The sequence below is a fragment of the Triticum urartu genome, chromosome 3A (genome assembly GCF_056163025.1).
Source record: "Triticum urartu cultivar PI428250 chromosome 3A, HENAU_Tu73, whole genome shotgun sequence".
In the NCBI taxonomy this organism is placed as follows: Eukaryota; Viridiplantae; Streptophyta; class Magnoliopsida; order Poales; family Poaceae; genus Triticum; species Triticum urartu.
This window is the reverse complement of record NC_141875.1, coordinates 666,753,949-666,826,037: the sequence shown is the minus strand read 5'-3', so window position 1 is coordinate 666,826,037 and position 72,089 is coordinate 666,753,949. Positions and strand designations below refer to the sequence as shown.

The following is a 72,089-nucleotide window of genomic DNA, read 5'->3' as shown; positions in this document are numbered from 1 at the left end:
AATGTCCACTATAGTGGTAAACATACATGACCTTTTCTTCTAGAGTCCCTCAAATTTTCACTGGATTTACATAAATCATGATTTCCTGAATACAACTTCGAAACTACCCCCCAAAACTTTCAAGGATGAAATCATAAATGAAGTTGTGGAATAAGTTGTAATTGCAGTCAGCAAATGAATTAGCTAGACGTTGCATGCATGGCATGTGTAAAGATCGGTGGCTGTAGTGAATCTTGCCGGTAGCAATTCTGAATCTTGAGAAACAATTATGATAAATTTGCCCATCAGGCGGAGCCCGGATTTGGACATAAGGGGGGCGAAGGGAACATGATAGATTATTGTAATAGAAGGCACAGCCCGTCGAGTACATGTTTTCTTTTAAAGAAAGTAGAATAAAAACGAATATAACATGATAAGGCTCATGATCTGTTTGTTATGGCAGTGAAAATCATCGACAAAAAGGAATAAGTAGTTAATAGTCTTACATCTTCGATAAATATATGATCTTTCTCTTCTATGTAAGTAAATTGTATAGGTCATCAGTAAAAATATAAATACAATAATCAATCTTAATTCATAAGAGTGGAGCTTGTATATTGCTGTACCTTGATTAGGTCAAGATGCGTAGACATAATTAACAAACAACGATCTGATGCCTAGATGCCGCGGCGGCGCCGCAGTGCATTGCTTCAATAGCGCCAGCAATCCAGTCAGTACCTATGAAATCCAGCACTGAAGCCATCATCTTTTAAGGGCCACAGAGATTGATGCTTTTAGGATTCAGATCGTGTATATGTCGTACCTTCAGGTTTCAGACTGCAAAGAACCAGAGATCGATCAATTCAGGCGGTAGTTTCCTTCCTGGCAGGCGAGACGGCGGCGGCGGCGGCGACGGCATGAGTAGAAGATAGGAATCATCCCTGCTCTGTACCCTCGTCCAATGCAGATGGCCTAGGGCCTCATAGGTACGTACATGGCCATATGTCCAAATAGGTATTTCCTTTTTATTGGGTTGTGTATATCTGTTGGGCTTAATCCCTAATTAGTGCTAATTAAATGCATGCTGCCAACTTATATGTATAGTAGTTTCCGTAACTCCATAGGGGGGGCGAAGCGATGGGAGGTGTCTGACCCCTGCTCGCACCCCTATCTCCGCCCCTGCTCGTGCATGAGTCACTACGAGGGGAACGAGCCGGTGCATGATCTTGGTGCTCCTCCTCCTCTCACAGCGGCCCCCGATGGTGACCTCCTTCCTCCTCCCAAGCTCATTGATCCCACACTCGGCGAGGTACGGCACGACCTGAATCCGGCAAGAGTGTCGATAGACTTCATCTCAGTGGAAGGATGGAGGCCGGAAAGGGTCGGAGTGTTCGGGCTGCAGGAAAAGAGGCGCTGCAGCATCGTGAGTAGTTGGGGCGCACCTGTGCGACGACGCCGCCATGCACCCCGGTGCTTCTGGGCTCTCGCCATTAGTAGAAAAAGGGCCATTTGTCCCGATTCGTAAGGGCCATTTGTCCCGGATCCTGAACCGAGACTAAAGGGTCGTTACTAAAGCCCTAGGCATTTAGTCCCGGTTTTTACACGAACCGGGACATATGGGGCTCCATGTGGCCGGTGCGGCGATCCCTAGCAGGAGGCCCTTTGGTCCCGGTTGGTGGCACCAACCGGGACCAATAGGCATCCACGCATCAGCTGTTTAGAGGCTAGGGTTTTTGTTTTTTTCTGAAAGGGGGGGATTTGGGGGTTTCGTATGGTTAATTAAAGTGTTTCATATATTGTGTTAGGTAGCTAATTAATTAATAGAGAGAAGTGTCCTCTCTTATCTTCGTGCTTGGTCGATGCTACGTACTATACGTATAGAGAGCACTCGACACGCTAGCTAGTAAGAAAAAATGAAGGAAACAGAAGATCGTCATGAACATATGCATACAGAGAGAAGTGATTTCGACCTCTCCTTCTCCGAGAGATTGGTCGAACAACAAGTTTTCATATATCTATCCGACGCTACTAGCGACATATATACAATATAAGATCTCTTACAATATAATACCCTAATTATACATGAACACAGGGTCCACATGGTATTCTCCGTCTTTATCGATCACGTGGTCAAGAAAGAATGCCACCAATTCTTCTTGAATTCCTCGCATGCGATCTGGTGCTAGGAGTTCATCCCACATCCGAAACATCTAATTTGAAAAAGGGGGTCAATACATATATATGAATGAATGAAACTCAACACAAAAGATGGTAATGAAGTAAAATTTTGAATATTATTGCTTACGCACTTCATATTGTTTTTAGTGTAGCCCCGCTCACAGGTCGTGTGACGGATGGACTTGCAAACGTAGTATCCACAGTAATTATTCCCGGCTTCCTGCCACAACCACTTTACAAGAAATAGGGGTCAATCAAACTGATAAGCAAGCATGCTAAATGGTATTGATGAAACTAGCGCTTGAATCATCAGGAGATGCGCGAAACATGCTAGTAGTACTTACTTTCGGGTGTTTAAATTCCAGCTTCTTCGGCAGTCCCGGAGCTTTTGAGGTGAATTTTTTCCAAACCCTGCCAGACAAAGAAAACAATTACTTGATATCAGGAAGTGAACAAAGTTGCCGATATGGTGCGATAATGATCAATTTAACTTACTGTTGGGGAACGTGGTAATTTCAAAAAATTTCCTACGCACACACAAGATCATGGTGATGCATAGCAACGAGAGGGGAGAGTGTGATCTACGTACCCTTGTAGATCGACAACGAAAGCGTTTGGTTGATGTAGTCGTACGTCTCCACGGCCCGACCGATCAAGCACCGAAACTACAGCACCTCCGAGTTCTAGCACACGTTCAGCTCGATGATGATCCCCGGACTCCGATCCAGCAAAGTGTCGGGGAAGAGTTCCGTCAGCACGACGGCATGGTGACGATCTTGATGTACTGATGTCGCAGGGCTTCGCCTAAGCACCGCTACAATATTATCGAGGACTATGGTGGAAGGGGGCACCGCACACGGCTAAGAATATGATCACGTGGATCAACTTGTGTCTCTAGGGGTGCCCCTGCCTCCGTATATAAAGGTTCAAAAGGGGGAGGCCGGCCGGCCATCATAGGGCGCGCCAAGAGGAGTCCTACTCCCTCCGGGAGTAGGACTTCCCCCCCAATCCTAGTTGGAATAGGATTCGCGAGGTGGGAAAAGAGGGAGAGAGAAGGAGGGGGGCGCCGGCCCCCTCTCTCCTTGTCTTATTCGGACTAGGGGGGAGGGGCGCGTGGCCCAGCCCTGGCCGCCTCTCCTCTTCTTCCACTATGGCCCACTAAGGCCCATATAGCTCCCGGGGGGTTCCGGTAACCTCCCGGTACTCCGGTAAAATCCCGATTTCACCCGGAACACTTCCGATATCCAAACATAGGCTTCCAATATATCAATCTTTATGTCTCGACCATTTCGAGACTCCTCGTCATGTCCGTGATCACATCCGGGACTCCGAACAACCTTCGGTGCATCAAAACGTATAAACTCATAATATAACTGTCATCGAAACCTTAAGCGTGCGGACCCTACGGTCAATAACCAATAGCGGAACTGGATGCCCATATTGGCTCCTACATATTCTACGAAGATCTTTATCGGTCAGACCGCATAACAACATACGTTGTTCCCTTTGTCATCGGTATGTTACTTGCCCGAGATTCGATCGTCGGTATCCAATACCTAGTTCAATCTTGTTACCGGCAAGTCTCTTTACTCGTTCCGTAATACATCATCCCGCAACTAACCCATTAGTTGCAATGCTTGCAAGGCTTAAGTGATGTGCATGACCGAGAGGGCCCAGAGATACCTCTCCGACGATCGGAGTGACAAATCCTAATCTCGAAATACGTCAACCCAACATGTACCTTTGGAGACACCTATAGAGCACCTTTATAATCACCCAAGTACGTTGTGACGTTTGGTAGCACACAAAGTGTTCCTCCGGCACACGGGAGTTACATAATCTCATAGTTATAGGAACATGTATAAGTCATGAAGAAAGCAATAGCAACATACTAAACGATCGGATGCTAAGCTAATGGAATGGGTCATGTCAATCAGATCATTCAACTAATGATGTGATCCCGTTAATCAAATGACAACTCTTTGTCCATGGTTAGGAAACATAACCATCTTTGATTAACGAGCTAGTCAAGTAGAGGCATACTAGTGACACTCTGTTTGTCTATGTATTCACACATGTATTATGTTTCCGGTTAATACAATTCTAGCATGAATAATAAACTTTTATCATGATATAAGGAAATAAATAATAACTTTATTATTGCCTCTAGGGCATATTTCCTTCAGTCTCCCACTTGCACTAGAGTCAATAATCTAGATTACACAGTAATGATTCTAACACCCATGGAGCTTTGGTGCTGATCATGTTTTGCTCGTGGAAGAGGCTTAGTCAACGGGACTGCTACATTCAGCTCCGTATGTATCTTGCAAATCTCTATGTCTCCCACCTGGACTAGATCCCGGATGGAATTGAAGCGTCTTTTGATGTGCTTGGTTCTTTTGTGAAATCTGGATTCCTTCGCCAAGGCAATTGCACCAGTATTGTCACAAAAGATTTTCATTGGACCCGATGCACTAGGTATGACACCTAGATCGGATATGAACTCCTTCATCCAGACTCCTTCGTTTGCTGCTTCCAAAGCAGCTATGTACTCCACTTCACATGTAGATCCCGCCATGACGCTTTGTTTAGAACTGCACCAACTGACAGCTCCACCGTTTAATGTAAACACGTATCCGGTTTGCGATTTAGAATCGTCCGGATCAGTGTCAAAGCTTGCATCGACGTAACCGTTTACGATGAGCTCTTTGTCACCTCCATATACGAGAAACATATCCTTAGTCCTTTTCAGGTATTTCAGGATGTTCTTGACCGCTGTCCAGTGATCCACTCCTGGATTACTTTGGTACCTCCCTGCTAAACTTATAGCAAGGCACACATCAGGTCTGGTACACAGCATTGCATACATGATAGAGCCTATGGCTGAAGCATAGGGAACATCTTTCATTTTCTCTCTATCTTCTGCAGTGGTCGGGCATTGAGTCTGACTCAACTTCACACCTTGTAACACAGGCAAGAACCCTTTCTTTGCTTGATCCATTTTGAACTTCTTCAAAATCTTGTCAAGGTATGTGCTTTGTGAAAGTCCAATTAAGCGTCTTGATCTATCTCTATACATATTTATGCCTAATATGTAAGCAGCTTCACCGAGGTCTTTCATTGAAAAACTCTTATTCAAGTATCCCTTTATGCTATCAAGAAATTCTATATCATTTCCAATCAGTAATATGTCATCCACATATAATATCAGAAATGCTACAGAGCTCCCACTCACTTTCTTGTAAATACAGGCTTCTCCTAAAGTATGTATAAAACCAAATTCTTTGATCACACTATCAAAGCGTTTATTCCAACTCCGAGAGGCTTGCACCAGTCCATAAATGGATCGCTGGACCTTGCACACTTTGTTAGCTCCCTTTGGATCGACAAAACCTTCCGGTTGCATCATATACAACTCTTCTTCCAGAAATCCATTCAGGAATGCAGTTTTGACATCCATCTGCCAAATTTCATAATCATAAAATGCGGCAATTGCTAACATGATTCGGACAGACTTAAGCATCGCTACGGGTGAGAAGGTCTCATCGTAGTCAACCCCTTGAACTTGTCGAAAACCTTTTGCGACAAGTCGAGCTTTACAGTAATATTGCCGTCAGCGTCAGTCTTCTTCTTAAAGATCCATTTATTCTCAATTGCTTGCCGATCAACGGGCAAGTCAACCAAAGTCCATACTTTGTGCTCATACATGGATCCCATCTCAGATTTCATGGCTTCAAGCCATTTTGCGGAATTTGGGCTCACCATCGCTTCTTCATAGTTCGTAGGTTCATCATGATCTAGTAGCATGATTTCTAGAACAGGATTACTGTACCACTCTGGCGCGAACCTTACTCTGGTTGATCTACGAGGTTCAGTAGTATCTTGTTCTGAAGTTTCATGATCATTATCATTAGCTTCCTCACTAATTGGTGTAGGTGTCGCAGAAACAGGTTTCTGTGATGTACTACTTTCCAATAAGGGAGCAGGTACAGTTACCTCGTCAAGTTCTACTTTCCTCCCACTCACTTCTTTCGAGAGAAACTCCTTCTCTAGAAAGGATCCATTCTTAGCAACGAATGTCTTGCCTTCGGATCTGTGATAGAAGGTGTACCCAACAGTCTCCTTTGGGTATCCTATGAAGACACATTTCTCTGATTTGGGTTCGAGCTTATCAGGTTGAAGCTTTTTCACATAAGCATCGTAGCCCCAAACTTTAAGAAACGACAACTTTGGTTTCTTGCCAAACCATAGTTCATAAGGCGTCGTCTCAACGGATTTTGATGGTGCCCTATTTAACGTGAATGCGGCCATCTCTAAAGCGTAACCCCAAAACGATAGCGGTAAATCAGTAAGAGACATCATAGATCACACCATATCTAGTAAAGTACGATTATGACGTTCGGACACACCATTACGCTGTGGTGTTCCGGGTGGCGTGAGTTGCGAAACTATTCCGCATTGTTTCAAATGCATACCAAACTCGTAACTCAAATATTCTCCTCCACGATCAGATCGTAGAAACTTTATTTTCTTGTTACGATGATTTTCAACTTCACTCTGAAATTCTTTGAACTTTTCAAATGTTTCAGACTTATGTTTCATTAAGTAGATATACCCATATCTGCTTAAGTCATCTGTGAAGGTGAGAAAATAACGATATCCGCCACGAGCCTCAATATTCATCGGACCACATACATCTGTATGTATGATTTCCAACAAATCTGTTGCTCTCTCCATAGTACCGGAGAATGGTGTTTTAGTCATCTTGCCCATGAGGCACGGTTCGCAAGTACCAAGTGATTCATAGTCAAGTGGTTCCAAAAGTCCATCAACTCTGCATCTTTTGGCTTCAACATTATGAATATGTGTGTTACTACTATCGAGATTCATCAAAAATAGACCACTCTTCAAAGGTGCATGACCATAAAAGATATTACTCATATAAATAGAACAACCATTATTCTCTGATTTAAATGAATAACCGTCTCGCATTAAACAAGATCCAGATATAATGTTCATGCTCAACGCTGGCACCAAATAACAATTATTTAGGTCTAATACTAATCCCGAAGGTAGATGTAGAGGTAGCGTGCCGACCGCGATCACATCGACTTTGGAACCATTTCCCACGCGCATCGTCACCTCATCCTTTGCCAGTGTTCGCTTAATCCGTAGTCCCTGTTTCGAGTTGCAAATATTAGCAACAAAACCAGTATCAAATACCCAGGTGCTACTGCGAGCTCTAGTAAGGTACACATCAATAACATGTATATCACATATACCTTTGTTCACCTTGCCATCCTTCATATCCGCCAAATACTTGGGGCAGTTCCGCTTCCAGTGACCAGTCTGCTTGCAGTAGAAGCACTCAGTTTCAGGCTTAGGTCCAGACTTGGGTTTCTTCTCTTGAGCAGCAACTTGCTTGCTGTTCTTCTTGAAGTTCCCCTTCTTCTTCCCTTTGCCCTTTTTCTTGAAACTATTGGTCTTGTTGACCATCAACACTTGATGCTCCTTTTTGATTTCTACCTCCGCAGCTTTCAGCATTGCGAAGAGCTCGGGAATAGTATTATTCATCCCTTGCATATTATAGTTCATCACGAAGCTCTTGTAGCTTGGTGGCAGTGATTGGAGAATTCTGTCAATGACGCAATCATCTGGAAGATTAACTCCCATCTGAATCAAGTGATTATTATACCCAGACATTTTGAGTATATGCTCACTGACAGAACTGTTCTCCTCCATCTTGCAGCTATAGAACTTATTGGAGACTTCATATCTCTCAATCCGGGCATTTTCTTGAAATATTAACTTCAACTCCTGGAACATCTCATATGCTCCATGACGTTCAAAACGTCGTTGAAGTCCCAATTCTAAGCCGTAAAGCATGGCACACTAAACTATCGAGTAGTCATCAGCTTTGCTCTGCCAGACATTCATAACATCTGGTGTTGCTCCAGCGGCAGGCCTGGCACCTAGCGGTGCTTCTAGGACGTAATTCTTCTGTGCAGCAATGAGGATAATCCTCAAGTTACGTACCCAGTCCGTGTAATTACTAACATCATCTTTCAACTTTGCTTTCTCAAGGAACGCATTAAAATTCAACGGAACAACATCACGGGCCATCTATCTACAATCAAACATACATAAGCAAGATACTATCAGGTACTAAGTTCATGATAAATTTAAGTTCAATTAATCAAATTACTTAAAGAACTCCCACTTAGATAGACATCCCTCTAATCCTCTAAGTGATCACGTGATCCAAATCAACTAAACCATAACCGATCATCACGTGAAATGGAGTAGTTTTCAATGGTGAACATCGTTATGTTGATCATATCTACTATATGATTCACGCTCGATCTTTCGATCTCAGTGTTCCGAGGCCATATCTGCATATGCTAGGCTCGTCAATTTTAACTTGAGTATTCTGCGTGTGCAAAACTGGCTTGCACCCGTTGTAGATGGACGTAGAGCTTATCACACCCGATCATCACGTGGTGTCTGGGCACGACGAACTTTGGCAACGGTGCATACTCAGGGAGAACACTTTTATCTTGATAATTTAGTGAGAGATCATCTTATAATGCTACCGTCAATCAAAGCAAGATAAGATGCATAAAAGATAAACATCACATGCAATCAATATAAGTGATATGATATGGCCATCATCATCTTGTGCCTGTGATCTCCATCTCCGAAGCACCGTCATGATCACCATCGTCACCGGTGCGACACCTTGATCTCCATCGTATCATCGTTGTCGTCTCGCCAATCTTATGCTTCCACGACTATCTCTACCGCTTAGTGATAAAGTAAAGCATTACAGCGCGATTGCATTGCATACAATAAAGCGACAACCATATGGCTCCTGCCAGTTGCCGATAACTCGGTTACAAAACATGATCATCTCATACAATAAAATTTAGCATCATGTCTTGACCATATCACATCACAACATGCCCTGCAAAAACAAGTTAGACGTCCTCTACTTTGTTGTTGCAAGTTTTACGTGGCTGCTACGGGCTTAAGCAAGAACCAATCTTACCTACGCATCAAAACCACAACGATAGTTTGTCAAGTTGGTGCTGTTTTAACCTTCGCAAGGACCGGGCGTAGCCACACTCGGTTCAACTAAAGTTGGTGAAACTGTCACCCGCAAGCCACCTATGTGCAAAGCACGTCGGGAGAACCGGTCTCGCGTAAGCGTACGCGTAATGTCGGTCCGGGCCGCTTCGTCCAACAATACCGCCGAACCAAAGTATGACATGTTGGTAAGCAGTATGACTTATATCGCCCACAACTCACTTGTGTTCTACTCGTGCATATAACATCAACACATAAAACCTAGGCTCGGATGCCACTGTTGGGGAACGTAGTAATTTCAAAAAAATTCCTACGCACACACAAGATCATGGTGATGCATAGCAACGAGAGGGGAGAGTGTGATCTACATACCCTTGTAGATCGACAACAGAAGCGTTTGGTTGATGTAGCCATACGTCTCCACGGCCCGACCGATCAAGTACCGAACGTACGGCACCTCCGAGTTCTAGCACACGTTCAGCTCGATGACGATCCCCGGACTCCGATCCAGCAAAGTGTCGGGGAAGAGTTCCGTCAGCACGACGGCGTGGTGATGATCTTGATGTACTACTGTCGCAGGGCTTCGCCTAAGCACCACTACAATATTATTGAGGACTATGGTGGAAGGGGGCACCGCACATGGCTAAGAATATGATCACGTGGATCAACTTCTGTCTCTAGGGGTGCCCCTGCCTCCGTATATAAAGGTTCAAGAGGGGGAGGCCGGCCGGCCATCATAGGGCGCGCCAGGAGGAGTCCTACTCCCTCCGAGAGTAGGACTCCCCCCCCCCAATCCTAGTCGGAATAGGATTCGCGAGGTGGGAAAAGAGGGAGAGAGAAGGAGGGGGGCGCTGGCCCCCTCTCTCCTTGTCCTATTCGGACTAGGGGGGAGGGGCGCGCGGCCCAGCCCTGGCCGCCTCTCCTATTCTTCCACTATGGCCCACTAAGGCCCATATAGCTCCCGGGGGGTTCCGGTAACCTCCCGGTACTCCGGTAAAATCCCGATTTCACCCGGAACACTTCCGATATCCAAACATAGGCTTCCAATATATCAATCTTTATGTCTCGACCATTTCGAGACTCCTCTTCATGTCCGTGATCACATCCGGGACTCCGAACAACCTTCGGTACATCAAAATGTATAAACTCATAATATAACTGTCAGAGAAACCTTAAGCGTGCGGACCCTACGGGTTCGAGAACAATGTAGACATGACCGAGACATGTCTCAGGTCAATAACCAATAGCGGAACCTGGATGCCCATATTGGCTCCTACATATTCTATGAAGATCTTTATCGGTCGGACCGCATAACAACATACGTTGTTCCCTTTGTCATCGGTATGTTACTTGCCCGAGATTCGATCGTCGGTATCCAATACCTAGTTCAATCTCGTTACCGGCAAGTCTCTTTACTCGTTCCGTAATACATCATCCCGCAACTAACTCATTAGTTGCAATGCTTGCAAGGCTTAAGTGATGTGCATTACCGAGAGGGCCCAGAGATACCTCTCCGACGATTGGAGTGACAAATCCTAATCTCGAAATACGTCAACCCAACATGTACCTTTGGAGACACCTGTAGAGCACCTTTATAATCACCCAGTTACGTTGTGACGTTTGGTAGCACACAAAGTGTTCCTCCGGCACACGGGAGTTACATAATCTCATAGTTATAGGAACATGTATAAGTCATGAAGAAAGCAATAGCAACATACTAAATGATCGGATGCTAAGCTAATGGAATGGGTCATGTCAATCAAATCATTCAACTAATGATGTGATCCCGTTAATCAAATGACAACTCTTTGTCCATGGTTAGGAAACATAACCATCTTTGATTAACGAGCTAGTCAAGTAGAGGCATACTAGTGACACTCTGTTTGTCTATGTATTCACACATGTATTATGTTTCCGGTTAATACAATTCTAGCATGAATAATAAACTTTTATCATGATATAAGGAAATAAATAATAACTTTATTATTGCCTCTAGGGCATATTTTCTTCACTTCTCGAGAATTTGAGTCATGTCTGCATACTCCTTGGGATCTTTTAGTCTCGAGTCTAAGATGGTTACTAGTCCCTGCTCAAGCTTAATATCTAGGAGAATATAGTGGAACCTGTGCACGCATGCATAACTCATCAATTACATTACTATAACCTCGACTAATAAGGGAAACCGAATATGCACAAGAAAATAACACTCACTTGAAGTTGTAAGAAAAGAGTATTATAGCTTTGTTTTGATTTAATACCAACGATCGTAGCAAGTTGGCCTCGGTATCTTTTTCCTGAAATTCAACCGAATATGCATCTATGATATTTGGGTTAATGAACCCAATATCACCGATTTGTCTTTTCTTCAATTCGGCGATCTTCAATCTGCATAATATAGTGACGATAATTATAAATACATGCAATGAAAGAGCTGACCTATATATAGATACTTAATGACAGAAGTAGTACTTACAGACAGTAACAAGTGACCGTTAGTTTATCGAGGGCCTTTTGATTGAAAAACTGGAAGAACTCCTCAAATGGAACATCCAACAGATCAGTTCCAACGAGGTCATGCTCCTCTTTAACTCTCAGTGTCAAAGTATTCGCCCCTAGACTCTCTGCATGTTTTCATGTACCAATCATGGAATCTTCGCATCATCGTTGTTAGAGACCTTTCATATTTGACGAGAGGCTTCCCATACTCATATCTGTGTTCGTCCACCTCCAAGAATTCATAATGTACATCATCGAGAAGGTAATCTTCAAGATTGTTATAACCGGGCACCATCCTCGAATCATTAGCGATGATATCGCTAGACACCTTGAGCGGGGGGGCGATTGGTTCGCTTGTTCGCCGAGCTGGGCAATTTTTTTCCCTGCTCGTCGTTCCGCTAACCTTTGATCACTTACAGTACTTCCCGACCGCTCCGCTTCGATAAATGACCTTTGAATAATGCGCTCATAGTTGCCTTTCGGCGGAGACTTTGGTGGTTTTTTCAGGGCTTCCATAGTGCGCTTCGCTTTCACCGGATCTATCTTCTCCTCCGGAGGTGGATGTTCCTTTGCTTTCACCCCTTCAAAGAAGTTCCTCACTTCGTCTCGCACGATCTTCTCGTTTTCCTCCGGGTCCTCTCGTATGGTAACTTCTCTCGAGTCTTCAGAGAAGGACCAAATCTGTATTGCCTCCCGCCTCTGGCTGTACTGCTAGACGCCGGAGCAGACGGAGCGGTTGCGGCTGTCTTCTTTCCTTTCTTATGAGGCGAAGGAGGAGGACTATGACGTGCCGGAGCAGCCGGAGTGGCGGCGGGTCTCTTCCGCCCTTGCTGACGAGGCGGAGAAGGAGTGGGCAGGCTGCTCGGGCGCGCCGGCGCAGGCGGAGAAGGAGGCGGAGTGCCGCCACGCGCCGGAGAAGGAGGTTCAGTGCCCTGATCACTCGCCGGAGGAGGACGCGGAGTACCCTGACTCGCCGGAGGAGGAGGAGGAGACGGAGGGGTCCAGTTCGGAAGGTTGATGAGCTCCTTCCACCATAGGCATGGAGTCAACAGACAAGAACCCAACCGAGTCTCCCCTTCACCCGTAGGGTGGTTAAGCTCGAGGTCCTCAAATCCGTCCGTTATTTCATCCACCATCACCCTAGCACATCCTTCTGGAATTGGCCAACAGTGAAAAGTTGCGCCAGGTTCAGGAGGTGCAATAGAGCCAACAACCGCCTTGACTTTCATTTTCATCCATTGCGTCATAAGGTGGCAATTTTGAGACTTCGTGATTAAGTCCACGGGGTAGCTAGCAGGAGCCGTGAAGACAAGCTCCAGCTGCTGCAGCTCGGTGGAAGCCATGCTGCTTCTCCACTGAGATGGCGGGGTAGCTCCGGGGGAAGCTTCGGCGGGTCGCTTGTTGCGATCTGCTTCTCGTTGCTCTATCGCTTGTACCCTTGCGTGCAGCGCCTGAATTTGGATCTGCTCCACTTTCTTCCTCCTCTCATGGCATTTGTAACCATCTGCGTCCGGAAACCCAGCCTTCCATGGAACGGAGCCTGGCGTGCCTCGTGTCCGTCCAGGGTGCTCAGGATTCCCGAGGGCCATTGTGAGCTCGCCGTTCTCTCTGTCTGGAACGAACGTCCCTTGCTGCGCTGCATCGATATACTGCCGAAGCTTCATGATGGGTATTCTCATTTGCTCGTTCGTCCAACGGCACTTCCCTGATACAGGGTCCAAGGTTCCACCAACCCCGAAGAACCAAGTCCGGCAACGGTCTGGCCAGTTCAATGTCTCTGGTTCGACCCCTTTATCAAGCAGGTCATTCTCAGCCTTGGCCCACAATGGCCGGGCTTTGAGGTAGCCACCTGACCCCGTGCGATGGTGAAGCTTCTTCTTTGCGGCATTTTTCTTGTTTGTCGCTGACATCTTCTTACTCTTGTCCGATGTCTTGTGGGCCACAAAGTCGTCCCACTGATCTCTGAGCTTCTCATACCGGCCGGTGAATTCTGGTGTCTCTTCTTTGTCGACAAACGATGTTTTCAGCTCATTCTTCCACCTCCTGAATAGTTCTGCCATCTTCTTAAGAGCATGAGACTTGATCAATTGCTCTATAACTGGCTTCTCCGGATCCTCCTCTGGCGGTAAGGTGAAATTTGCCTTTAGCGCGGTCCAAAAATCTTCTTTCTGCATATCGTTGAAATAAGACACCTCAGGGTCATCTTTAGCCAGCTTATACCATTGGTGGATGCTGATCGGGATCTTGTCCCTAACAAGAACCCCGCACTGAGCAGCAAATGCTTCCTTTGTCCGGATGGGTTCAACCGGCTTGCCATCGCGCGTGATTGCTGTGATCTCAAACCTTTCATCCGAGCGCAACTTTTTCTTTGGGCCTCGTTTCTTTACCGAAGTTGTGCTCGATCCGGAGGGCTAGAAAAAAGAAGAAAGACGAGATTATTAATTAATATGTATACATACCAAAAACAATTAATGCATCAATTAGCTATAGTCAGCACATGGTTAATTAATATATATACCTGGCTGGACTCCGTTCGGTCACCGGAGCCGTCATCACGGTGTCCTTCTTCCACCGGCATTCGATCACCGGAGCCGTCATCAAGGTGTCCTTCTTCCACCGGAATTTGGTCACCGAAGCCATCATAATCATGTCCTTCCTCCTCCATTGTTCGATCACCGTAGCCTGCTTCTTCACCCTGTCCTTCCAGACCATCGGTTCCATTGAGAAACGACATGACGGCATCACTTCCGGCTGCGATTATGTCCCCCAACACCGCTTCTTTTGCTTCGTCTCGGGGGTGCTCCATAGTTTTTGCAAATATTTACAACATGGCAATTATTATTCAAACATGACAAATGGATATATTAGTGGCAACGTAGAACTAGCTAGCTAGTCACAACAAGGAATCATATTAGTGGCCTCGACGCTTCTCTAGGGTTTGGGGTGGCCTCGACAACGCTTCAAGGGTTTGGGGTGGCCTCGACGACAACACTCTTTTAACTTGGTGAATTTGTATGGCCTCGAGAGAGTTTCTCAGGTAGGGACGCGACGGGAGGGGGTAGGAGACCGACATCGTTTTTTTCTAGGGTTTGGGTGTCCTCGAGAGTTTTGGTTGAGCAAGAGGTCCGGGTCTGGGGTGGCCTCGGCAACGCTTCACGTTTGTCTAGCTAGTGTCAAAGGATTCAACAAAACTCCTCGGTGTTCCTCGACCCTCGACCCCTCGACGACCCTCGCCCCTCGAACCATCGACCCCTCGGTGACCCTCGACCCTCTGCCCTAGTTCCCGACCCTCGACCGCTCGGCGATCCTCGACACCCTCATTCCCAATAAAAAATAAGAAGAAAAAAAAGATGAGAAGAAGAAGGAATAGAGGAGTAGAAGAAAAAATAGATTTCCACTCCTCTATTCCTTCTTCTTCTCCTCTTTTTTTCTTCTTCTTCCTCTTCTTATTTTTTCCGACGTCCCCCCTCATGTCATGTCCGACGCCCCCCCCCCCCCGCCTCATGTAATGTCCGACGTCCCCCCTCACTTTAACAAAGAACTACCTTAAAAAAAGACTTGCTTCGCCGCGGGTGCTCGATCGGTGCAACATAGACTCGGTGGAAACACTTTATGAAAATGCATGGTGGTCGGGCCGGGCGGTTTTCTTTTCCTTCTTCATTTTTCCTTTGTTTTTCTTATATGTTTGTTTTCGTTTTCACTCTATATTTTCGTACATATGAAAAAAATAAAGTTTCTATACAAAAGTGCACAATTTTATGAACAAATTATAACATCTAAATTAACTACACATCTAAATAAATATAACTACACATCTGAAAATTTTCTAATCTTAAAACTAAACTAAACATAAACTAAAATAATCTAAAAAACATGTAAAACATCTAAAACAGCATCTAAAAACATCTAAAAATCTAATAGCACGGCGCAGGGGCGGAGGGGCACGACGCAGGGGACGGCGTCGGCGCCGGCGGGGCAGGGCAGGGGCACGGGACAGGGGGAGGAGTGCGGGAGAAGGCTGGGGCTCACAGGGGGCGGCGGGGCAAGGTGGGCGGCGCGTCGGGGCCGGCAGGGGCGCGAGGGTCGACGCTGTCATCGGGGCATGATACGTCTCCAACGTATCTATAATTTTTGATTGCTCCATGCTATATTATATTCTGTTTTGGACATTATTGGGCTTTATTATACACTTTTATATTATTTTTGGGACTAACCTACTAACCGGAGGCCCAGCCCAGAATTGCTGTTTTTTTGCCTATTTTAGGGTTTCAAAGAAAAGGAATATCAAACGAAGTCCAAACAGAATGAAACCTTTGGGAACGTGATTTTTGGAACGAACAAGATCCAGGAGACTTGGACCCTACGTCAAGCAACCAACAGGGAAGCCACGAGGTAGGGGGCTCGCCTACCCCCCCCCCAGGCGCGCCCTCCACCCTCGTGGGCCCCCTGTTGCTCCACCGACGTACTTCTTCCTCCTATATATACCTACGTCCCCAAAACAATCAGAGACAGAGCCAAAACCCTAATTCCACCACCGTAACTTTCTGTATCCACGAGATCCCATCTTGGGGCCTGTTCCGGAGCTCTGCCGGAGGGGGCATCGATCACGGAGGGCTTCTACATCAACACCATAGCCCTTCCGATGAAGTGTGAGTAGTTTACCTCAGACCTTCGGGTCCATAGTTATTAGCTAGATGGCTTCTTCTCTCTTTTTGGATCTCAATACAAAGTTCTCCCCCTCTCTTGTGGATATCTATTCGATGTAATCTTCTTTTGCGGTGTGTTTGTTGAGATCGATGAATTGTGGGTTTATGATCAGGTTTATCTATGAACAATATTTGAATCTTCTCTGAATTCTTTTATGTATGATTGATTATCTTTGCAAATCTCTTCGAATTATCAGTTTGGTTTGGCCTACTAGATTGATCTTTCTTGCAATGTGAGAAGTGCTTAGCTTTGGGTTCAATCTTGCGGTGTCCTTTCCAAGTGATAGTAGGGGCAACAAGGCACGTATTGTATTGTTACCATCGAGGATAACAAGATGGGGCTTTCATCATATTGCATGAGTTTATCCCTCTACATCATGGCATCTTGTTTAAAGCGTTACTCTGTTCTCTTGAACTTAATACTCTGGATGCATGCTGGATAGCGGTCGATGTGTGGAGTAATAGTAGTAGATGCAGGCAGGAGTCGGTCTACCTGTCTCGGACGTGATGGCTATACATGATCATACCTAGATATTCTCATAACTATGCTCAATTCTATCAATTGCTCAACAGTAATTTGTTCACCCACCGTAAAATACTTATGCTCTTGAGAGAAGCCACTAGTGAAACCTATGGCCCCCGGGTCTATCTTCCATCATATTAATCTTCCAACACTTAGTTATTTTCATTGCCTTTTATTTTACTTTGCATCTTTATCATAAAAATACCAAAAATATTATCTTATCTTATCTATCATATCTCACTCTCGTAAGTGACCGTGTAGGGATTGACAACCCCTTATCGCATTGGTTGCGAGGATTTATTTGTTTTGTGTAGGTGCGAGGGACTGGCGCGTAGCCTCCTACTGGATTGATACCTTGGTTCTCAAAAACTGACAGAAATACTTACGCTACTTTGCTACACCACCCTTTCCTCTTCAAGGGAAAACCAACGCAAGTGCTCAAGAGGTAGCAAGAAGGATTTCTGGCGCCGTTGCCGGGGAGGTCTACGCAAAAGTCAACATACCAAGTACCCATCACAAACCCTTATCTCCTGCATTACATTATTTGCCATTTGCCTCTGGTTTTCCTCTCCCCCCACTTCACCCTTGCCGTTTTATTTGCCTCTTCTTTTGTTTGCCTTCTTCCCGTATGTATCCTTGTTTGTGTTTCCATGTGCCTTCTATTTGCTTGCATCTTTGCTTGCTAAAAATCTATTGATATGGATCCACTTAAAGTGTTCTACTTAGATCATCTTCGATCCTTATGCGCTTGTGCTGAAACCCCAACTAGCCTAGTTGATGGGAAATCTTTATATGAGCATGCTCATTTTGTGCGTCACCGTTTGTCTAAAAAAAGGAGACTCTTATGGAATCAAATAAACAGATTGCTGTGTTATGCTTGGAATCTTTGTGACATTTGTGATTTTACTTGTTGCTCTAAGAACCCTAAAAAAACACCTCCCCTACCTATGTGAGTTTAATGATATTGAAATCTTATCTTCTTATGCAAAGGGTGTTTATAGTTACTACGATATCGAACAAATTGAAGAATTTGTTGCTTTTAAGGGTGCTTAAAAAGTTGCTTCGTTGATTGAAAAGTATGATATTACTCTCTACGAGTGAAAATTTTGACATACTTAAATATTGCTATGAAAACTATGCTCATAATGTCTATGTCAAAGAATTTATTGAAAGAATGACCGTTGCGTCGGAAGAAAATAATGATATGCATGAATCTATAGATGATTATGATTCCGATGATTTGATTGAAATATCCCTTGATGAACATGACACTTGCTATTCTTGTGGCCATGATGCCAACATTTATGAATATGAATTTGCTATAGTTCCTTATGTTAAACATGAGATCGTTGCTATTGCACCCATACTTCATAGTTCCTTCGATGAAAAGCATGATTGCAATGATGTTATTATAAATTCTATTAATGTCAATTGTGTTAATGATATGCAAAACCCTAAGCTTGGGGATGCTAGTTTTGCTATGACTACTTTTTGTTGCAATGATCATGATTGGGGTGATTCTTCTTTTGATCTTGAAAATTTATTTAAGCCCCATGATGAATATGAGACTGATAATAGTGTTTGCAATATTATTGAAAGTGGGTTTGTAAGAGTGTCAACTTTAGATCCCACATATTTGGATAATGTTCAATATTATGAAGTTTTTGATAAAAGTGGGTTTGGAGAGGTCATGACTTTAGTTAATGTTAATCCCACTATTTTGGAAGAGTGTCAACTTTGCATGCATGTGGATCATGTTGAAAATATTTTATGTGATAGCTGTTTTGTTGAATTTGCTTATGATCCTACATGTAATTGTTATGAGAGAGGAAAATATGGTGGTAGAAATTTTCATGTTACTAAATTATCTCTCGTTATGTTGAGATTGCTATTGTTTCTTCCCGCTTCCTTGCATATGCTAGTTTTTGCTTGCCATGATAATTTGTTTGCCTATAAGATGCCTATGCATAGGAAGTATGTTAGACTTAGATGTTTTTGTCACGTGTTTTATGATGCTCTCTTTGTGCTTCAATTCTTGTCTTTCATGTGAGCATCATTGAAATTTTATGCCTAGCTAGGGGCGTTAAACGATAGCGCTTGTTGGGAGGCAACCCAATTTTATTTTTATTCCTTACCTTTTGCTCCTGTTTAGTAATAAGTAATTTATCTAGCCTCTGTTTTGGTTGTGTTTTTTTTGTTTAATTAGTGTTTGTGCCAAGTAGAACCGTTGGGAAGACTTGGGGAAAGTCTTGTTAATCTTGCTGTAAAAAACGGAAACTTTAGCGCTCACGAGAACTACTCCCATTTTTATTTGGAAAGTTCTATTTAGTTAATTCTTTTTGCAGATTATTAATAGTTAATTCCTCACGTACAGAAATTTATTTTAGAATTTTTGGGGCTCCATATCTTGCGCTAGCTACAGATTACTACGGACTGTTCTGTTTTTGACAGATTCTGTTTTTCGTGTGTTGTTTGCTTATTTTGATGAATCTATGGCTAGTAAAATAGTTTATAAACCATAGAGAAGTTGGAATACAGTAGGTTTAACACCAATATAAATAAATAATGATTTCATTGCAGTACCTTGAAGTGGTCTTTTGTTTTCTTTCGCTAATGGAGCTCACGAGATTTTCTACTTTAAGTTTTGTGTTGTGAAGTTTTCAAGTTTTGAGTAAGGATTTGATGGATTATGGAACAAGGAGTGGAAAGAGCCTAAGCTTGGGGATGCCCATGTCACCCCCAATATAATCTAAGGACACCAAAAGGCCAAAGCTTGGGGATGCCCCGGAAGGCATCCCCTCTTTCGTCTACTTCCATCGGTAACTTTACTTGGAGCGATATTTTTATTCACCATATGATATGTGTTTTGCTTGGAGCGTCTTGTATGATTTGAGTCTTTGCTTTTTAGTTTACCACAATCATCTTTGCTGTACACACCTTATGAGAGAGACACACATGATTCGGAAATTATAAGAATACTATGTGTGCTTCACTTATATCTTTTGAGTTATATAGTTTTGCTCTAGTACTTCACTTATATCTTTTAGAGCACGGTGGTGGATTTGTTTTATAGAAACTATTGATATCTCATGCTTCACTTAGATTATTTTGAGAGTCTTAAATAGCATGGTAATTTTCTTAAATAATCCTAATATGCTAGGTATTCAAGATTAGTAAAAACTTTATTATGAGTGTTTTGAATACTAAGAGAAGTTTGATGCTTGATGATTGTTTTGAGATATGGAGGTAGTGATATTAAAGTTGTGCTAGTTGAGTAGTTGTGAAATTGAGAGATACTTGTGTTTAAGTTTGCAAGTCCCGTAGCATGCACGTATGGTAAACGTTATGTAACAAATTTGAAACATGAGGTGTTCTTTGATTGTCCTCCTTATGAGTGGCGGCCGGGGACGAGCGATGGTCTTTTCCTACCAATCTATACCCCTAGGAGCATGCGCGTGGTGCTTGGTTTTTGATGACTTGTATATTTTTGCAATAAATATATGAGTTCTTTATGACTAATGTTGAGTCCATGGATTATACGCTCTCTGACCTTTCCATCATTGCTAGCCTCTTCGGTACCGTCCATTGCCCTTTCTCACATTGAGAGTTGGTGCAAACTTCGCCGGTGCATCCAAACCCCGTGATATGATACGCTCTTTCTCACATAAACCTCCTTATATCTTCCTCAAAACAGCCACCATATACCTACCTATTATGGCATTTCCATAGCCATTCCGAGATATATTGCCATGCAACTTTCCACCATCCCATTTATCATGACACATTCATCATTGTCATATTGCTTAGCATGATCATGTAGTTGACATCGTATTTTTGGCAAAGCCACCATTCATAATTATTTCATACATGTCACTCTTGGTTCATTGCATATCCTGGTACACCGCCGGAGGCATTCATATAGAGTCATACCTTGTTCTAGTATCGAGTTGTAATCATTGAGATGTAAATAAATAGAAGTGTGATGATCATCATTTAATAGAGCATTGTCCCAATAAAAAAGAAGAGAAAGGCCAAAAAAGGCCCAAAGAAGGGAATGAAAAGGGACAATGCTACTATCCTTTTTTCCACACTCGTGCTTCAAAGTAGCACCATGATCTTCATGATAGAGAGTCTCTTGTTTTGTCACTTTCATATACTAGTGGGAATTTTTCATTATAGAACTTGGCTTGTATATTCCAACAATGGGCCTCCTCAAGTGCCCTAAGTCTTCGTGAGCAAGCAAGTTGGATGCACACCCACTAGTTTCTTTTGTTGAGCTTTCATACATTTATAGCTCTAGTGCATATGTTGCATGGCAATCCCTACTCCTTGCATTAACATCAATCGATGGGCATCTCCATAGCTCATTGATTAGCCTCGTTGATGTGAGACTTTCTCCTTTTTTGTCTTCTCCACATAACCCCCATCATTATACTCTATTCCACTCATAGTGCTATATCCATGGCTCACGCTCATGTATTGTGTGAAGGTTTATAAAGTTTCAGATTACTAAAGTATGAAACAATTGCTTGGCTTGTGATCGGGGTTGTGCATGATGAGAGCATTCTTGTGTGACGAAAATGGAGCATGACTAAACTATATGATTTTGTAGGGATGAACTTTCTTTGGCCATGTTATTTTGAGAAGACATAATTGCTTAGTTAGTATGCTTGAAGTATTATTATTTCTATGTCAATATTAAACTTTTGTCTTGAATCTTTTGGATCTGAATATTCATGCCACAATTAAGAAGAATTACATTGAAATTATGACTAGTAGCACTCCACATCAAAAATTCTGTTTTTATCATTTACCTACTCGAGGACGAGCAGGAATTAAGCTTGGGGATGCTTGATACGTCTCCAACGTATCTATAATTTTTGATTGCTCCATGCTATATTATCTTCTGTTTTGGACATTATTGGGCTTTATTATACACTTCTATATTATTTTTTGGACTAACCTACTAACCGGAGGCCCAGCTCAGAATTGATGTTTTTTTGCCTATTTTAGGGTTTCGAAGAAAAGGAATATCAAACGAAGTCCAAACGGAATGAAACCTTCGGGAACATGATTTTTGGAACGAACAAGATCCAGGAGACTTGGACCCTACGTCAAGCAACCAACAGGGAAGCCACAAGGTAGGGGGCGCGCCTACCCCCCCAGGCGCCCCCAAACGATCAGAACAGGAGCCAAAACCCTAATTCCACCGTCGTAACTTTCTGTATCCACGAGATCCCATCTTGGGTCCTGTTCCGGAGCTCCGCCGGAGGGGGCATCGATCATGGAGGGCTTCTACATCAACACCATAGCCCTTCCGATGAAGTGTGAGTAGTTTACCTCAGACCTTCGGGTCCATAGTTATTAGCTACATATCTTCTTCTCTCTTTTTGGATCTTAATACAAAGTTCTCCCCCTCTCTTGTGGAGATCTATTCGATGTAATCTTCTTTTGCGGTGTGTTTGTTGAGATCGATGAATTGTGGGTTTATGATCAAGTTTATCTATGAACAATATTTGAATCTTCTTTGAATTCTTTTACGTATGATTGGTTATCTTTGCAAGTCTCTTCCAATTATCAGTTTGGTTTGGCCTACTAGATTGATCTTTCTTGCAATGGGAGAAGTGCTTAGCTTTGTGTTCAATCTTGTGGTGTCCTTTCCCAGTGATAGTAGGGGCAGCAAGGCACGTATTGTATTGTTGCCATCGAGGATAACAAGATGGGGTTTTCATCATATTGCATGAGTTTATCCCTCTACATCATGTCATCTTGCGTAAAGCGTTACTCTGTTCTCTTGAACGTAATACTCTAGATGCATGCTGGATAGCGGTCGATGTGTGGAGTAATAGTAGTAGATGCAGGCAGGAGTCAGTCTACTTGACTCGGACGTGACGCCTATATACATGATCATACCTAGATATTCTCATAACTATGCTCAATTCTGTCAATTGCTCAACAGTAATTTGTTAACCCACCGTAAAATACTTATGCTCTTGAGAGAAGCCACTAGTGAAACCTATGCCCCCCGGGTCTATCTTCCATCATATTAATCTTCCAACACTTAGTTATTTTCATTGCCTTTTATTTTACTTTGCATCTTTATCATAAAAATACCAAATATTATCTTATCTTATCTATCAGATCTCACTCTTGTAAGTGACCGTGTAGGGATTGACAACCCCTTACCGCGTTGGTTGCACGGATTTATTTGTTTTGTGTAGGTGCGAGGGACAGGCGCGTAGCCTCCTACTGGATTGATACCTTGGTTCTCAAAAACTGAGGGAAATACTTACGCTACTTTGTTGCACCACCCTTTCCTCTTCAAGGGAAAACCAACGCAAGTGCTCAAGAGGTAGCAGGGCAAAGGACGTTAGCGGCGGCGGCAGCGACGGCGACGTTGAGCAGCCTGACGGCGTCGGTGGCGGCGGGGACGGTGACGTTGAGCAGCCTGACGGCGTCGGTGGCGGCGGCGACGGCAAGGTGGAGCAGGGGCGTCGGGCGGTGACGGCGAGGAGGAACAGGGGCGTCGGGGGAGAAGAAGTGATGGATTTCGTCGAAACTGCTAAGTGTTTTATTATATACCCAGGGCATTGGTACCGGTTCATGGCACCAACCGGGACCAATGCCCCCTTTAGTCCCAGTTGGTGCCACCAACCGGGACCAAAGGTCTCTTTTCAGCAGCCCAAAGGGCGGGAAGCAGAGGCCTTTGGTCCCGGTTGGTGGCATCAACCGGGACTAAAGGGTGGGCATTGGTCCCGGTTGGTGCCACGAACCAAGACCAATTCCCCCCTTAGTCTCGGTTGGTGCCACCAACCGGGACCAAAGGCCTTGCACATCGGCGTGGTGGTGGGAGTTTAGTCTCACCTCGCTAGTTGAGAGTGTTCGACACCTGTTTATAAGCTCGGTTGCTTCTTCCCTTTCGAACTCCTCTGAATTGCAGGCCTATAGGCCAAATCTAACACTTCTATGCCTATGGGCCTACTGGGCCTTCTACGGGCCTGAATCCTGGCACATGGATGGGTTTTTAGTCATATTCAGGCCGTGGTGGCCCAGTAGGTGGCAATTTTTTTATTTTTTCTCAGTTTTTTTGTTTTCTTTTTTGCCTTATTTATTTTGTTTTGTTTCTACTTACAACAAAATACTTATTTTATTTTATTTTATTTTGTTTCTAATTACTTATTTATTTTATTTTATGATAATTCTTTTTGCTATTAAAGTTTGTAACAAAAAAGTTCTTTATGAAAATTCTTTTTGCTTTTAATGATTTTGAACAGAAACTCCATGGATGGGTTCCTAGTCGTATTCAGGCCGTGGTGGCCGAGTAGGTGGCAATTTTTTATTTTTTTCTCAGTTTTTTTGTTTTCTTTTTTACTTTATTTATTTTGTTTTGTTTCTACTTATAACAAAATACTTATTATTTTTATTTTTTTTGTTTCTAATTACTTATTTATTTTATTTTATGATAATTCTTTTTTCTATTAAAGTTTGTAACAAAAAAAGTTCTTTATGAAAATTCCTTTTGCTTTTAATGATTTTGAACAGAAACTCCATAGTTTTTCTATGTTCAAAATGAACCATTCAAAGCCACATCATCAATTTTCAACCTTTTCTGACTTCATTTGTTATTTTTCATGCATTTACTGATTATTTTGAGCTATAAGACCCTGAAATTGAAAAGCATTTCAAATGAACTCTGAAAAGGTTGAAAGTTGGCATGGTATCATCATTTCATCCACATAGCATGTGCAAGAAAGTAGAGAGGGTTACGGCAAAAACTGGATGCACTCCGTGTACAAAACGGACAATCTCTTTCGAAGTATCAGGGTTTCATACGGAAACTCGTCTGTTACAAAGGGATTTAATTTTTTTTAACTTATTTGAACTCCATAGTTTTTCTGTGTTCAAAATGCACCATTCAAAGCCACATCATCAATTTTCAACCCTTTCTGACTTCATTTGTTATTTTTCATGCATTTACTAATTATTTTGAGCTATAAGACCCTGAAATTGAAAAGCATTTCAAATGAACTCTGAAAAGGTTGAAAGTTGGCATGGTATCATCATTTCATCCACATAGCATGTGCAAGAAAATAGAGAGGGTTACGGCAAAAACTGGATGCACTTCATGTACAAAACGGACAATCTCTTTTGAAGTATCAGGGTTTCATACCGAAACTCTTCTGTTACAAAGGGATTTCATTTTTTTTAACTTATTTGAACTCCATAGTTTTTCTGTGTTCAAAATGCACAATTTAAAGCCACATCATCAATTTTTAACCCTTTCTGACTTCATTTGTTTTTTTCGTGCATTTACTGATTATTTTGAGCTATAAGACCCTGAAATTGAAGGCAACAGATAGCTCTCATGAATAGATAAGTGACCAAATTAATAAAAGTTCATCATCACATTAAAAACAAAGTACATACATAGTTCTCATTGAACAAGATATAGCTCTCCAGAGCATCTAGTTAAACCATACAATGAAACTATGTAAAACCTTTCAATGCAACAACAAATGCGATCATAATCATAACCAAGGTAAAAATTGATCCAACGGTATAATGATACCAAGCCTCGGTATGAATGGCATATTTTGTAATCTTTCTAATTTTCAACCGCATTGCATCCTTCTTGATCTTGTGATCATCGACGACATCCGCAACATGCAACTCCAGTATCATCTTCTCCTCCTCAATTTTTTTATTTTTTCCTTCAAGTAATTGTTTTCTTCTTCAACTAAATTTAACCTCTCGACAATAGGGTCGGTTGGAATTTCCGGTTCAACTACCTCCTACATAAATAAAATCTATGTCACATTGGTCGGCATAATTGTCATAAACAATAAATGAACCAAATAGTTATAAAAACATAATATATACCATATCTGAATCATAGACATGACGAGGGCCGACAGCGGCGGATACCAAAACCATCGCACTATATAATAACAAGCAATAATAAAAGTTAGAAAATTAGACAAGTATCTATCTAAAGTAAGAATTATTTTCTTTCAGAAAGAAGATAAGAACAAGAGGCTCACCACGGTGGTGCCGGCGACGAGATCGGCGCGGGCGATCGACGGTGGTGAAGACGGGGACGGGACGTGACGGACCGCTAAACCTATGCAAATCTTGGGGAAAATGGAGTTTGGAGGTCGAGCTTCGAGAGGAGAAAGCTTAACTAGTGTGGCTCGGGCATTTCATCAAACACCTCATGTGCATAGGAGGTGAGCTAGAGCACCCAAATGCCCTCTCCTCGCCGGCCAGAAAAAGCAAAGCACTGTGGAGTGCTCTGCTGCAGCAATGGGGTATATATAGGCAACTCATTTGTCCCGGTTCGTGGCTGGAACCGGGTCTAAAGCCCTGCCTTCTGTCCCAGTTCAAGCCAAGAACCGGGACCAATGGTTTTGGGCCAGGAGCGAGGCCCATTGGTCCCGGTTCGTGCCTAGAACCGGGACAAATGGGTCCATATGAACCGGGACCAATGCCCACGAGGCCCCGGCCACCCCCTGGGCTCATGAACCGGGACGAATGCCCCCATTGATCCCGGTTCGCGACTAAACTGGGACTAATGGGCTTGCCATGCCCGAACCAAAGCCCTGTTTTCTACTAGTGCGCTTTGACGCTGATGAGGTCGGTTCAAGCGCCAAGCGTGGCTCCTCGCCAGTCGCCACCAGCGTGTAGGGCGTCTTCGCCTCCCACATCTTCCCCAAGCTAAGGTTCGGATCCCGACTGAATCCCCCTACGCTCGCTCGTCCGCAGATCCCGACTGAATTGCTCCTTATCTATTTCAGCCCTCGAACTGAGAACTCCTTCCAGAAGCCCCCTTGGAGTTTTCAGTCCCTCTCTGTATGATGCCTTGCGATGAGCCGTGGTTGGTAACTTGGTATTCGGTGGAGCAACCGGCTTGTTTCTAGTGTGTGCATGTGATGCAACCTATCACCTATGAACATATCATTGCCAAATTTTGCTACACCCCATGGTTCCTCTCATTTCTAGTGTGTGAATGTGGACCAGCCGGCATGTTTCTAGTGTTTGATGAAAGCAAGTGGAGCATGTCAGCTGAAATTTCTGATTCTAGCATCTTGTTCAATCTAGAATGGATCACCCAAAGGTCTGATATAGAGTAAGTTCTATTTAATCTTGTAGAATAGAGTATTTAACGAAATACTACCACAATTCGTCAAACCGTGCCCACAAACTACCATTTTACAAATTTGTGCCGAAAACTATCACTTTCTTACTAATTTTCCCCTAAAAATTACCATGTCTGTAAATCGGCCGATTCATCCATTTTAAACGCGCTTATGACAGGCCTGGCCCGCATGTAAGTGCTGGCATGGCATCGTAAGGTCCACTCGCCAGGTTGACCGTTGACATGTTATGACAAGTCAGGGCCGAAATATTTTTTTAAATGCGATCAGGTCCCCATAGAATTTTTTCAAGCGATCGAGTCCCTGTTAAATAAAATAAAAAGCAATCAGGTCCCGCCGGCGAGCTCATCACCGGAGCTCGTCAGCGACTCTGTGGGCGATGGCCGGTCTCTCTCCCGTAGCCCCAACGCCACAGCAGCCAGCGGCAAGCAGGAGCAACGGGAAGCAGTGGCGGAAGCAAGCAGCAGCTGTGGACGGCAAGCGGGAGCGACGACAAGCAGCAGCAGCAGCAGCAAGCGGCGGTCGCAGATGGCTAGCTAGCTCCGGCTGGCCGCGGTGCCTACGTGAGCTAGCTAGCTAGCTTGCTCTGGCTGCACTACTAGAAAAAGGGCTATAGATGAAATTGACACTAATGGCGCACCAGACAAGTGGTGCGCCGCTAGTATATACTAATGGCGTACCATGTGCTGATGCGCCATTAGTGTGGAAGACACTAATGGCGCACCAGACACACAATGCGCCACTAGTAACAATTCTTTTTTCATTTTTCCAAACATACTAATGGCGCATCCAGGCAAAGTGCGCCATTACTAGTTCTAACTAGTAATGGCGCACCAGCCACACAGTGCGCCACTACTGTATTTTTTTTTGCAAAACTACTAATGGCGCACCGTGTCATTAGTATATATTTATTTTTTATTTTTTTTGCAAAACTACTAATGGCGTACTGCCAGCAGGTGCGCCATTAGTGTGTTGGGTTACTAATGACGCATGTGTGGGTGGTGCGCCATTAGTAACCTGAGACCAGCTAGATACTTTGGACAGCCACACCTACACACTCACTTTCCCCACTTCATTCCCTCCACCTCCTTCTCCAAGCTTGTCGGCTGCCTCCTCCTCCTCACCTCATTTGCACCATAGATTCATCAAAATTAAGTGGTTAAATTACCTTTTTCGATAGGTAAGTAAGGGGACAGCTATCTTTATGTTGTAGATCTACTTTTTTTCTCCCCTAGCTCGCTCCAACAACGTGCACATGCACTTTTTGTGGCCTAGCTAGATCTATGTATGTTTGTGGTGTTGCATATGTTTGTGGTGTTGCATATATGTTTGTGTTTGCAGGTACCAGTATTTGAATTGCGATAGTTGCCAATATTTTGCCGGAATGTTGATTCATTTCCGATGCGGCGAGAATTTTGGCACTATGCATTCTTTTTGGTCCTATTTTTAGGGAAAGTCATGCCAAATTTTTTCTTGGTTCTACTTCTAAAATATCGTTTTGCTCTACCCCGCAGGTGACCATGGTCCACACGATGACCGAAGGCATCGTGAATAGGTTTTTGAGCTCCGCGAAGGCCGAGATGCTTCAAAAGAACGAGAAGGAGATAAGATGTCCGTGTCGAAGATGCAAGCTGAAGAGCCTTATTGCGGACCCGGATTCCGGGCAGGTGCGGGACCACCTGCTCTTGCATGGTTTCATGGATGGCTATCGGTGGCAAGGTGATGAAGATGACTATGAAGTCGTCCATGGGGGCCGGGCAAGAAATGAGGAAGGGCAGCAAAACAACCACCGCGGATCGGGCGGGCGAGAAGACGAAGAATCTCCAGGACATGATCACGACGGTGATGCTCTACACAGTCATCATGTAGAAGATGCCGGACATGATGATGAGGAAGATCAAGACGAAGGGCATGATCATGAAGATGAAGATGCCTGAGCAGATGACGATGGAGGCTGGGTGCAGGACCCTCATATTCAAGAGCTGCTTTTCAAGTAGACGGATAACGCAAGAGCTGCCGCCCGAGAGAAAGCCAAGCTAGATCAACTGGAGATAGACGCGGTTACTCCATTGTATGAAGGATGCAGGCCCGAGGATACCCGCCTGAAAGTAACGCTCATGGCTCTGGAGATGAAGGTAAAACACAAAATGACCGACGCATGCTTCGACGAGAACATGTCATTCTGGCACGAACGTCTTCCCAAGGGGAACAAGTGCCCTACCAGTTTTGAGGAAGCGAAGAAAATCGTGTGTCCTCTAGATTTACCGCACGTGAAATACCATGTGTGCATGAACAATTGCATCGTTTATCGGGACGAGCACGCGGAGTCTACCATATGTCCGGTGTGCGGCGTCATTCGATACAAGAACAGGAAGAAAGCTCCTCGAAAAGTACTGTGGTACTTTCCGATCACTCCTCGTCTGTAGCGGTATTTCGTGGACCCTAAGGTAGCAAAGCTCCTGCGTTGGCACGCGGATAGGGAGGAGAAGAAGCGGGAAGATGATGGAAATGATCCGGAGATAAATAAAAAAGACAAGATGCTGAGTCACCCTAAGGATGCGAGCCAGTGGCAAGCGTTGAACTTCGAAGACCCAGAATTTGGGAACAATCCAAGGAACATCGTGCTGGGCGCGAGCACTGATGGAGTCAATCTGTTTGGCAGCCAGAGAAGCACACATAGCACCTGGCCTGTGTTTGTGTGGATGTACAACCTCCCCCCTGGTTGTGCATGAAGAGGAAGTACATTCATATGAGTATGCTAATTGAAGGGCCGAAACAACCAGGGAACGACATCAATCTGTATCTGGGGCTACTGAAAGAGGAGCTAGACACGTTGTGGAAAACGCCAGCCAATACGTGAGACGCCGCAGAGAAAGAATATTTCCCTATGAGAGCCGCACTGCTCACGTCGGTGCACGACTATCTCGGTTACGGATATCTCGCGGGGCAGGTGGTCCACGGATTTTCTGGATGCGTCAGGTGCATGGATGACACAACGTATCGCCAGCTAGATAGAGATCCCGGGTCTTCGAAAACCGTGTTCATGGGACATTGAAGGTGGCTTCGCGACGATGACCCATGGAGGAAACGCAAGGATCTGTTCGATGGTGAAACCGAACCCCGAAGACGCCCGCGTACGAGGAGCGGCGCGGAAATAGACGAGCTGTTGAAAAATTGGAAAGATTGCCCACTGCCGGGAAAGAAGCAGAAGGCGCCAGAGCCGGGAAAGAAGCGAAAGGCGCCGGAGCCGCTGCTGAAGGTATGGAAAACAAGGTCTGTTTTCTGGGACTTGCCGTACTGGAAGATCCACCGTGTGCCTCACAGCCTTGATGTCATGCATATCACAAAGAACGTGTGCGAGAGTCTGCTTGGTACCCTGCTCAACATGCCAGAGAGGACCAAAGATGGGCCAAAAGCAAGGGCAGACTTGAAATCAATGGGGATCAGGCAGGAGCTTCACGCTAATGATGATGATGATGAGGCGAAGCAGGACACAGAAAGTCGTCGCAAAGGCAAAAAGGGCAAGAAGACCGGAAATGACTACCCTCCCGCGTGCTTCACTCTAAGTCAGGAGGAGATCGGGCAGTTTTTCACCTGCCTCGTAGGAGTAAAACTTCCTTACGGTTACGCGGGGAAGATAAGGAGATGCCTAGACCCAGCGAAGCAGAAGTTCAGCGGGATGAAGTCTCACGACTGTCACGTGCTGATGACGCAGATACTTCCACTTGCAATCCGTGGGATCATGGACGCGCACGTCCGTGAAACGCTATTTGGCCTATGCAACTTTTTCGACGTCATCTCTCGGAAGTCGGTTGGCGTGAGGCATCTCAGAAGGCTACAGGAAGAGATCGTGGTGATACTATGCGAGCTTGAGATGTACTTCCCGCCCGCATTCTTCGACGTTATGGTGCATCTGCTGGTCCATATCGTGGAGGATGTCATCCAACTCGGGCCGACGTTCCTACACAGCATGATGCCGTTTGAAAGGATGAATGGTGTCATCAAAGGATACGTTCGCAACATGTCACGTCCAGAGGGAAGTATAGCCAGGGGCTTTCTGACCGAAGAGTGCATCTCCTACTGCACGAATTATCTAGGCATCGAGAACCCCGTTGATCTGCCCGTCAACAGGCACCACGGCAGGCTCGCTGGATGGGGTCACCGTGAGGGTCGCCGCGAAATGCATGCCGACTTCGAGGGTCGAATCGCCGACTTTGAAAGAGCAAACCTAGTCGTGCTACAACACATAGACGTGGTCGATCCTTGGGTGGTAGAGCACAAAACCTTTATTGAGAAGACGTACAATGACCGAGGCCAACAGAGGACGGACGGAGATATAATCAAAGAGCACAACTCATGTTTCACGCGTTGGTTCAAGCAGAAGCTTCTGTCGTACCCTTTACATGAGGATTCTTCCGCGGAAGAACAACTCATATTCGCCTTGTCACAGGGCACCGAGCACAACCTGCTGACCTATGAGGCGTACGATATCAACGGCTACACATTCTACACCGAGGACAAGGACATGAAGAGCGATGGTTATCAGAACTCCGGGGTAACGATGGAATCCTACACCGGTAACGACAAGGACAGATACTACGGAAGGATCGAGGAGATCTGGGAGCTGAGCTACACTGGAGAGAAGGTCCCGATGTTCCGTGTCAGATGGGCCAAGAGTGTCCTAAAAGAAGATCGGTATTTCACCACCATGGTTATACCCGAAGCCAAATCCAAGACCGCGGGCGCAAACGTCACCGCAAAAAATGAGCCATGGGTACTGGCTTCCCAAGTGGACCAATGCTTCTTCATTACCGACCCGTCAAAGCCCAGTCGTGTTGTCGTGAGGAGAGGCAAAAGGAAGATCATCTGAATGGATGGAGTAGCTAATGAGCAAGACTTCGACAAGTATGGCGACCCGAAGATCGAACATGACGACGACGATGAAGTAGCAGCATACACCACAAAAAGAAGCAGGACCACCCTACCTAAAGGACGTCCGTTCCACAGAAGAACTCCATTTGCGAAAAAGAAGGGCAAGAAGATTGTGAACAGATAGCTAGCTAGCTAGCTAAGATCGATTGTATTTAAATTGTAGTCTTCATTTCTCGATTGTATTTCATGGGCACTTTTTGAACTATCATGAATATATTTAAATTTCATGGGCACTTTTTGAATTCATGAAAAAATATTGAATATTCATGAGGACACTCGATCTCGATCCCCCTCCATCTCGATCGCTATCCCCCCTCGCCGCCGAGCACCCCCCGCACCCTCCCCCGCTCCACCACCGCCGACGACCCCCGCACCCTCCCCCGCTCCACCGTCACAAATGAATGCAACTAAAAATCCAAAAAAACAAATTTGATTATATTTTCAAAAAACAAATTTGATTATATTTTCAAATAACAAATTTGATGATATTTTTTATATTCATAAATATTTTCATATAACAAATCTGATGATATTTTTTAAAAAATTATTACTGTTTCTATAAAAAATTATTACTATTTCATATTCATATTCATTTTCTAAAAAATTATTAGATGCAACAAAATAATAATAAAAAAATCTTACTTATGGCGCACGGCTGGCTCGTGCGCCATTGCTGTCTAAAAAAAGAATACTTATGGCGCACGGCTGGCTGGTGCGCCATTGCTATCTAAAAAAAGAATACTTATAGTGCACGGTCCCGCTGGTGTGCCATTGCTATGAAAAAAACATTCTAATGGCGCACCGCCAGGGGGTGCGCCATTAGTAATCTTCTCCCATCCATACACTTCGTCCCTCCCTTGTCCCTCCCTCTCGCCAGACACTTCGTCCCTCTCCCTCCACTGCGCCGCTCCCTCCCTCGTCCCTCCCTATTTAGAGCGAAACATGGCCCACAACGATGAGGCCGTCGGTTTGGGCGGCAAGCAATTCTGGGAGCTGTCCCAGGAGTTGGAGGAAGAACCTCACCGCTATGAGGGCGCCGCGGAAGACACCGATCCTGACTACACAACCCCTAGTGGCGTCGGGGATGACACCACTGATGATGGCGCCGCGGATGCCACCACTGATGATGGTGGCGCATGCACAGATGGCAGCCAACCGAAGAGGCAACGGAAGGACCGGTGCCCGAGCGTGCTCGGCACCGTCAGGGAGGAATTTACTGAAGTGAACTCCGACAGGCATCCGACGGCGCCCAAACACGTAGTCAAGGGGTACTCGGTTCAGCTCGGGTGCATTCTCCGGAGCACCGTCTCGATCAACACCGAGAACCTAAGGCATAAGGACCGAGGGAATTTGCGCAGCCTCCTCTTCACGAAGCTGCACGAACGATACAAGTTCCCCGCTGAGTTTGCAAACACACGTCTCTTAGGGAATAAAGTGAACGGTGCCGCCCTCACAAGGATGAGCACGGCCCTGTCTACTTGGAAAAGCACGGTGAAGGCAATGATTGAAAAAGGTGATAGTTATGAGAAGATCAAGGCGAAATATCCTTTGATGAGCAAAGATGACTACAAGGAGTTCAAGATCAAGTGCGAGAGCAGCGCAACCTCCGAATCAAGTCATTGGGGGAAAGAAATGCGGAAGTTGAACTTAGGGGTCCACCAACTCGGTCACGACGGTTACAGAGTGGCGGAACCTATATGGGACAAGGAGGACGCGGAGTGTGCCGAGCAAGGCCTACCGCCCCGCTTCGAGAAATACCGTGACAAGCAGACCAGGAACTTTCTCAGGGCCCGGTACAAGGAGGACCCGGTAACAAAGGAGGTTACCATGGATCCGAAGACCAAGGCGCTTGAGCTTGTTCTGGTAAGGAATACACCCCCGCGTAATTAGCTCCATATGGTTGCATTCTAATTAATCCCCAATATTTCTAAATGGTTCACGTTCCTTCCGCAGGACAATGAAAGCAGTAGCGTGGGGTCGTCTCAGAGCTCCCCTTTCGACACCCCTTTAAATAGGGCGTTGAACGTAATGAAAAACAAGGATAAGCTCAGTAAGCCGACGTCAGCTGGTCGTGTGGCCGGTAAAGGCTTGTCCACAAAATGGTCGTCATACTATACCGCTGGTGGGCGAAAGGAGAAAAAGACCAGCTCGGAAAGCTAGTCGTGCGAGGTTGAAGCACTCAAGGCACAAGTGGCGCGGATTCCGGAGATTGTCCAAGAGCAAGTGCAACAACAACTGGGAACGACGCTCAACGCCATGGTGCCTACGTTGATTCATCGGCTGACGACATGGATTGCGGGTGGCCAACAGGGGCCTCCCCCGATTCCCAGCTTCACGGCCAGCAACTCGCACAACGCGCAGGCGGCGCCATTGGTGTCTCCGGCGGAGGCGGTATTCGTGTCTCCGACGCCGGCACGAGCATTGGAGCTTAATGCACCCGGGTGTACGCCGGCCGGCACCTCACCAGCAAGTGGCCCCTCCGTCAGTTGCACGCCCGCCGTTGGCGGTGCCTCGACATTAGCCGAGCTCGACGGCATCACGGTAACTAAGCCTCTCGGTCGATGACTTCATCTCCTTGCCTTTGACTGGGCATCCCTGACGCCCTACATGTTTTCGCAGGGTGCCGCCGACGTTCCTTGCACTCTACTGCACTTCGTGGGCGGCGAGTTGGTCGATGTCGCCAAAGGCAGAATCGTTCAACCGGGCAACCCTGTGTTCCACGGTAATCCGATGCCACCCACAGTATATAGGGTTGAAGTGGTTCGGGTGCTGCCAGGCTGCGACAGGCTGTTACCTCCGATTCGACCCGCTGGGGCTGACAAAGAAGATGAGATGACCCTCAGCGCCTGCGTAAGCTGGCCCCTGCTTTGGCCGAAGAGCCAGATTCGTTTGGGGACGGGGGACACCACCCCACAGACAAGACCGCCAGTCGTGCCGGCGCCAAGCCATGGCAAGAACGCCGCAACGCTACCGGACATGCCGGACATCCCTATGGCACAGGATCCGGACATGCATATGGCACAGGATCCGGATGACGACGACAACGACGACGGTACATTTACCAACGTTGATAAGTACTTTGCCGAACATGGGTACGGTGATGAGTTCTGCGGGCCTCCTTCTCAAGAACCCAACCAAGACGACCGCGATCTAGCTGGTACGGCGGAGAAACCCAATTGCAACAGGCGTCATCTGGCATTCAGTTCTCAGGAGACGCCTCCAGCTGCCGCCTTCACCGAGCCTCAAATAGCTGAGGTGCCAAATATTATCAGCCCCAACACGCTCAAGAAGGTGGTCTGTGAGCAGAACTCGGTCCCATTACAGCAGATCAAGAAGAAGGGACGGAAACGAAAGGCTAAAAAGGGCGCCGGTGCGAGCCAGCCGGCACCGAGTACGATCCGTGCTCAGGACGGGCCACCTTCACCTAAGGATATCTCGAGGAGGGTGCATGTGGTGGGTAGGGCGATGCTACCGACAAATATGCTCAATGATGCAACCGGTGCTATGCGGAGTCTGCATGACAGTGTTCTTTCTTTGGAGAAGCGGCGTCTCAGAGAGAATGATGTGGCATACCCGGTTTTCGTGGCCAAGGTGCCAGAGGGCAAGGGCTTTGTGGATGGCGCCATCGGGGGTACGATCGTCCTGCGGTTTGATGACATCTTTGCTATGTTTAACCTTCATCCGCTGCACTACACCTTCGTTCGGCTGTTTTTGCTGAGTATGGAGATGCGGATCATTAGAGACAAGACCCCGGACATTGTGATAGTCGACCCCTTCGTGCCAAGCTCTTGGGCAGCGCTGGGGACCGCCAAGTCGCGAGTTCACACCTCGAAGGCGTCATTCTAGCAAACCCAGATAAGGATAACTTCCTCGTGTCTTACTTTCCCGAGTAAGTCATCCCTTAACCGCCCTGAAACAAATGATTTCTTAGATTTCGATCGTTCTTTCTTTTTTCTAACATTTTGTGTTCTATGCAGTGACACACATTGCACACTCATCCTCTTAAGCCCGAAATATTCCATGGCCACGTATTTCGACCCGAACCGTGACTCCAAGATAGACTACACAAATATCAATAAAGTTCTTGATGATGTTCTCCCCGGCTACGCCAAATCTGGAGGCACCTTCACCAGGCCAGTTCGTAGGTACGACAGGCACGTGTTCGCCCACAATACTAAGTTCTGCTGCGTCAAGCAGCCGCCTGGCGGTCAGAAGGATGCCTACTACACCCTCCATCACATGCAGGCGATCGTACGGGATCATCATCACCTTCTGCTACCAGATAATCTCAAAGATTGGGCCGCGAGCTTGTCGGCAATCCAGGACGCGGACATCAGACAAGAATTCTTTCGCATCCAGTCGGAGTTAGCGGAAATCATCCATCAAGATGTCCTTCATACCTCGGAGCAGTTCTACCTCAGATATCAACCGTCCAACAGTGAGATAGACACAACGCTACAAATGCAGGCTGACAACGCCCGCGATTTCATGACCATCACGACAGACGGCGGCTTCATCCACGCTCCGGTCCCATGAGTCGAGTCGAAAGTAGTGATGCTACGTGTAGTTCTGAAACATTGATTGGCTCATGTTGTAATTAAACTTTAATGAATTGTATGTCTCTTTGGTTTGGACAGTCGTTCAACTTAGATGTAATCGATGCTATTTATTAGTAGGACCATGAATCGTGCTATTAATGTCTTGATTTTCTCTTCCGATCCTTTTGTTGCATACTTATATATTGCTTATGTATTGTCTGTTGTTTGGCTTGTGCATAGAGATGTAGTCGTATGTCGTGTACAAGGGTAAGGTTCCCGGAGTCTACGACGACTGGGAGGAGTGTCGGAGACAGTTTCACCGTTTCAGCGGTAACAGTTACAAAGGATACACCACTAGGGCGGAGGCGGAATCTAGATACGCCCACTATCTAGCGGGAGAGAGGATGGAGCGTTGGAGGAACCGGATGAAGACCAGTTTCATCGCGATGATGCTCATCGTGATGACCGCAGCTCTCTTCTATGTGATGGTAGTTTAGATGATCGATGTCGACTTGTAATGTAAAGACAAACTCGCTACTCGCGTCTCGAGACTTGTAATGTTTTATCTTTGTTCGGTCTTTTGAATTCGGAGACTAATATGATGAATTGTATTCGGAGACTAATCTTCTATTGTATTCGATGAATCTGCTGTTGCTGTGTGCTGCTGTCTATATTCTGTCCAATAATATATTTTATAACCTGTGCAAAAATCAGAAAAGTAAAAAAAATAAAACCTAATATTTATACTAATGGCGCATCATCTCAAAGTGCGCAATTAGTATGCCAAAGGATATTAATGGCGCATCACTACACAGTGCGCCATTAGTATGCCAAAGGATACTAATGGCGCATCACCCCACAGTGCGCCATTAGTATGCCAAAGCACGTGGGTAAATATGCCCCCCTGGGAGGCATACTAATAGCGCGTGGTGGTCTATACTAATGACGCATGGCGTGGTGCGTCATTAGTATATCAGATACTAATGACGCACCAGTGATACGCCATTAGTAAAAAATACTAGTGGTGTGGTACTAGTGACGCACCAGTAGTGCGCCATTAGTAGGCAAAACTGGTGCGCCACTAGTAAGTCTTTTCCTAGTAGTGTTGCGTCCGTCGTGAACTAGCTAGCTTCGGCTGGCCGCGGTAAACGCGTGAGCTAGCTAGCTAGCTCCGGCTGGCCGCGTGGTCCCGATTGAGGGTGAGCGGGCAGGGAGAAGTTACCACCACCTGGCACTAATCAGGTTTAATTTTTGGCTAATCAGTCATTAAGTTGATGTGGTAGTATTTAGTTAAAGATAAGAGAAAAATGGTAGTTTTTGGCATAAATTTGTAAGGTGATAACTTATGAGCACGGTTTGGTGAATTGTGGTAGTTTTTTGTTAAATACTTCGTAGAATAACTGCAAACCCTTTTCTATGTTATATTTGATGAATGCCGCATAATTTTTTATCAGTACCATTGTTTGGGAATTAGTTTGTTTCCTTTTTTACACTACAAATTTCGTTCATGATGCAAGCTGCGGTCCACCAACTGGCTCTCTTAAAAATTGCCAGGTCTGAAATTTAAAGAAAAGGAAATACTATAAATCCACAGGTAATGTTGGCACCCTTGTTTGCACATGTGATCGGTGCTCTAAATGGTCCATGAATGTTAAAATGGACGCAGACCTTCAGGGTAAAGTTGAAGGCCTTGGAGATAGCTAAGTAAATACAATGGGATTTCTTTGCAAGTAGTCTCCTTGTGTATGAGCTCACTGCTCTAGAAATGAAGGCGATACTTCTTATACCTGACCTGTGTCATGACGATAGCTCCTTACTCTTTATATATTCATATCCACGTCTTCAGCTATTTGTACGTTCTGTAAATATTGTTATTGGGACATGCTACAAGTTACACATAATAAATTGATCCAATAGATAAGTGGTTAGTTTCAAGAATGGAGTGTTTTCGGTAGAATCTATGTATTTGAATATCATCAACTCTGGCTCTATCCCTTGATCTATGCATATTTGGAAAGTCAAAGTACCTTTAATATTTAAAGTGTTCATGTGGTTTGTCCACAAACAAGTCATTCTCACTAAGGACAATTTGACAAAACGTAACTGGACAGGATCTCGAAGATGTAGCTTCTGTGATCATGATGAATCTATCAAACACCTCTTTCTTGATAGCCCAATGACCAAAATTTTATGGTTGTCTGTTCATATAGCGTTTAACATTACTTCTCCAAATACCATCCACACGTTATTTGGGACGTGGCTAGATGGAGTTGAGTCAGAAATAGCGAAACATATCCGTGTAGGAATATGTGCTTTATTATGGGCTATATGGAACTGCAAGAACAATTTGGTTTTTAACAGAACAACACATATTCATTTCTTGCAGGTAATTTTTCGGGCCACTATATTGCCCCGACTCTTCCAGTTTCTGGGTGGGATCTTATGGCTTAATCTCTGATTGCGCAGGATTCATCTTTGTTTGGTAACCTCAGACCCTGAACCAGGAGTTGGAAGCGCCTTTGCCAGACTTTCCAATTGAACACGATGCGGGCGATGCAACTCGGCAAGGAGAAGGCTGAACCCTGGTGCTACACTACAGCAGAAGCTTTGGCAGTTTACCATGGCTTGATGTTCTAGTTGTCATCCGTATGTGGCCGCTACTCACTCAAACGGATGACAGGGAGCGTATGGTTATTGGGTCTATCCGTTGGGAGACGGTAGCGCAAGCTATCTTCAACCGGTTTGGATAACGGTCATGTAATATGATAGTTTAGTTTCCTATCTATTTTTATTCTGCTGGTTGTGGCTATCCCGTTTTTATATTTTTAGCTCTTTGAAAACCCTTTTGCTTTTTGAGACTTGGACACTTTGTTGGACTATTTGCTTATTAATAAAATGGCCGCATGCATCATTCTAATGCAGAGGCAGGGGATAACCTTCTTTTCAAAAAAAAGATAAGTGGTTAGTTAGAAAACAGAAAGTCAGTTAGGAGAAGTGGCATCATGCATTACGAGTTTATGACTGCATCAACTATGGAAGTCATTCATGATCGCTCATCGGCATTGACTGAATAAGAAAATACAGACGGGCAAGCTAGAGCACCTGGACAAAATCGATTAACCCTCTTGGAAGGTTAGCTTTGTACATGGCGTTTTCCTTGGCCCCTGCACTGTGGTCGGCGCACCGCATCGTGCCCAAGTTACGTTATGAGCTAACCGCATCATATGCAGGTCGCGTCACCGGACAAGATGACCGCAATTGAGTGGTTCGGCCGGGAAGATTGAAGCATGGGAGGTCGTGAAGGACGAACCGATGGTACTGCATAAGTTTCAATCTTCGAGTAAAGTACGGAATTTTGAATAAGAAGCTCATTTCTTTTCTTAGTCGATGGGCATTTGCTGTTGGAAGTGATTGTAAGAAAATTCTTGTTGTTGCTCATCCCACAGGTTTGGTTTGGTTCCACTCGAAATTTCCCTCCCGACAAAAATGCCGGAAAGATGGTTGTTCATTACGTACATCTCAACATGAAAACAAGACTAATGAAGTGACGTAAGGCATGCTCAGCATCCTTGTAAAAACCACAGTCCATATAAATGGGTGCTGCATCTCGAGTTCTCCACTAGTTCAGACTGCAAGAAATCTCTGGCCTTGGAACCACTGGATTTTGAATAAGAAGCTTATTTCTTTCCTTGATCAATTGGCATTTGCTGTTCGAAGTGATTGTAAATAATTCTTGCTGTTGCTGCAGGCATCAAATGCTTTCTATCAAGTTATCCCACAAGGATTATCTGACATAAACCAATTACCTCGGGCTTGGGCCCTTCGCACTTTGGCTGGCACTACTGATGATTTCTGCCACGCGTGCCTCATTGAAACCATGGGGACTCTACCTATTAAGAACTTTGTTGAAAGGATTTTTTTAGAAATGGACTTTGTTGAAAGGACTGTGCGCAAGGTTCTAGGAAACTAGTATATCAAGGCATCACGGGTCACAGAAAACCCAGATATAAACCACACAGGTAGCTATTGTACTTCTGTCAATTCTTTCTTAAACTGATAAAATGTCCGCTCATTGATGCCCAAGCACATATAGGTGTATTTTACTCTCAGTAGTATGATCATCTTCCCTTATCAATGTTTCTATTTTTGTAGTCCTCAGGTGTATGGGCAAATTTCCTTTATGATGCATCTTGTGGTCTTTCAATTGGCTCTCTTAAAAATTGCCAAGTATGGCATTTAAAGAAAAATACCGCAAATCCACATTCAGGGGGTGTTTGGTTCAGGGACTTTTTAGTCCCAGAGACTAGAAAAAGTCCCTAGGAACCAAACGGGAGGGACTTTTTCTACAGGGACTAGAAAAAGACTCTATTGGAGAGTCTTTTTTGACTAGTACCTGGGACTAGAAAAAGTTCTAGGACTTCTGAAACAAACACCTCCTCAGTATCCAAGGAACTATCAAAAATATATCAACCATCACCATCTGTGAATTCAGTCGTCCGGTTTAAACAACCAAATGTGTGTCTTCATTCAATTCAAAAAAGCACAGAGACATATTACATTGTCGAAAAATAGTTTGATTCTGAGCAATGTTCAATTACACCACAATAATACATTGTTGAAATAGGTTGATTCTGAGCAATGTTCATACTGCCCTGCTGTGCAGTACAGGGGAACGATCTCATCATTGTTGAGGACGGCGCGGAATGGGCAGCGCAATCGTAATGACCCTCTCAGGGTAGTAAGATGGCAGCGGGTACGTGCACATACTGTACGTTGGCATGTCGCGCCGGCAGCACGGACACGTGGCCGCCCTGCAGAACCATTGTGCGATGCAGCTTTCGTGGAAGGAGTGCAAGCAGCCGGGCAATCTTGTGACAAGTCCACGGTTGTTGTTGTCCACCAGCTCCTCCATGCAGATTGGGCACTCTGCCACGGTCACGTCATCGCCGCCTCCAGGAGCATGCGCCGGTGCCATCGGGGGCCTGCGGGAAATGGGCAAAATCTGTTTTTTTCAGTACATTTCATACAAAAGTGACAAACCAAGAATGAAAATTGACCGAAATTTCCCAAAATTTTGACATAAACCAGAGCAGAAGTGTATGTAGAATCTTTAGCAAATATACGTGTAAAATTTATACAGTTCATGCAGGAAAAAAAATTGGATGGTTGCATGCGCGGTGCCTTTCTTCTACTAATAAGTATCCCCCACCTTGAATTCAACTGTGGGGCTCGGTGCCTTTCCTCTAATAAATCCCTCTCTCCTAAATTCAATCGTGGGGCCGTTGTCTTTCTCTAAACATTCCATCTATGTTAAGCCAGGGACAGATGTTACGGAGGAAAGGTGAACCAGTCACATATGAATTTTTGTGCAGATTAGAAAAGGAATAAACAACAGATGCCACAGAAGGAAAGATGCTCCTCTCGAAAATCGACCGTGGGCAAGTGGGCGTGAGATAGCCTTGACCCAAAAATTTATTAGCCTCAACCTCATGTGGGCATGCTCATCAACAGAGTCGCCCCGTACACGGAGCAGTGACAGTCGCAACCTTCGCCCTCCATGGGAAAGAGAAGAATGGGGAGGAGTGCTCGAGGAGGTGGAGCACCGGAGGAAAGGAGGCTTGACGCACCTAGAGCACTGTAGGAGGGAGGGCGGAGGCGGATCGGCGCTGCTTCCCTCTGCTGGTTGCCAAGGCCGCCGCGCTAGGGGTGGAGATTTGGAGAGGGGATGAAAGTTAGGGTTACAAAAGGTTGGTTGCGGTTTATATACCACTGCGATGTCTGTGGGCTATTTTGAACTGGGGCTCGACCTGAAAATTCAAATATGGCCAAAATTCTTGGCCCGGTTTGTACTAATACCGGGCCCAAACAAGAAGGATGAATTTTGGCCAAAATTAATTTTTTTGGGCGAAATCCAAAACTGGACATCATCGGTGAGGGTGCGTTCAGAATTTTACTAATCCCAGCCTAGCAGGCTCCCTCGGTGTCACGAACTAAAAATGCGGCCCACTCCACGTACCGCGTCACGCTTCCCATTTCAGTGAACCAACCGGGCATGGGGACCTCCTATTTGGCGCACAACGCGCTGCAAAGACAGCGAGCGCGCACCCCGGCTCCCCTTGTGCCCTTTTGGGCCGGCCCATGTACCGGGCGAGATGCCCACCTTTTTTTCATTTTGCTTTTTATTGTTTTTGCGTTATTCTTTTTCAAAATAATTTAGGATTTAAAAAAATTCAAAAATATGAATTTTGAAAAAAGGTTTAAAATCATAAAATGTTCGTGAATTCAAAAAATGTTAGGAAAATCCTAAAATATTCATGATCTTGAAAAACGTGGGTATGTTCGAAACAAATTAATGCCCACAGATTAAATAATGTTCATCTATTTTCATAAATATTCAAAATTTCAAAAAAAGTTCTTTAATTCCTAAAAACCTTCATGAATTTCTATAAACTGTCCACAATATTCAATTTTTTGGGGGAAATTTCGAAAATTGTTCCCAAATTTTAGAAACACTTCACAAAATTCAAAAATGTGCCTTGATTCAAAAAAGTATTCATGGCCTTAAAAGAATATTCATAAAAAGTTCCTGCATTTCAAAAAATGTTCCCAAATTTCAGAAAAATGTTCGCCATTCAAAATAGCTGGTCGCAAATGTTAAAAAAAATGTTTGTAAATTTGTAAAAAAGTTCACAAATTTATAAAATGTTTGTGATACAACAAAGTGTTTATGTATTTGAAAAATGTTCACTATTTCAAACAAGAACAATAGCTTGATGTTCATACAAAGTATCCCATTCAAATTTTTATTATCTTACATACACAACAATGCAAAGAGATAAATGAGCAAGTAGTAACCAACCAATTAGCCAAGGAATTCGCATGACTCTAACATAGTGTCTTAGCAAGGCGCGACATGACGCTGCACACAGCATAAACATGTGAGTTAATATTCAGATCTTTAATATTTGATTTAGTAGCAAAATAAAATGGTGTAGGACATATACTCATGGAATTCTATGCAATACATGCCATGAAGAGCAAAAAACAAATACCAGGAGAACTTCTTCTTTTGCAAGCATATGTGGATGTTGAAATGGTTATGGTATGAACCTTCCAGATTAGCCTTATAGGGCGTACAATGCAGAACGAAGTACTTAAATACTTACATATCATGAGTTCTAACAACAACCTATTACTTAAGAGTGGATACTTTGATCGTCGGTGGTTGAGACAAACACTTTGACCAAAGAGCCAAATTGTCGACAAGCAGCACAGTGATGTTTATTCCTGTTCGTTAGTGAATCATCATTTTCTCGGTAGCAAAGTACAAATTTGATAGACCATAAGGGGTATTCTACCCTCATTCATGTAGTATATGTTTTCATAGGAGTTGGTACACTAAAGTGCGGGACTGATCATTTTCATTATCTTTCACAAGTAAATTTCTTCTCCTGCATACCAAATATGTAGGGCCTCCGGGTTTTGCTCTCGTACGGAGATTGAGGGAGTCTTTTGAAATGTCATGCGATGATTTTCATGTTACTCTATAATAGTCTTTCTCCAACCTGATCATTTTAGAATAAGCTTTCCTTTTTTTTTTTGCTCTTTCTCTTATCTTGATTTATTATTGTTTTCATAGATGTGAGCTATGTGCGCAATATACATGATTCTTTGCAAAGACAACAACAACAATACCCATTATAGGTTCTTTTAGCTCATAATTCTTGAGGATCTATGGCTGGAAGAATAAACCGAGTGATCCTGTCTTGGTGAAGACCGACTGCTGATACTCTGTCCGTGAGTGAGCTGATCGTCCATACATGCTACGTACGTACACTCTTGGACCAAAGTAATTATGTATAAGTAGAAAATACAAAGAAAAAAACAGATAGATTACACCCCGAATAGAAAAAGAAAGCAGAAAAAGGGAGGCAGGCGGCATAATTTTCTGTTAGTACCATCGTTTGGGAATTGTTTTGTTTCCTTTTCTTTTCTACACTACAAATGATGCAGGCCGTGGTCCGTCTACAGGCTCTCTTAAAAATTGCCAAGTATGTCATTTAAAGAAAAATACCGCAAATCCACATTCATCACTATCCAAGGAAAGGAACTTGTCCGTAGCAAAACAGATCGGCCATCATCTGTACAATGTGTTTATTCAGTTCAAAAAAGCAGAGCGACATATGACACTTTCACGAATTCATGATTCTGAACAATGTTTCAACTACACCACATTACATTGTCGAGACCTGAAATCATCCTTCTCCACCGGAAGATGTAGCTGGCCACGAGAAACATACTGCCGTGCTGTGCAGTACAGGGACAGTGCACCAACATGCTCGTGCCGATCTCATCAGTGGGTGTCGACAGAGGCCACACGCCGGAACAACGGTCCATCGCGCACCCGATTCAGTACTACGGGGATGTAAGTGACCCCCGGGGGCGTGTACGGGGCCGTACGGCGTTGTCGAGGACGGCGCCGGATGGGCCGCGCAACCGCCGCGGCTGTCTCCGGCGAGGACGCGGCCGTGGTCACCTTGTACGCCGTCATGTCGCGCCGGCAGCATGGGCACGTCGCCGCCCCGCGGAGCCACTCCGTGATGCATCTTTCGTGGAAAGCGTGTGAACAGCCGGGCAATCTCGTGACGATTCCGCTTCTGTTGGCCGCGGCGCCGGCGTCGGCCACCAGCTCCTCCATGCAGATCGGGCACTGCGCCGCCGCCGCGTCATCGCCGCCAGAAGCCATCGAGTTCACGTCCCAGGTGCAGCTTTCGGTGGACGATGCCTTCCAGAAGATCTGCCGTCTCCAACTCGTTCCGCTCGCCTTCTCGCTTGTGAATTGTGATGATGGATGGGGGGCTGATTTATAAACACGCAAGTGGACGGATTCGGGCCGGAGTCGGACTCACCAAACCGATTTCTAGCCAGAAACAAAGCTAGCCGAAAATAAAGATTGGCATATATTCATCGCTGGTTGTGTCGAACTGTCTCCTAGAACTGGGTATTATCTATATCTTTTCTCTTATACGTTTTTATATGTTCTTGTATGGATTTCTTTTAGTCTTTCATTTCTTTATTTTTCGTTTTTCTGCTTTTTTCATTTTATTTATTTTTTTCCTTTTTAAAAAACTTCACCCATTTCAATTTATTTTTGATTTCATAAATATGTTCACAACTTCAAAAAAAAATTGTGTATTTGAAAAAATGATTGTGTTTTCAAATTTTTGTTCAGAGTTTCAAAAATTGTTCATAGGTCCGAACTATATTTGCTTTTTTTCCAAATGTTCCTTGGAGTTTCAAACAACGTTCATATTTTCAATGCAATTCATGCTTTCAAAAATTGTTTGTGTTTTCAAAACCTATTCGTGTTTTTTTTAATTGCATTAAAAATCTGTCCAGCATTTAAAAAATCATGTTTCCAATTTTTTCATATTTAAAAAAATCTGGGTTTTCAAAAAATATTGGGCATTTCAAAATTGTTCACCATTTTCAAGGAAAGGTTTCGAATTTTCCAAAACTGTGGCAAATTTTGACGATGCAGGGCTTTCTTAAATATTTTGGGCTTCCCATCAATCACCAGTAGCTATTAGTTCCAGTGGCTGGTAGCACGCGTTTAGTATTGGAGGTCGAGTTTTATTCCTAGCATGTGCACTGCATTTTTGGGATTTTTATCTCGCTGCTACAAAACACAGCTCGCTTAGCCCCAATGGGCCAGCCCAGTCGTGTGGACTCCTATGCGATGCGCTCCTGCATGACATAAAATGTGTCATATACCTATACTAGTAAGCGTGCACGTGCAACGCACGTATCCTAATAAACTAAAATAAAAACATGAACTTTTGTATTGTTGTACCGAAACATTTAAATGTGCTGTCATACTCAATTTTTAATGTAATAATTTATTTTAGATAAGTCATAGGTCTTGTTTGACGGTGAAAGATTTTCATTGTTGAAATGTTGTGATTCCAAAATTCAAAATACAAAAATGAAAAAACTCGTGCATGTAACACACGACCAATACACATGTCTTCACATAAAATTAACGATCACATAAATGTATTGTAATTGTTACTTATTACAAAAATACTTAAAAATAACAACTAAGCAACATTATCTAGTAATCATCATTTGATGATGATCCTCTCTGGAAGGCCATCTTTTGATTCGATCTATAATGCTTCGTTCTAAGACTGGGATATTGTTTAGAACTTCATTTTCTTCATACTTCAAAATATGAACCAAAAAGCGCTTCCTCAGTTCAAAATCATCCTACATATGCATTATATAACATTGTTATTAGAAAAAAAAACATGAGTAACGTGTGTAGAAATGAGCATGGTGTGAAATACTTACCTTGGGTACTGGAAAATGTAGTGTTCCATCATGCCATGAGTGCATTAAATTGAAAATCAAATAACCAGATAGGGGACTGCATGTATAAAATGTTACATGTGAGTTGAATGAATCAATTAAGAGTGTGATGTATTGACAATATTCTTACCCGTATGGATTTGTGGGAACAACAGGAACTTTGCATCCCCATTTCAAAATGTCGTCCTTAAAGGCAGGGTTTGCAGTTTGAAGTGCAAGGTTTAGATCGTTGACCATAGTTTTAAGTATATGCTTTCCAAAAATAGGTATTGAAAGCGGGTCTAAAATAGAAACAACTTTTTTTTGTTGGTCCAAGATGAACAACAAAAATAGTCCAAGAATATCACAAGGCAATAAAATCTGCAATGACGCATCAATCATTATCATTTATTAGGACCAAATAAACAATGACTTTGAATTGAAATCTTACCGTATCACATTTTGAGATATGATACTCGTTGCTATTAGGCCAGCTATCAAATAGTTGTGCCAACATAGCAATGTCCATACCATCATGATGACTTGGGGACTCGTGCATACTGGGACATGGACTACAGTAATGTAAGAAAACATGAGTAGAATGAGGCAAACTGTAAAATGTGATTATAATAACTTACACAGAATCGTAGATCCATATAGTGTGTTGGGACGTCTCTAGCAAGCTGGACGTCGTGGCATGCTAGTATCCTCACAGCCATGTTAAAACAATCAGCATCCATGTACTCATCATTCTTTAATATGTTCTTTAATTGTCTCAAGTTCAAACTAATAGGATAAGGTTGAGAGCTTTTCACCCATTCGCTCCTGTGAAATGGGAATTCTGTCAATTATAATTATACATGAGTAATAATTTATTAGAAAAAAAGAATTGGAAAAATGTGTCTTACTCTAGCAAAGGGATATCATCAACCATGCTGATGAACAAGCAAAGTTCATCCATTAAGTCGTCGTTTGTTGGAGTGAGAAACGGCGAAAGGATAAATGATTGCGAGATGAGCTCAACTTGTGATGATGAGTTGGATGCTTTGGGTTTGTTAGGAGGTCTTTCGACGATCATACAATCGGTGGGATCCGTGTTGGTTTCATCATCATCAAGTCTCGGTTTCTTATATCATCATCATTGAATTCCGAGTCGACTAAAATGACAGCTAATTTTATTCTAAAATCTGTCATATGAACCTAAAGTGAAGTAGTAACAAGACTTAATTTTCAAATAATGATAAAATACGAAATAATTAGTATCATGATATGATGCAAATTATACCTGTTCGGGAGTGTCAGACAGACTATCTCCCGTGAAGTACTCCATGTAATTTAACATCCAGAGACCACAAGATGACCTGGATGATTACAAATTTTTGATATGATTAATAACAAAAATATTATATTAATACTAAAATATTAGTATTATAAAATGATGTTGACCGAACCACAAGTCATATCAGACACGCTCGATTAAAAAGGAATTGAACAACGTTTGCCGCTAATTTAAATCAAATGACCAAAAGGGCTATCAATAAAATAATTGAATTTGTCAACACATATTTTTTATTATAAATCAACTGAACAAAAGGCTATCAATAAAAAAATGAATTTGTCAATGCATAATTTCTTTGAGAGGAACCCATATAATTATTCCTTCATCGAATGGGTTGTCGATCATAGATATTAAAAATAAAACAAAAGGGACACGGCCGATGATCCATTCGGCGACATAATTTGGCCACGCAAAAGAAACCAGAGGTTGCATTGCAAAAGGAAAGAGAGCAACCAGAGGAACACTAATGAGGAGCTTCGGGCGAAAAGAAAATTAAAAAAAAGAGCAGCTGGTGCAAAGTATCTCAGTCTCCCTGCACACTAATGTGGAGCAGTCGTTTTGTCACAACAGTATGTGTGCGTGGTGAGACGGTGAGAGACACTCACTTTGCTTTCTCCGCCGCACGCCGCCGGCCGCCTTGTGTGGAGCAGGGCGCACGCCGCCGGCTGCCTTCTCTCGAGCAGGGCGCATCCTCTCCCGCCACGACGTCTTCTGCCCCCCCCTCCCCCTCCCCGCACCACCACCACCACCACCACGGCCTCACCCCGTCTCCTATCCCCACGACGGCCTCGCCTCGCCGGCTCTTATCCCCACCACGGCCTCGCCCCGCCGCCTCCTCTCACCACCGCGGACTTGTCTCGCCGCCAACCCCGTGGATCTTCCCTAGATCGACTCTGCCGCCGCCATCATACTGCCGCAGAGCAGATCGAGATGCGAGATGCTGGACACGATGCGGGAGCAGGCATCTTGAATTGGACCGAGATCCAGTGCGTCGACCTCACACAGTCTCTCCGGGAAGGAGTTCGCAGCTCGCGTAGGTGTTCGGTTGCTGAAGGTATGTTGTTCGATTAGATGTTGTTAACGCACCTACAATTATCAGTGGGGATTTAGTCAGGTGACATTTTTTAGGCAACCATGTTGTGATAAAGCTTCTTAATTTGTGGATTTGAATATTGGGGTGGCTTAATTTTTCACTATCAGCTAGTTCTAATTGATGTTGACTCTTTGCTTTTTGAGACGTTGTAGTGTCGCAACCAAGTTGGTATCTGCACTGTTTCTATCAGAAATACATGTGAGTCCATTCTTTGACATCTGAACTTTGCTGATGCTTATGCCATTGTATGCACAACAGGCACCTTCACCACATTGTCATTCATTTGTGAGATGTTTCTGTTTCTCTATGTTGGCATGGATGCATTGGATATAGAGATTTGGAAGATTGTTAGCGGAACACATATACAGGTATGCTATATATCTGCTTCTTTCCATATGTGTAGTAACATATTCGTTGTTCAAATGTATAATATGCAGCCTAATGAAATGTATCGCCTTGAGCACCATTATATAGGCCAGATCTAATGAGAGGTGCTGTGTGAATTGCATTGTCATACAATAAGGTAAAGAATTGCATTGGCATACCAAATCTGTTGATCAAATGTGCTTTAGGAATGCTATGCAGGGTAAAAATAAAAATAATAGCATACCAAATGTACCCTGTTAAGCATAAATGCTCTGAGTTATATTAGGAGGCATACCCATCATTCTGAAGACTGCTCTTAATATATTCTTCTCTTTTCCATGTTGTAACATCTAGATCAGTCCACTTATCGGATTTTAATTCCATGTGCTTGGATGCATATTTGAATAAATCCTCCAGTCCTTCTAGCTGGTGTACCAAAAAATGGAAAAAGTATAAGCATCACAAGTGAGAAATAAGAAAAAAAAAGCTTATTAGAAAAGATGGGGCAGTAGGATGAAGTGCAGACCGTATCAGTGAGGTCCTTGCGGCTCATGTATGGGCCTAGCGAGTCGAGCACCTGGACACATTTTTTTCTGGCATTTATAACACATAGGTACCAGTGAACGTCCTCCATGTTTATTGGAAAGTATACCTGAAGAAAATGATTATTTTAGTTGTACTTGTACGTGGATGAATCGGTCATTGTAGCTGTAATTCATCCAATTATGTAGGACACAAAGACTAACCATATCATTTTCCAAATACGTTTTGGCTCTGTTTAGTACCCATGCTGGTGCAGCATCCATGTCATCTGAGGGCAGATAGCTACCGATCTTTATCATCTTTGAGATGCATGCATTCTCTAAGAACACACTTCCACCTGACCTTACTTGTAGATGCTCCGTAGCAGTCATGCAATTTATGTACGTATTTATGACCTACAATTAAAAGCATACATAGTATATTAGATGACACATACTGATAATCAAATAGCATCTTCTAGTCGTAATGCGATAATAATAATAATATACTCACTTCGTCGCCAACCCATTCTCCGGGAGTTAGAAGAGATAGTAAATGTCTTTTTTTCAAAAATGCGTCGCCGATGCTCACTAAATTTCTTTCTTTGCTTGGTTCAGACCGGATATTTTCTATAACAGACCAATCATCGCCACTGCAGGCATAATCTGTCACGATGGCAATGATAACATGTAATGATAATAACACAAAAACAATAATGTAGCAGTACAAGGACATTGAATGTTTTGTTCCGTGCCTTGTGGAGAAACAACATAGTCTTGTGCCTTCTTAGGCTTGTTATGCCGTCGTTTATGTTTATTTATATGCACGGGCATTGTTAGCTCGTCCTCTATAGTCTGAAGCCCTTCCGTGTCCCGTGTTTGTGCTAATTCCTCATCCTGAGCTGCCACCATTTGTTGACTTGTTTCGTTGTGGGTTAGTTTCTGAGAACAATATTGAATGAATTACCCGTGTGTAGGATATAATATAATTAGAATAATTTGGGAAGATATAGTTGGAAAAGGAAAGTCACATGTGTATGCTCAGAATCTTCATCCTCTCTGTTTGCTATGTTTTCTTCAAGAATAGGTGTATATTCTGGGCTATCCATGCAATTATTTTCCTCCACTTCATTATTGTTGAGTATCTCACTTGTTTCGTCATCGCTAGGTAGCTGAAACCCATGGTAGTATAATATTATAAGAGCGTGAATATATTTTTGTAATGATATTGTACTAAGATAATTACAAACTGATCTTTGGCGTTAGACATGTGGAAAGAAAACTTGCCTCTGTTGATTCGGGGATTGTATATCCATCCTGTGTTATCACAGCATCAAAAAGCATGTTTAGTGGACCCTCCCTAATGGACTCTTGTGTAGCCTTTGTGGAGTCGGGATCTGTATCCTCTTGTACGGTTATCACCTCTTCAACCTGCATATTCTTTGTATCCTCCATAGTAGATTCTTCTTGTATCACCTCTGCCGCCTCGGTGTTTGTATCCTCGTCTTTCTTTACATCTTCAATCTGCATATTATCTATATCCTCATCCTTTGCTACCTTATTGATGTTTTCCTGAAAACCCAAGCATGACATTTCTAGATAGAAAACTTTGTATAGGAAGAAGAGAGATATAATATGTCATTACCGTGTCGATGGCATCGGCAGTAGTACCGGATCTGGTTGGAGATTGACCCGCATGGGGCACCGATGACGATGGCGCCGACATGGACGATGACGGTGCTTCACCAAGGGCTAATGTGTGCGGCGCGGTGGAGAGACTTGTTGTGGCGGTTTGTTGGGATGCGGCTGAGAGATCGTGAGGGGGGTGGAGGAGGGGTCTAAAGTAATGGTATCAGGAAATATAAGGCAGAATCGTGAGAGAAAGGAAATAAGGCAGAATCGTGGGAGAAAGGAAACTACTATCGCGATAATTGGGGACTCCTGATTGCTATCATCCCCGGATTTATCTGACGCCCAGAATCTTATCTTGTGCTTTTTTTATACCCCAGTTTGCCAAAATTACTGGAGTTATTTCCGTAGTGCATTTTATCTGCATAAATATTGGGTGTGGCCCACCTTCCTTCTGTAACTACAGGCTGTGTAATAATTCAGAGAAGGCACACCCTTTAAATATTTGTCAAACTTAATTTTTTGTTTTTGAAATTAAGGCAACTGCGGGGACTACCAACAGGCGGCGTACCTGCTACGTGTTGGTGATGAGCAAGCTAGCCAAGGGGCAGCATAGTGAATCGATGAAGAAGCTGGAATCCTAATAGGAGGAATATTTTCAACTAGTTTGTCGCATGTTGGAGGAGGTATTCTCGCCCACTGTGGTTATCCAGCATTTTAGCCTGTTACATGCCTTATCTTCTTTTCTGAATTCTATATAGTATATTCTTTCGATTTTTTTCTGTAAAAACAAAGCATGTGAGCTCATCTGCTATAGATTCGGGAACAACATATGTGCAACATAGTAGTAATAACGCCTTTTAACTTCAATATATTCCATGAATGTCATAGATTCTTCCAGTTTTCATTACAAATATATCAGAGAGCATAGCACTTAGGCGTTCAAGAACATCTTTAATAGAACAGAATTCTGGCTGCTAAATTTAGATAGTACAGAATATACAACACAAAGTGTTCCTTATTATGGATGATCTGACACCATGACGTGGCATCATTCCACCATCTTCTTCTATTTGAAATAGGTTTACAAGTTGGCACATCTGGAGACCAATATAACCACATTAAAGCCTCAATTCTCCTGAACACGAAATATTTGTCAACCCTGAATCAGCAGAAATTATGAAGTGATTCGTGCATGGCAGGACTTACGGCTACTAAAATGATAAACTTCTAAGGAGCTTCTTTCATAAGTTGGTTTTCAACACAAACATAGTAGGGGAAAAGAAATATTGGAATAATGCACTTGCCTCATCTCTCCAAAACATCTTTGTAGACAATGTTCTTGGTGCTTTTCCCGGATTTATCGACATCCTTGTTTGGCTTGGCCAAAATCCATGTTGTCTCTCTCGACACTCCTCTTGACAATGCAACATATAGCTGACCATGTGAGAATACTGGCTCGGGAAGGTAAATGCCAACATTTGGGATGGTCTGACCCTGTGCCTTGTTAATTGTCATCGCAAAACTCAGACGGATGGGGAACTGTTTTCTCTTAAGTTTGAAAGAAAGTGAGATGTCCTCCGAGGGCGACATAGGGATCCTAGGTATAAACACGCTCTTTCCAGCATGCTGACCACCAACAATCTCTGCATCGATTGCATTATCCTGAAAGGCTCTGATCATAAGCCGTGTTCCATTGCATAGACCATTATGAGGGTCGAGGTTCCGTAGCAGAATGACCGGGCAGTTGACCTTTAATTTCAAAACATGTGGGGGCAAGCCATTTGGTGTGATCGAGTTCAAAAAATCAATTGTGTAATTATTCTGTAGGTCATCCTCGATTGAGTCAAAACTATGGTATAACTTTTCTTCACCTGGAAACCTGGAGATCATCTTGTCATTCAGGTCATCGACATGATCGTTCTTGGTCGATAGAATAGCACGTGCACTCATGTACTCTCTGGATGTAGCATTGGCATGCAACGATGGGAAGACATCTTCGATGAGCATGTTAATAGCTTTTTCATCCTCGGTATAGCCAATGACAATGTCGTCAGGGAGACGGACATAGTCGTCGCGTTCCATTGCCTATCCTTAGGAGGTATTCCGAGAACCAAGGATCAGCCTGTGCCCGCATATTGCGTGTGAGACGTATCTTGCGGGTCTTCTCCCAAAGATAGGATCTCAGAAGTGTAGCATCCGTGATCTGCGCTCTTGTCACACGTGTCACAGCGGGTAGGACCTGCCTGAAATCACCACCAAAGACGACAACCTTTCCTCCAAACGGCAAAGAACATTCCATTATATCCTGTAGTGATCTATCAAGCGTCTCAACTGCTTGACGTTTTGTCATAGCGACTTCGTCCCAAATTATCAAGGACGCCTATCTAAGCAACTCCGCTGTACCACTTTGTTTTGTGAAACTTGTTGGGGAACGCAGTAATTTCAAAAAATTTCCTACGCACACGCAAGATCATGGTGATGCATAGCAACGAGAGGGGAGAGTGTTGTCTACGTACCCACGCAGACCGACTGCGGAAGCGTTGACACAACGTAGAGGAAGTAGTCGTACGTCTTCCCGATCCGACCGATCCAAGCACCGTTACTCTGGCACCTCCGAGTTCTTAGCACACGTACAGCTCGATGACGATCCCCGGGCTCCGATCCAGCAAAGCATCGGGGAAGAGTTTCGTCAGCACGACGGCGTGGTGACGATCTTGATGTTCTACTGTCGCAGGGCTTCGCCTAAGCACCGCTACAATATGATCGAGGTGGAATATGGTGGCAAGGGGCACCGCACACGGCTAAGGAACGATCACGTGGATCAACTTGTGTGTCTAGAGGTGCCCCCTTGCCCCGTATATAAAGGAGCAAGGGGAGGAGGCGGCCGGCCAGGGTGTGGCGCGCCAAGGGGAGTCCTACTCCCACCGGGAGTAGGACTCCTAGTTGGACTAGGAGAGAGAGGGGGGAAATAGGAGGAAGAGAGGAAGGAAAGGGGGGGGGCGCCGCCCCCCTTCCCTTGTCCTATTCGGACTAGGAAGGGGAGGGGCGTGCGGCCACCTCTTGCCTCCTCTCCTCTTCTCTCTTAAGGCACATGTAGGCCCAATGACCCCCCCCCCCCCCGGGGGGGGGGGGGTTCCGGTAATCCCCCGGTACTCCGGTAAAATGCCGATTTCACCCGGAACAATTCCGATGTCCAAATATAGGCTTCCAATATATCAATCTTTATGTCTCGACCATTTCGAGACTCCTCGTCATGTCCGTGATCACATCCGGGACTCCGAACTAACTTCGGTACATCAAAATGCATAAACTCATAATAACTGTCATCGTAACGTTAAGCGTGCGGACCCTACGATTCGAGAACAATGCAGACATGACTGAGACACATCTCCGGTCAATAACCAATAGCGGGACCTGGATGCCCATATTGGCTCCTACATATTCTACGAAGATCTTTATCGGTCAGACCGCATAACAACATACGTTGTTCCCTTTGTCATCGGTATGTTACTTGCCCGAGATTCGATCGTCGGTATCCAATACCTAGTTCAATCTCGTTACTGGCAAGTCTCTTTACTCGTTCTGTAATACATCATCCCGCAACTAACTCATTAGTTGCAATGCTTGCAAGGCTTATGTGATGTGTATTACCGAGAGGGCCCAGAGATACCTCTCCGACAATCGGAGTGACAAATCCTATTCTCGAAATACGCCAACCCAACATCTACCATTGGAGACACCTGTAGAGCTCCTTTATAATCACCCAGTTACGTTGTGACGTTTGGTAGCACACAAAGTGTTCCTCCGGCAAACGGGAGTTGCATAATCTCATAGTTATAGGAACATGTATAAGTCATGAAGAAAGCAATAGCAACATACTAAACGATCGGGTGCTAAGCTAATGGAATGGGTCATGTCAATCAGATCATTCAACTAATGATGTGACCTCGTTAATCAAATAACAACACTTTTTTCATGGTTAGGAAACATAACCATCTTTGATTAACGAGCTAGTCAAGTAGAGGCATACTAGTGACACTTAGTTTGTCTATGTATTCACACATGTATTATGTTTTCGGTTAATACAATTCTAGCATGAATAATAAACATTTATCATGATATAAGGAAATAAATAATAACTTTATTATTGCCTCTAGGGCATATTTCCTTCAAAACTGCACATACTATTGTCAGTGAGCTTGATTGGTATTTTGAACCGAGAGTGTGATGTCCGTCCTCCAGGCATTATCGATGCTGCAATACCAGATGTAGCAGTTGCAATCGCCATTTGGCCCATGGAACGCACCTTAGCAAGCAATGCCTTGTACAGGTACGTCTTCCCAGTGCCTCCTGGACCATCAACAAAGAATATCTGGCTTTTTTGTTTATCACATGATCCATTATGTCATTGAAACCAGCCAACTGCTCATTGTTCAAACTGCTAAATAGATCTAGATGTTCTATGTCCGCGGTGATTTGCCTCTCTTCTGTTACCTCTCTGTACTCACCGTCATAAGAACCATCGGTCTCTACCAGATCCGGAAGTCCATAGTTTTTAATATCCTTTCCCATGGAATGCAACATATCCCTAATATCTCTAAGGACCATCTGCTCAAGTATTGACTCATTTGATTCATTAAGACGGTAATCCTCACACATTGATGGTAGATGTTTCTCCCACAATTGTCGGATTTCTGTTGCCTCGCAAAAAACCAATATAGCCGCAAACAACCGTCTTAGGGCACAAGGCATCTGAAATGTGGCCGCCTCTGTCATGCAATCATCAAGAGTCTTGTCGTGCTCAATGAGGCCTAAGTGTTCACATGCCTCTCTAAAGGAAGTGCACATGTTGCCATTTACTGTTTTTAAATCATCAAATGAAGTGGCACCTCGGACATGACTTAGCAGCACACACAAGTAGTACCTCTCTCCTTCAGCAGGGTGTGCGTAGACAGGTCTTCCAATCTGCGATCTGTTATTTCTTCTCTTCTGCCACTTCTTTTTTCCAGCCATCCATCTATAATGCTCTGGAAACTCTCTGTACAACAATTTCCGTGCTTGCGGAATCTTCCGGTTCATCTCAAAGTACTCGGTAAGCATGGACCTAGATGAAGATGGTCGAGCGACAACATCTTCTAGATTTTCACCAGATTTAAATGCAATTGTATGCATATTTGGCAAATGAAGTTGGAGCTGCAGCACTGATGGACTGACACCAAACATTTTAAAACCAAAAATCCTGTAAATAGCCTCTGGAGGAGATACATAGCGTGCATCCCTATATTGTCGGATTTCATTGATGATTCCACCATCATTGATTATGTCCTGCTCAAAAGCAAATGACGTCCGATCATGGCCTTTATAGATGTACTTGAACAAATACTTCACTGCCTTGATGCTCGAGCATGCTTCAACATTAATGTGGCAGTTGTATCGCATAAGCAGACAAGGGTTGTAAGGGACCACCCATCTATTGTCCAAATTGGCTCCTCTGATCCTAACTCCATGCCCATCGTCCCTCCTCCGATAGATGGGATAAGAGTCTCTCCCTTGTTGTGTGGCATCACAAAAATCTCGCGGATAATGGAACCTACATTGTCCATCAATCATGCACGGACAACTTTTTTTCAACTCACCACAGGGTCCGTGTAGAATGTGTTTGACGACCAGCTCATGCAGAACTGGGTGTTTCTCTTTGTCAGGTATCTCTGCGGATATCACCCGATCATAGTCATCCGGGGTTGCCAACTTGCTATTTGCTTTCATGATTAAAAGTATATGCTCATGAGGGAGGCCTCGTTTCTGAAACTCTGTGACATGTACATAAGCTGCGACTTGTCCGAAATGCTTACCCTTAATTAGCAAGTCCATCATATCTCGCTGTTTAGCCCTGTATACCCTTGCCACCAGGTCTGGACGGTCTTGTGGCAGTTGTCCAGGCATCAGATTAAGTGTTATCTCCTCCCAGTAGGGATTGCAAGTCATCGTGATAAAATAATCCGGTTTACCCCACCGTTGGACTATTGCCATTGCATTGAGGAACCTTCGCTGCATGTCGCGATCACCACCAGGAAACGTGCATGGAAGCACGATTCTCTTACCAATCCGATCACCACGTGACTCGCCGGCAACGATGGTGTCAACAAGACCCTGTAACAGTATACTTGGTCATGGAAAAGGCATGTTTTTCAAAATGTTGATGTAGTAGGATGTATTAGTATAAACGCAAGCACGATACCTGGTAGAGGTCAGCTCGTATAACCTTTTGATTCTCTGGCTTTGAGTACCAGTCCAGCCTCATAGTCTCAATCTTGATATACATGTCAACAGCCCACTGTTGGAAAAGGCGTCCACCGAACAAGACGATGTTAAAAAGCTTCTTCCTTACCTGTAGCTTGAAGCAGTAGTACTCCCTCGCACTAACAAATTTCCTGGATTGTGTTGCATTCACCTCATTGTCACCAAAATCCTCATCTTGGTTATCCTCATTATCATCTACAATATCGAATATAAATACAAGTATAATGGCTGGAATCATAATGATTGACAACATAAGATTTGTTTATTAAGAATAAGTGGTACACTATAATGACCGGCACCTGCATGTAAATCATTGGCATGGTCTTCATCTGGCACAAAATTCCCAACTTGTTCCCTTTCATTAATCAAATTATGTTCTGTTTTGTTGGGGGAGCAAGACATAAGTTTTTATTCACCAACACAGTAAGTAGATAATGCCATAACAATTTAATAATGAACATCATACCTGCATGTAAATCAGTGACTCGGTCTTCATCTGGCCCAAAGTTGCCAACTTGTTCCCTTCCACCCATCAAGTTTTCATCTGCTCGATAGGTGGATGAAGACAAATGTTATTATATTTATAAAGATAGTATGTAGATAACACAACAATAATGAATAGAATACCTGTATGTAATTCAGAGGCCCGGTTTTCTTGCGGATCTGAATAATGCGCCGGATATTGGTTTGTGTCATTGTGTTCCTGAACATACGGCATCCAGCGATTCCAACCTATCTCCCCACGTGGGAAAAACAGTGGATATGACAATGGATCATAGCACCCATAGTATGCTCTAATGTACAGGGCCCGGTCGCCTTTTTTGCCATGCACAACAACACTCCTGTCAAAACAATTTTGTGGGTCGCTCCCTTCAACCCATATAGCTGCCACCTGAGAAGTCGTTGGGGCATTATACCTACGTTGATCCAACTTGATATCTATGTTTAGTGAGATCTTGTACTCATCTAGATTTGGAACGGACCCAAGGCTCTTGAAAGCCCGTGCATAAGGGTTCGGCTCTAGTATTAGCAGAGTTTTACGTATGAGTTCTATATTCAGATCTGGAGACCTCTTAGCCCTGTGCACCAAGTTATGATCTGTATCATAAATATAGAGCTGCAAATGCCTAGGACCATTATCAGCCGGCACCAGATCATCAAGAGCGTGGTACAACCCCCCACATGCACGAAAGGTATATACGCCGGTTCCTGCCGCAGTGCTTACTCGACGATCAAGGGTGACTCCAAGACTTGTGAATGAGAAGTGAGAGTTCGAATACCGTATGTTGTCTCGAAAATATTTAGCATCGTCATCACCTTGACTTGTGAACAGCCGTTTCAACTCATCCGGAACCTCAGGTGTAAACAAACCTACTTTCCCCTTTCTGCAACAAAATGCAGGTCCCTCATACTGAAACCGCAATGCTCCACAGTGGAGGCAGTCCCTAACTTTTCTAAGGACGTGGTGATTTTTGGATAGGTTCATGTACACCATAGCATGAGGATCATTTGTGTGTGTTCCATCAGTGTGACGTTGTTCAACTCGGTAGGATTCAAACTCAATATCTGGAACAAAATTTGAATATTCAGGCACCATTTGTTACAGAAATGACAATATTATATTATATGGTAACTCATCATAGCAATAATGTACCTTTTTGGGCGAACATCCTAGCTTCTTCATCAGGCTCAAGGTATTCAGCTTGTAGAAGGTTTCCGTCTCCACAACATTCTGTAGTAGGCAAATATTAGTTTGTAGAAGATATCGTATATTAAAGACAGAACCATGTATGCATTAATGCGAACCATCAATATTGTTTGTGTTGCCATCCGGCTCCAGTATTCCATATGCATCATTGCCGTGGCCGTTGCCTGACAGAATATTCAGCTTGTAAAATGGGAAAGACTGAGCGATGAATGAAAGGAATGAACCAAGTAGTAGTCAATTAAAGCACCATTATAAGTGTCGATGGGATTGTGTCCACATGACGGCGCAGTAAGTATGTTGTCTGGGCTCATCCTCCTTCGAGAGTTTTGTATCCGATACGTATCATTTGTGTGTAGCCAATCACAATCTTCATCAGCTACAGAAACATTGAGTGGCTGTCAGTTAGGAAATCAAAGTTTGGATAAAAAGTGTTTTATGTACTGTGCATCACCTGTTTCGTATTGATTTTGTTCTCCAGCTGTAAGGACTATTGTTGACGATTTGGCTCGCCTCCGCTTGTCACGTAGGCTTTGCAATATCCCTTGCTTATGTTGCTCATACCTGGCATTTTCCCTCTGCCTCTTGAGTGCTTGTTTTGCTTCTGTATATCAAGTGATAATTAGGTATAAGACAAATTGAACAACCATTGTTTTTTACTCGGTATGATAGTTAATATGAGCCACAATTGACTACCATATGAATTGCTTCCTCTGTAGGCTTGAAGTGGCGGTCGTAACACAGTCAGTTGGGAGGACCCAACGCCAGAGTCAAAATTGTTGACATTTTCTTTGTTAGAAACGGCTGTATCTGGTGTTCTTAATGAAGCTGGACCATGAAGTGGAGTTAGATCACTCATTATCACATCAACAGGTATGCCTGCATCATAATGGTATGTACAATATCAGTTGTTGACACACAAACGCCGGTGGGTGACACACAAATATCAGTTGTAGGACAACACATGACCTTCAGCGGCTGTTGTGTGTTGTTGGTGGGTGACAGCAGACTGCACACTTGGCCTCTCCACAGTGTCTAAATCTGTCAGAAATAACACTTAATCAACATGATTTTACTTGTCATTCACGACATGCATGATAAAGGACAGGTAAAATGGAGTAACCAGGTGACATGGCCCCGGATGGCTTTGATGGAGTGTTGGTTCCAGTTACAATAGCGGTGGTAGCCTTCTTATGATCCCTTGCCTCCTGTCGTTTTTTTAATATTGCATCCCTATTTAGTGCATACCTCTCCCTTTCCCTTTGTCTCTTCCGCTCTTTTGGATCTGTTGGTTGACCTGCGGGGCAATGACATATGCTGGATTTACAAGATATAAGTAGGCAAGAGTAGGTGATAACTGTATATTTACCTGAATTGCTATTGTTTGTCACGTCCTGAAAGGGAGTACGTACTCCACTACGCTGAGAAGATGCCATATTGTCTTCTCAATGATTTTTTTTGTGAATTTCAACCCTTCGGCAACTCAGTTTGACATGCTGATCATGATTGTACTTTAAGTATGACATTTCAGAGTACAAATTATAGAATGTCAGATTAAAAGAGCAATTACATCTATCTTTTGCCTCATCTTCCACCTTGCAAATTAATCTGATCTAACCTGTGCACTGGCAGGGGTGATGACACCGGAGGTAGGGCAGCACGCCGGCTGGAGGCCGTCCACCGGGTGGAGGACGTCGCGGGCGCCTGGGGCGAGGGCGGCATCGCGAAGATGCCGGGGTGAGGAGAGGCAGCAAGTTGGGTGGAGGATGTCCAGCGGGTCGAGGACGTCGCGGAGACCAGGGGCGAGGACGGCGGGGCGGCTGGCCGAGCGAGGCGGGGCTGATGGCCGAGGGAAAATAATGTTTGGTCTTTTAATAGTAAGTATAGATATAGATATAGATAATAGATATAGAATAGAAGAATAGAAGTATAGAAGCCCCGGTTCCCTCCTTCGGCCATGGGTTGTCAAAAAACTCGGAAATTGTATCCAGAGTCCAAGACACGTTCCATCTTCGTTTTCTTTCTCCTCTTTCCCCACTAGACAAATTGTGAAAACTTTCATAGAAATTTTAATGGATGCTTATCAAGCTAGTATATGCAAACTTACCCGTTTTGATGTTGAAATATGTCTTCCATGTACCATCAATAAAAGAAATCGCCACACATGACCACACCCAAAACACTATGAAGAGACGGACAATGGTCAATCTCACCAACTAGAACGCATTGGAAATAAAACAAATGTTGAAGCGCGATGATTCCCGCAGCTAGGCTATAACTCCCCGTCGCGAGAATTTCTCCATGACAATCCGCCAATCTAATCCGCCAGTTCCAAAATATAAGGTGTGTTAATGTTTTTTGCGAGTAAATTACATCTAGGTCCACCTAGCGACAACTACAAGCACTGGACCGAGTCGAAGGCGTGCCGCCGTCCTTGCCCCTCCCACATCGGAGTCGGGCAAAACTTGTTGTGGTAGATAGTCGGAAAATCGTCGTGCTAATACACCATACGACCAGTGCAACAGAACAACAACCTTATTCTATCTTCAAGAAGCCGCATCTCCATCGTTTTCTTGAGCACGGCACAAACCCTAACAAAACTGAAAGAAACACCTAAAAACGAAGCCCTCTCGCTGGCAAGGATCGGGATCCATCGTGCCTCGATGATCCTATAACCATAGGAGAAGAGACGGACCGGTGGGGGTGCCGGCCGGCAAGAGGTGGAGGAAACCCTAGCTGAGAGCCCACAGGGTACTCAATCGTACCCCTATAAACTGGGTAGCTCCTTTGATCGGAATTTGTAGCTGTACTTTTCAAGTCTTGATTTCTTTCATAATTTTTGGGAATTGGTTTTATATGATGGAGAATATATGCAACAAATTGTTGCTCGTTATACAAAACCATTGCAAAAGCGAAAATGTCATTGCTCATTATAAAAAACCATTGCAAGAGCGAGAACAGCATTGCTCATTATACAAAACCACTTCGAGAGCGATCGGTTTTACCCACGACACCTTGGTGCTCATTACTGGGAAACAGATATGTGGGACCCGCCCGTGGGGTCCGAGGCGGCGAAAAAATGGGCACACCGGGCCTATGGATAGACCTTACATGCCGGGCCCACCTTGGCCACGGAACAACGGCTCAACCAGTGCATCGAGCACGTCCGCGCCGCGTCGCCCGCTCCTCCTCCTCCTTCGGACCCCTCTGCTATGAAGTCCAACACCTAGGCCTCCAGCCCCCGCAGCACGCCGCCGCGCCGCCACGCCGTCGTCCACGGCGAGCCGCGGCACCCCGCTTCCTGTTCCCTCGTACGCGTTGATTGCTGGCACCGCCGTCATGTACGCGCGGGCTCTCGGATCGAGGTACTGCATCATGTCACGCCGGCAGGACGGGCACGACGGCGCCGTGTGAAACCACTCGAGGATGCAGCCTCTGTGGAAGGCGTGCGAGCAGCCGGCCAGCCCGGTGACGCGGCGGCCGCCGCCAGCCAGCTCCTCCATGCAGATCGGGCACATCGCCGCGCCACCCTCAGAAGCACGCCGGACGGCAGCATCCGTCGTCGCCTCGGCGGCCTCGCACGACAGCAACAGCGCCTTGGCCTCGTCGTACACGCTCGTCAGGTTCACATGCATCCACACATGGCAGGCGTAGCTCCCGCCGCCCGCCGCGCCGGCCACGATGCTCTCCACGAGACCCGCGGGCACGAACTCGTCCCACTGGCATTCCTCGGTACGGTGTCCGCCGTTGTACAGCATGAGGCGCGGCAGCACCGCCATTAGCATCCGGCGGATGGCGCCGCGGCAGGCGCCCTCGCTCTGGAGCACGGCGGGGCCGCCGTCGACGGGGAGCGTGAGCTCCTTCCCGTCCAGTTCGTCGTAGTGCACAGTCCTCCTCGTCCTTCGTCCCCCTATGACGAGATCCTCGTTGGCGATGAGCACAGAGCACCACCGGAAGCGCACGGTGCACGCCTGGTCGCGCGGCATGGCCTCCAACTCAACCGGTCGCGTCATCTTTGAGTCTATGATTTCCATGAAAGGCTGCTCGCGCTGCGGCTGCGATCCTACCGCCATTGTTGCAGCTACCCAAAGTTTGGGATCCAGTGGTGAACTCGTGATGGCTCGACGTGGAACTGGAGGTTAGGTTATATGAAGCCGGCCGATCCGAATAAGAGTTCCTATCGGAGTCCTAGTCCTACTCGAAAAAAGCTGATGAAATCAGAAGAGGTAAGGAGATCCCGTTGTTCCGTGATCGTATATATAACGCCGATCGATTCCACGTATCCAGATTTGCCACCACGCGAATCCGAACAGTCTCCCAAATTCATCGAGAAAACAAACTATGGCCCGTCGCGGCGCCGTCAAGCGGCGGGCGTGGTCTGATCTCCCGCCCGACCTCCTCGCCGCCATCCACCTCAGGTGCCCCCCGCCGTACGACCGCGCGCGCTTCGCGGCCGTCTGCAGGTCATGGCGAGCCGCCGCGTCGTGGCACCCGGCGCGGCCCCCTCTCCCGCTGCTCTTCTCCTGGACCGGCGACCGCAAGCGTGACCGGAATATACGAGCGTACAATCCCGTGGACGGCAGGGCCTTGCGCGTCCTGCTGCCCAAGATCCTGAGGGGCAAGAAGTTCGTCGGGTCCTACGACGGCGGCTGGGTCGCCGCCACGTCAAGGCGCGAGCGCCACTCCCAACTCCTGATCGTCAATCTCTTCTCTAGTGCCCAGGTGGCACTCTCCGACAATCAAAGGAGCATCGTCTGTGCATGCCCGGATGCCTTCGAGGAGCCAGACAATGCTCGCATCAGTCGGGCGCCGGTTGTAAAAGTCATCTTCTCCGACGACCCTACCTCGAGCGGATGCATCCTCGCCGCCATCACCAAGAGGTGCAAATTAGCGCTTTGCCGGGTTGGCTGTCCCGAAAACATCTGGACGACACGAGGGTGTGGCCTGTACGCGGAGAGGGAGCTCGTGGACATCGCTTTCTGCAACGGCCAACTCTTCGGGCTCACGGTCGGTGGCTGTGATCTGTACAAGTACGTCATCGACCTCAACGAAAATGGCGCTCCGGTGATCACCTCGGCTCACCAAATGCAACGAATCCCCTTTGTACATGTGCCTGGGTGGGACTATTGCCCTAGATACATTTTTGAGCTGTGCGGCAAGCTAGCAGTGGTGTCAGAGGCCAATGCGGCACCCAAAGGCTATAAAGCTTGCTGTTTTAAGGTGTTTGAGCTCGAGGATACACCGGGCAGAAATATATGGGCAGAGGTAACCACATTGGGGGAACATGCCTTGTTCTTGGGGCCACAGTCCTCTAAGTTGGTGCACGCGTCGACGGCGGGCCGGCATGGTAGGTTGGAGGAAAACCGCATCTACTATCATATGCGACAACAGGACAGCCTTGCTAGACACAAGGAGTGCTTGATGAAGTTGGGCCTCGGCAGCTGCAACATCTATCGGGAAAACCAAGGTATGAATCAACGCATGGAGAGGATCACCTCGGAGGGATACCATTACAAAGATGATAATGGTAATGGTTGCATGTGGCTCCTGCCTTCGGAGTTATGTTAACTCATCAACAATGTGTGTGGAGTATTCTATTATTCCTATTTTATTATCAGTTTTGCTAAAGCACATCTAAATGTGCCATAAGTATTGCACATCTAAGTCCTATGTTATTGATCTTACGTCGAGATTTGTGTAGATATTTTATTTTTCTTTTTTCTTTTTCTTCTTTGTGCTTGATTCACTCACTTAGATGTGCAATAACTAGGGCACATCTAGATGTGCCCTAGACACACCCATTTATTATTATATGGTTAGCGTACTTGAGAATTTAGTATTTGTATTTGTACAAAGATAAAATTACAGCTCCAATTAAAAATAATTTACAACTGTGCAAATATGGGTTGCACAATTGTACACAAGTATTTACTATTTAGATAAATGGCCGATTCACGAAGATTGCAAATTTCTTTCCACCACAAGCCTATGTTTTTTATCTAAAAAATAAGCGAGGAGAACCCCATTACACTTTATCATTTAGTATTAATAAAGGGTAGTTGGTACGTTCACTTCGCTTCCGGTCTTAGGTCCCCTCCCACCACAGTAGTTGGTACGTTCGTTTCGCTTCCGGGCTTAGGTCCCCTCCCACCGGTTTTCTCCCCTACCGCAGGTTACTGCATTCCCTCCCATCAAATTTATCCTCACCCTCCCTACATATACAATCCTACAAGCACATTAACTCAATCAAATCACAAAAATCTCAACTAAATAAAAGGACGGGGATATAAGTACCTAATGTTCGGTGTTGGGACCTCTCAGACCGAACGAATCATTCGCTGGGAACGATCGAAGGAATCACACGAAAACATTCAGTGTGGGAGGAAGCCCGGACCGAATGATGTCTCCTGCCCATCTAGAATGGACCCAGGTAGGTCAATACCAAAAAAACTCGAGCACAACCCAGTTTGCCTACTGTTGCATAAAAAAAGCCCAAAAACCAATAAGAAAGAATGAAGAAAACAGAAAAAACCATACAAAAACAGAGAAAAGTCTTACAATATATAGAATTCCAGAGAAAATCTAGAAATTCATATATGTATAAAGAATGCCATGGATTACTTGATAAAAATGATCATTAACTAAATTTGCCACTGTCCCATAGAAAACTAATATTGCCATGTTGCAAAAAAAGAGAGAAATTTGCCATGGTCCTAAAAACACGCATTAATGGCAAAAAAATGAATAAGTTTACCATGGTGACAAAAAGTGGGGCAAATTTGCCATGATGCATATGTGATGCTTGACGTGATGGATAGAGATACAACATTAAATGCAAAAAAAGTGCAAAAGTTTGTGATGATGGAAATTTTAGTGTCAAAAAATGATGGAAAAATCACCATGCTACATACTCCCCATTTCCATGATGGTAAAAAAAAGAAATCATAAAACTAAATTGCCATGGATGTAAAGTAAACTTTGTCGTGGCAAAACAAAGGAAATTTGCCATAGTCCGTAAAGTGAATTTGCCATGGGCAAAAAAACTATAATTTCCATGAACGATTGAACTAAAAATGCCATGTATGATAAAGTAAATTTGCCATGCATGTGAAAGTAAATTTGCCATGGCAATGAAGGTAGATTTTGGCATGGCAAAAACATGTAAAAAAGTTGCATGTCAATGAAGGTAAAATTGCCATGGCAAGCAAAAATAAAACTTGCCATGTTCTTAAATTGTAAAATGTTATGAGGATCAAATCACCATGGTAAAAATGTATATTAAATTTGCCATGTTACTTAAAAAATAGAATTGCCATGGGTTGTGGAATAAATTTGCAATATAAGTAAGGAAAAAGATAGCCATGTTCCATGTCAACACATTAAGGTTTAAAAGTTGCCATGAGTGTAGACTTTGTTTCATGTACATGGCAAGTGGGAGATTTTTTTTCTATCTAAAGAATATATTGCAATGTGGCACCAGGCATATGGTTTTTTTTCTATCACATGTAAGTACCATTTTAGTAATTTTTGTCATGATAGAAAAAGAGACATGGTTAAAGTTGCCATGGCAATAAAAAGGTAAAATTTTCCATGATACCGAAAATAGACATGGTAAAGTTGCCATGGCACTAAAAAGGTAAAATTTGTCATGATACGAAAAAAAAGAAATTTGCCGTGATATGAAAAAGAGACATGGTTAAAGTTGCCATGGCAATAAAAAGGTAAAATTTGCCATGATACGAAAAAGAGAAATGGTAAAGTTGGCATGGCACTAAAAGGTAAATTTTGCCATGATGCGAATTATTATTATTTTTGCCATGATACGAAAGTGACATGGTTATTGAAACAAAGAAACATGGTAAATTTGACATGGAAATAAAAATGTAAATTTTGCCATGATACGAAGAAAATAAATTTTCCATGATACGAAAAAGAGACATGGTAATTGAAACAAAGAGACATGGTAAAATTGCCATGGCAATAATAAAGTAAATTTTGCCAGGATACGGAAAAAAGAGAAATTTTCCATGACAAGAAAAAGAGACATGGTAAAGTTGCCATGGCAATAAAAAAACTAATTTTTTGCCATGATAAGAAAAAAAAGGAAATTTGACATGGTAATTGAATTAAACTTGCTGTGGTCCATGAAAATAAGTTTGCCATGTTAGAGAAAATATATGAAAATTATTCTTCAGTAAAATTACAACTTCCCTTGAAGTAGTATTACCATGATACGAGGAATAAAGTTTGCCATGGTCCATGAATTAAAATTACCCATGGTATTAAAAAATGAAACTGCCATGGTGCATGAAGTAAGTTTGCCTACATTACGTGTATGACTATTACAAACAAAAATCTAGAACTTGCCATGGTTTGTAAAGCAGAAATGTGTGCCAAAACTTGCCATGTAAAAATGAATTGGAAGAATGCAATTTTTTGCCATGATGTGTAAAAACGAATCGGAAGAGTGCAAAGTTTTGGCCATGACATAAAAATTGCCATGGCATCACTATACTTCAAATTAATTCACATGGAAAAATTGCTACCATGGGGGGATACAATAGCAAACAATTAATATGGTCATTGTCAAAACCTGCAAGTCTAACAAACACACACCATTTTACATTCATTGCAGAAGCCGTATGAACAGAAAAAAGGACATATATTTCTAGCATGAACTCAATTTTTTTTATTTTTTCTAGAATCCATTGTCATGTGGACATAATTTTAGTTACCATTGTATCTCACAGAACCTCAATTCGACAAAATCATTTCTAACAAGTAAAGGTACAGAACAAGGACCGTAGAACAATCAGGTATGTCTCACGAATCACTCTGAAAAAAATCACGTATGGCAGTAATCTTACCATTTCACATAGCAAAATGGGCTACGGGCAGCCCAGGCAAGGCTGCGTGCGTGATGCAACTTCCGCACGAGGCGTCGGCTCTAGTCAACACGGGGGTTGCGCAGAGGCTTCACGGCGGCGTGGCTCGTGCAGCGTCTGAAGAAGGCAAACATCTGACTGCAGCCTCTGGGGTGGGCTGTGACGGACGGTGACGGGACGCGCCAGACCGGAGCTCCAAGGTGGCGCTCATGGTGGCCAACATACGAGAGAGAGAGAGAGAAGGTGAGAGAGCTGGAGGAGGAGGAGGGAGCGGAAAGAGGAGGAGAGTGGAACAACACGGGCTGCCTAAATTTGTTGAGAGTTGTTCTTCTTGAAGCAAAAATAAGCTAGTGGTGACCTTTTAAGGAGAAAATAAATAAATTTGGAAAGATTTGCTAACTAGAGAATCCCAAATGAAAAAGAATCTTCGTGCATATGACTTTTGGGGGTCTACTAGAGATGTCCTTACAGCGTGTTTGTTTTCTATCGCTAAACACATTACCTTTTCATCCATGCTTGTTTTACTGGAGCACACACATACGTGCATATGGCTATTAAAATTGGATGTGGGTAGGTTTCAATCGACTTAGACTTACAAGTCCCAGTCGAGTGACTTAACATATAAAAAGAAAAAGGAGATTTTGCATTAATCTTCATGCAAGATCTCATAAAATATAGCATTGACTGAAACATTATTTAGTCTTAGCCGACTGAGATTTAGCAACATCGATTTAAAGTTCATTCATATCATCTGGAGCATCTTGTGGATTCATTGCAAGTTGATCCGAAGATATACACTTACTTCAACATGTGCCATAGACGGCACATGTCGGGAACATGGTGCATCATGTCGCGCCGGCACGACGGGCACGACGCCGCCCTGTGGAACCATTTGAGGATGCATCCTCTGTGGAACGCGTGCGAGCAGCCGGGCAAAGCCACGACGCCGGCACAGCCGGCCGCCATCTCCTCCATGCAGATCGCGCACTGAGCCGCGCCAGCGCAACCGCCGAGAGTGCCAGAACCAGCCCGTGCCCCGGCGGCCGCGTCCTCGCACGACAGCAGCAGCGCCTTCGGCTCGCTGTACACGCTGGTCACGTGCACGCGCATCCAGACGTCGCACACGTAGCTCCGACGCCGGCGAGCACCCCCGCCGGCCACAACTAGACCATCTTCACGCGCCACGCGGGCGACGATACGGGCGACAAGCCCAGGGGGCACGAGCCGGTCCCAGAGCTCGACGTCGGCGGCACGGTAGCCGTAGTACCCCGCGAGCTGCGGCAGGTCCGTCAGCATCCGGCGGACGGCGGCGCGGCAGGCGGGCTCGCTCCGGAGGACGGCGGGGTCGTGGACGGTGAACCGGCGCGCGGCCGCCTTCTCCTGGCGCCTCGCGTTGGCGGCCTTGCGGTGGCCCTGCCGCAGGGTGGTCCCGCCCACGAGGTGCGTCTTGGTGGACAGGCGCACGGAGCACCGGATGCGCACGACGAGGCACGGGCGCGGCTCGCCGTGTACTGCGCGCGACGGCGTCGCCCTGGCCGTGGCGTGCATCTTGAACCGCGTCATCCTCGAGTGAACTTGCACCGTGGAAGGTGACTCGCGCTGCGATCCCATCGCCATTGTTGGAGCAATGGGGTTTGGGAGGTTTTGGCTGGACGTCGAGGTTGGCACTTGGCAGCATATGAAGCCGGCAGTTCGGTTCGAACTCGGACTCGCGTCCGCGCGCACTGTTCACCAGGCATACCTTGATCGTGACTTCGCGCTCAACGACAACAAAGCACGCTAGATAAACCGGCACGTGCTAGTGGGCCGGCACATTGACCTCTTTTTATTCTTTTTTTAGGGCAGACCGGTTTGTATTCAATTCGGTATAGCGTGCTACTACTACAAGTGACTGGACCGACCTTTTTAGAGCTTTAAAAAAACTGGCTAGGAAAACCGGCTAGTGTGCAAACTTTCAAAAATGTGCCAGATTTGAAGAAAATGTTTCTGAAATTTAAAACATGTTGAATATATTTTAAAAATGGTTTAGAATTGTAAAATGTCAATAATTTTTATAAAACAAATGTTCATAAATTTGGAAAACAAATTTCCCCTAATTTCAAAATATTCATGAATTTGGAAAAAATAGCAAACTAAATACGTTCTTGTATTTGGAATTTAAAAAATCACATTTTTGAAAAATGTGTAGTCATTTATAGAAAGTGCTAACAGATAAAAATTATAAAATGGTAAAAAAGAAAAAGTAAAATAAAAAATAACCTGAATATGAGAAAAATAAAAATAAAAACATAAAAAAGGACAGAAAACCGATCAAACCAGCCGAGTAAAAGAAAAGAAAAAGCATGCACTTGGCCGGCTCATATAACGTCTCGGTGTATGCCTTTTATTGACTGCCAACGCGCTACATACGGAATAGGATTTAAGGAGGGCTCATATTTAGCACATGATGCGCTGGTGAACTAGCCAGCGCGCACCCCCTCCCTTCCAGTACGCCCTATTGAGCCAGCTCAAGAGCAGGGCAGCAAGCCCCCTGTTTTTCTGTTTTGTTTTTTTTGCCTCGTAATTTTATTCCAAAAGCAACCAAATTTAAATAAAATTACAAAAAAATTCTGGAAATAAAAAAACTTTGGATTAAAAAAAGTTCATGATTTTGGAAAAATGTTCCCGTATAGAAAGAATGTTTATGAATTTGAACAATTTTTTTTGAATTAAGAAAATCTTCATAAATTTTTTAAACATGTTCACAAAATTCAAATATGATCGTGAATTACAAAAATAGTTCAATGATTCAAAAAAAAAGATCATTGTTTCAAAAAAATTAAGCATTTAAAAATATATACATCGATCTCAAACAATTTTATTGATTTAAAAAATATTCGCCGATTCATTAAATCTTAATGGATTCAAAATATGTTGTCTGATTGAAAAGAAAGTTCACAATTTTAAAAAGTTTCATAAGTTTAAAAAAATTCACACTTTAAAAAATGTTCACAAAATTTCATTTTTTCCAAAGATGTTTGCCAATTTCAAAAATGTTTTCGGTTTTAGAAACAATTAAAAGGAAAAAATGAAATATAAAGAAAGAAAAATTAGAAGGAAAAAAAATAAACCGGTTCTTTGAAAGCCGAGTGGGAGAAAACCAGACTGGGCCAGCCCATGCTGTGGACGTGGGTATGCGACTATGCGTTAGGTCGCTAGACAACGACCTACACGCTGAATAGGAATGGCGGATTTGCGTGCCTAATCACTGACGTTGATGCTAATTTTTCTCACCTTTGGTGTTGGTCGAGCGCACCGAACTAGTTA

The 72,089-nt window shown here is 44.3% G+C and overlaps 3 protein-coding genes and 1 pseudogene across 3 annotated transcripts; 1 reads left to right on the top strand and 3 right to left on the bottom strand.

Annotated features, from left to right (window-relative positions):
- Positions 1-46,702: 46,702 nt before the first annotated feature.
- Positions 46,703-51,959, bottom strand: LOC147981261 (uncharacterized; annotated as a pseudogene).
- Positions 51,960-53,198: 1,239 nt separating this feature from the next.
- On the bottom strand, positions 53,199-53,975 carry LOC147981260 (uncharacterized). The gene has a single exon (XM_087515918.1). It carries the CDS (start codon positions 53,973-53,975, stop codon positions 53,199-53,201), a length of 777 nt encoding a protein of 258 aa, XP_087372044.1.
- Positions 53,976-56,046: 2,071 nt separating this feature from the next.
- LOC147981259 (uncharacterized) lies at positions 56,047-61,656 on the bottom strand. Its single transcript, XM_087515917.1, has 16 exons — positions 61,517-61,656; positions 61,268-61,409; positions 61,022-61,195; positions 60,868-60,939; positions 60,595-60,777; positions 60,353-60,502; positions 60,149-60,277; positions 60,000-60,065; positions 59,848-59,925; positions 58,821-59,759; positions 58,660-58,737; positions 58,493-58,570; positions 58,132-58,388; positions 57,746-58,043; positions 56,402-57,301; positions 56,047-56,243 (listed from the first exon to the last, which is right to left on the bottom strand). Exons 2-16 carry the CDS (start codon positions 61,332-61,334, stop codon positions 56,047-56,049), a joined length of 3,666 nt encoding a protein of 1,221 aa, XP_087372043.1. The 5' UTR covers positions 61,335-61,409; positions 61,517-61,656.
- A 2,516-nt stretch (positions 61,657-64,172) lies between these two features.
- LOC147981258 (F-box protein At2g26160-like) lies at positions 64,173-65,466 on the top strand. The gene has a single exon (XM_087515916.1). The coding sequence runs from the start codon at positions 64,240-64,242 to the stop codon at positions 65,464-65,466; it is 1,227 nt and encodes a 408-aa protein (XP_087372042.1). The 5' UTR covers positions 64,173-64,239.
- The last annotated feature ends 6,623 nt before the right edge of the window (positions 65,467-72,089 follow it).

Bases quoted from the DNA above. Each gene is read 5' to 3' on its own strand.
- LOC147981260 (XM_087515918.1), bottom strand. From the start codon at position 53,975: ATGGAACGCGACGACTATGTCCGTCTCCCTGACGACATTGTCATTGGC.
- LOC147981259 (XM_087515917.1), bottom strand. From the start codon at position 61,334: ATGGCATCTTCTCAGCGTAGTGGAGTACGTACTCCCTTTCAGGACGTG. The intron at 59,760-59,847 runs GTACATTATTGC...ATTTTGTTCCAG, and splicing joins TAGGATGTTCGCCCAAAAAG to ATATTGAGTTTGAATCCTAC. The intron at 58,389-58,492 runs GTGCCGGTCATT...TCGATATTGTAG, and splicing joins TGCCAATGATTTACATGCAG to ATGATAATGAGGATAACCAA.
- LOC147981258 (XM_087515916.1), top strand. From the start codon at position 64,240: ATGGCCCGTCGCGGCGCCGTCAAGCGGCGGGCGTGGTCTGATCTCCCG.